Source organism: Nelumbo lutea, chromosome 2 (genome assembly GCF_056320005.1).
Source record: "Nelumbo lutea isolate HS-2025 chromosome 2, American lotus-T2T, whole genome shotgun sequence".
Taxonomy (NCBI): Eukaryota; Viridiplantae; Streptophyta; class Magnoliopsida; order Proteales; family Nelumbonaceae; genus Nelumbo; species Nelumbo lutea.
This window is the reverse complement of record NC_142685.1, coordinates 8,086,259-8,155,428: the sequence shown is the minus strand read 5'-3', so window position 1 is coordinate 8,155,428 and position 69,170 is coordinate 8,086,259. Positions and strand designations below refer to the sequence as shown.

The window sequence follows — 69,170 nt, the reverse complement described above, 5'->3', positions numbered from 1 at the left end:
ACGTGGATGGTTCCTCGAACCGGCAGGGCAGCGGAGTCAGAATAGTCTTGTGCGGCCCGAGCGGCACAAAAGTAGAGTACGCGCTACGCTTTGAGTTTGCGGCATCCAACAACGAGGCAGAGTACGAAGTGCTAATCGCCGGGCTGGACCTAGCGCGAAAGTTAAGGCAAAACACTTGGTCATCTACAGTGATTCTCAGCTCGTGGTAAACCAAGTTACCAGCGAGTACGAAGCACGCGATCTCTCCATGATCGCATATTTGGCCAAAGTAAAAGAAGCCCTGCTCAACTTCCGGTCACACATCATCAGGCAAATCCCGAGGTCCGAAAACACTGAGGCCAACGCCCTGTCCCGGTTAGCCTGCACGAGTCACAACAATATGAGAACTGTGTACATAGAGGACTTACCTCGGCCTAGTATTCTCGGGGGGACAGAGGAGGTCGCTCCCATCTTAGAAGCAGAGCCGAGCTGGATCGATCCACTCGCGAGCTTCCTGATAGACGGAACCCTCCCTGTAGAACGCAATGCCGCCAAAAGGGTGCAGCGCCAGGCGGCCAAATATGTCATAATAGAGGAACGGTTATACCGACGGTCGTACACGCTCCCCTATTTGCGGTGCCTGCGACCTACCGAAGCCGAGTTTGTACTCCACGACACTCATGAAGGCCTGTGCGGCGGACACTTGGGGGGCAGAGCACTCGCTCAAAAAGCACTTCGACAAGGATACTACTGGCCAACGATGAAGGCAGAAGCTGTCGAGCTCGTTAGAAAATGCGACAAGTGTCAGAAGCACGCTAACATCCACCATCAACCTGCCTCCGACATCAAATACCTCGCCAGCCCGTGGCCCTTTGCACAATGGGGCATCGACCTCCTTGGGCTATTCCCACCAGCAACAGGCGGGAGAAAATTCTTAATTGTTGTGGTAGATTATTTTACGAAGTGGATAGAAGCCGAACCTCTGGCAACTATTACGGCCCGAAACATACAGAACTTCTTTTGGAAGAACATAGTATGTCGGTTCGGATTACCTCGGGTTCTAATTTCCGACAACGGCAAACAGTTTGAGGATATCAAGTTCCAAGAGTGGTGCCAGGACATAGGGATTCGGCAAAATTTCACGTCAGTCGCGCACCCACAGGCAAACGGTCAGACGGAAGTAATGAACAGAGCCATCCTGCGCGGACTGAAAGCACGTCTGGATCGAGGTAAGGGATTGTGGGCCGAAGAGCTACCAAGTGTCTTATGGGCTCACCGAACGGCCGAAAAAGCAGCCACGGGAGAAACCCCCTTCAACCTCACCTACGGCACTAAAGCGGTGATCCCGACGGAAATCGAAATACCAACGTTGCGATTAGAAACATACGACGACTAGACGAACGGAGACGAGTTACGCACCAACCTTGACCTACTGGACGAGGTAAGGGACCTCGTGCACATCCGAACAGCGGCATACCAGCAACAGGTAGCTCGCTACTACAATAGCAGAGTAAAGCGACGAAGCTTCCGATTCGGCGACCTGGTCCTCCGGAAAATTATGGTGCCCGAACCCGGCGTCGGCAAGCTTGGACCTAATTGGGAAGGTCCCTATAAAGTAAAAACAGCGCTTGGGGGCGCATATGAACTCGAAACCTTGGAAGGCAAACGAGTACCCCGAACGTGGAACATCGTGAACTTGAGGCGATACTACCTATAAACCACCTAGCGAAGTGGACGAAATCAGGTCGTGCCACAAGGCAAGCCGAGGAATTTCAGCACATTATCAGTTCGACAAAAAATCAGTTCGCGGCATAAAAGACCACGGAAATCTAAAAACCCGACAAAGAAACAGCTCGGGGAAGATGAGCAAGGGAAAAAGACAATCCATTGCAAGAAACAGTACATTGGCAAAAAAAAAAAAATTTTACATGCCCCGAGCCACTTCTTCGCCATCGGAAGGCACTACAACAACACCCGAAGGCCCTGCCTCTCCTTCAGAGTTCGGCTCGCCATCGACAGCATTGGCCATCTTCTGAGTTATGCGCGAAGTGGTTATGGCACTTACATCGAGGTCGGGGTATGTATTCCGGATCATCCACTGGCTCAACTTGAACCCCCTCCTGTAAGAGTCCACCATCAGATCGTCAAAACGCAGGGAGGCAATGTAGTCTTCAACTGCCTTCTTTTTGGCGTCTTCAATGCCTTGGGAGAAAATCTGTGTTCTCTCCCTAATGTCCTCCTGAAGATACTCGACTTGATGCTGCAAATCCAACTTCAAGTCCGCCATGTGCTTGACAACTACCCCCATGGCCTCGGCGTCACGCTGAGACCTCGCCTGTCTGGCCATCGCGACGCGAGCAGCCTTTTCAGCAGCGTAAGCAGCCGCCTCAGTAGCCCAGGTATTTGCCTCTGCAGCACGGAAGCCTTCTTCAGCAGCATGAGCAGCAGCCTCAGCAGCTCGCGCCTGTCGCGAGCTCCTCACCACTTGGGCAGCCAAGGCATGAATTGAAGAATTCACCTACCAAAAGAAACAAGTGAGCAAATAACAGCAGAAGCAACAGAATAAAAAAGGAAGACGAAATCTCACTTACCACCATGGCATGTGTTACGGCGCGACAAGCGACCTGATTCAAGGGAAGATCGGTCCACGCCGCGACCTCCTCGGGGAAAGTAGCATCCCTACTCTTTTGAAGAGCGTAGTTCGGCATCAACACGCTCCTAAACTCCCCTTGAGCTCCCGAGCCTGAGGGCCCAGCCCGCGTATGAGCATACCCGGAGTGAGGAGCACTTGAGTACGCAGGAGCGCCCGTATGAGTGGTCTCAGCGAAAGGCGCCCCGGCAGTCTCGTGCACCGGAGTCACTTCGGGCTCCCCGGGCAGATCCTCTGTCATATGGTCTGGGGCTTGGGGCTCCTCATCCAGGGGTGGCTCGTTACGAGTTCGCTTGGCGACCCGCTTCCTGCTCTTCATACCTTGGAACAAACGCCCGCCACGAGTTCTCTCCGCATCCATCACACCTGCAGAACGAGTTCAACATCAAAAAAAATGAAGGAACAGAGCAAGAAAGAAACCGCATAGCCAGAAACCTACCCGAACTCAGGCCGGCCGCAAAAAGCTTAGCCTCCGTTAAGTAGTGGTGGCACTTTAAGCCTTGCCATGCCCACTATCGGAGACCCTTCGCCATCTCTTTATCAAGAGTTACGCCCGAGTCGGGAGCGGCCTCACCCCACCCGGTCTGAAAGGGCCATCCTTGTGCACTTCGCACGCCGAAGTAGTCCCGCTTCCACGCCGGGACCTTGTTAGGGAGATCGTGCAGAAGCTTAACACCCTAGCGAGGAGTAAGGTAATACGCCCGTCTCCCCCCAGGAAGAGGACTCGCCTGCCTCTTGAGCATCAAGATAGAGGAGAACATCTCTAAGTCCAAGGGGAAATTCTGCTCGCAAAAAAGGGATATCGTCCCCACCAGGTTCCGAATAGAGTTCGGATGAAGCTGGCCAATGATGACACCGAAGTGGTTTATGACTTCGACGAGGAGGGGATGGAAAGGAAGTCGCAACCCTGCAGCGAGCTGCTCTCGAAAAATCACGATCTCGTCAGGACCGTGTTCCCAAGGAAAGCTACCCGAAGGAATGAAATATGTGTACCCCCCAGGAAGATTGTAGGACAGAAGTATGGATTGAAGCCCCTCAGGCGTCATGGTCGAAGGACCAAACCTGTCTAGCATCCGACCTCGGCGGGAGGTAGACGCCAAACTGCCCGAAGCAACTCGGCCCACTAGTTCATAGTCTTCAAGCTCCACCTCGGGGTCACTGAGGCAGTCTGGGGGCACGGCTCGGTTGGTGGAACCTACGTCGGCCCTACTTGAAGAATCGTCTGAGCTATCAAAGCTAGACATTGGGGAAAAGATAGATTCAAGAAAGTACTCACCGGAAAGTTTGAAGAAGAAGCTAAAGAACCGTGAAGACTTTATAACCAGCCTTGACGCGAGCTGGAAGAGACTCAGACGCGAGTTGGAAGGTTGGACGCGAACTCGATAGACAACCGCAGAAGTGACAAACTAACCGGGGTCCCCCACTATTTATAGCTACAATAACCAAGAATCGACCGTGCAAACTGAAGACGATCCGACGGCCCACGTTCTTACCAATCTTGCAAACCTTAAAGTCGAGACGTGATTGGCGCACGTCTTTCCAAAAAAAGCGAAACGTCAGCACGTCTTTTGAAACCGACGTCGCTTTTCGACACGCGCCTTTTCGAATATGACGCGCCGCACGTCTCCCTGACAGTCGATGGCGTACGTACAGCAGTGGCGTGTCTTTTTTGAAATGACCCGCTGTCACGTCCCAGCGGCGCGAGTTGGTTTGAAATTTAAAACGCACGGTCACAACCACCAGCGTTCTTGAGTAAGGCACGTTTCCAGCCTTCTCGAAAACCGAAAACCCTAGAAAAAGTGTCTCATACAGTGAAGGTTTGAAGGACGGGACAAATCTACAACCACCTCTTAAAAACTCCCCGCACCATGGCATGGCCCTCGGCGCAAGGAGTGGGGGGCAATTGATGAAGGAAAATTTGGCCCGACCTCTTTATTATGAGACACGTGGCAGAAACGACAGCTCGGCAAAAGGGGTCAAGCCTAGGTGGGAACAAGGGCACACTTCGCCGAACTAAACCGCCTTGTAACAGCTCGGGATAGACTTCGCCGAACTACCACCTTGTAGCAGCTCGGGGTAGACTTCGCCGAACTGCCACCTTGTAACAGCTCGGGGTAACAGCTCGGGGTAGACTTCGCCGAACTACCACCTTGTAACAGCTCGGGGTAGACTTCACCGAATTGCCACCTTGTAACAGCTCGGGACACACTTCGCCGAACTGACCCACCTTGTTGTAGTTCGGGATACCTCCAAGCTCAAGACCACCTCGCTCAGCACTTCGCATCTTCTAGGCACCAAAGCCAAACAAGTCGTACCATGCCTGGCACCAGGGAATTCCGTGCCCGAGGGCGCCACGCCTGACTGACTTGGGATCTGACGTTTTGGCAACAGCACTCTAAACGGCCACCTGCCACCGCCACCGACGCCGCCCTCTCCAGTTAAACGGTTAGGCAGTGACGGTTCTGTCTCAGTAGAAGGGACGACAGCCGAGTTGACAAGCGCAAGAGTAATCATACCCGATCTGACAAGGGCCTCGGGACGAGTACGCGAAGCGACTATAAGAGCCCCCTGCCCCCCGACAATGGAGGTATGCAAAAACTTTGCGCTATCTGGTATTACCTTGCTTTTGAAAGATTCTAACTTGAGCTTCGGAGCCTCTACACCGGGTTCCCCCCGGAGCTTTCCCATCTCTCCCGTTTCAAGATCACTGCTACCTCGTTCGAAAGCAAGACAACGGACAGCTAAGACCGGCCGGATCGCGCTCCATCTGACAAGGGCCTCGGGACGAGTACGCGTAGCGACTATAAGAGCCCCTTGCCCCCAACAAAGAAGGTATGCAAAAACTTTGCGCTATCTGGTTTTATCTTGCTTTTGAAGGATTCTAACTTAAGCTTTGGAGTCGTTACACTGGGTTCCCCTCAGAGCTACTCATCTCCTCCGTTTCAGGTTCCCTGTTATTCAGTTCAGAAGCAAGGTCGTTGATAGCTAAGACCGGCCGGATCGCGCTTCATCAATTTGTATTCCTTAGAAATAGTAGAGGAGAGTATGGAGGTTTAATACCGCGCACACGTGCGTGCGTGTGCACGATGCAATGAGGCACACTTTGCTCACACTTTGCGTGGCTCGCGAAGGGCGGCTTTGGTTTTGATGTGATGTTGACTATTGATGAGATCAATGGTCACGATTCAATCGGGTGTGATCAAGAGGCAAATTCAAAGTTAATCGTCATTAACTGTTAACTACTTTTTAAACAGTCACAATGTTTGAAATTGTGACGGTTCAAAGTGCCTTCTCTCAACCAGCACTTACCTTTTCATCATACCTCTTCATAAACTATTTAAGGAGTATAAATCAGATTTCAAAAACACACATTTTCGAAATCCACTTTCTCTCTCTGTTCGGTCTGCTACAGTCTCATAGAAGGTTTTTTCGGAGATTCTTCAACTTTGCTGGTTGTAGATTCTCACCCAAGGCTCTATTGTATCCTGGGAATGAATTTACTTGTAACCCAACAACAAACTCAATGACACTTAGTGGGGGCAAATAACGTTCTAAAGACAGTGTCTTCAGACACGCCTTAGAGCTTCTCTTCCAAAGTTATAGTGACCCCATTTCCCTGCAATTTTAGAACGTTATTCTGCAATGGAGGCGGAAGCAAGCATGAATTCGATCAAGATGATGAACCAAGATCTTGTTCGACTAGACCAATTCGAATGAAGCATACTTCAGTCGATTGCAAGACAAGATGATCTTCTTTCTGACCACGCTAAAACTATACTATCTGCTAGACCCGAATCTGCAATCATTTCCTGAAGCCACTAACAAAGACTCAGAAAAACTAAAAAAGGAAAGAGAAAAACGAGAAGATGACTCACTTCTGTGCCAATGACACATACTGAATGCCCTATCAGAACGGCTCTACAACTTTTACAAGAGACTTACATCTCCAAAAGAAATTTGGAAGGCCTTGGAATTCAAATACGAGGTGCAAGAAGCATGTTCGAATAAGTATCTTATTGCAGAATACTTTGACTTCACCATGAACGACCATAAACATATAATGGAGCAAGTTCATGAACTACAAGTGATGGTCAACAAAATTCGATCCCTTGGCATCATCATTCCAGAATCTTTCCAAATGGGAGCAATCATTACCAAACTTCCACCATCTTGGAAGGATTATAGAAAGAAGCTTCTACACAAGACTGAAGAACTTACCTTGGAGCAAATTCAGCAACATCTTTGTATTGAAGAAGAGTCTTGAATAAGAGATAGTAGGGATAAGACCCTGGCTAGTATGCTAAACTCTAAGGTCAATTTAGTGAAAAACGGATCGAAGAAGACTAACCCTGCATTACAAGTAAAGAAGAAAGATGATAACAACTTCAAGAAGAGCAATAATAAGAAAGGATCCTGCTATGTTTGTGGAAAGAAGGGGCATTATGCCCAGGTTTACTGACATCGGAAAGGCGGAACCAAGTTTGCAAACATGGTAGAAGACAATCTAGTGGCCATGATTACTGAAGTCAACATGACAAAATTGTCTTCTAGATGGATGGTGGTTTGATTTAGGCGCCACAGTCCATGTTTGCAAGGACAAATCATTGTTCAAGACATGAAGAAGTGATTGATGGCCAGGAGGTACAGATAGGAAACCAAACATGTGCCAAAGTTGATGGAAGAGGCAACGTAGAGTTGAACTTCACATCCGAAAAGACACCGACTCTCGTAAATGTTCTCCATGTTCCTGACATTAGAAAGAACTTGGTCTCAATAAATATTGTCTGTAAGAGGGGATTCAAAAGCAAAAATAGAATACCTACAAAAGTGATAAACAATTGTTAAAATCTAATGCACCCTTAAACCTGTGGGGGGAAGCACTCCTAACAGCTTGGCATTTACATAACAGAATTGTTTTTAGAGTTAATAACAAATACCCATATGAATTATTGTTAGAAAGAAAACCTAATTTAGCATATCTAAAAGTGTGAGGGTGTTTAGCATATTATAGAGTTTTTGATCCTGAAAGAACCAAGTTAAGACTCAGAGCTAGGAGAAGTATGTTTGTTGGATATGCAGAATATAGCAAGGCCTATAGGTTTCTAAACTTAGAGTCCAACATAATAATTAAAACTAGAGATATTGAATTCTTTGAAAATAAACTGTGTTATGAATCTACATAAAATAATTCCACAGAAAATGACAGAGAACCTGAAAGAGAAACTCAGATCTCAATACGTGTTGATAATAATGAAACTGAAAAAAGAAATGACACAACCGTAACACTTACAATAGGACCTAGAAAAAGTCAAAGACAAAGAGCAGAGAAACACTTAGGTTTAGATTTTCTCTATTCAGTCAATTGTATTTTTTGTTGAGGCTGATAGAGAGAAGATTTTAAATAAGATACGCATTGTCTAAACATTGAAAATGATTCAAAAAACTACAATGGGGCCATGACATATAGAGATGTTGTTTTTTGGAAAATAACTATAAATGATGAAATGGATTCAATAATGTAACCAATAAACTTTTAAGGTTATAAATAAAACATGAGTACTACTAAACCTGACTCCATGATCAAAACCAATAAAATGTAAATGAGTATTTAGAAAAAAATATAACACTGATGAAACTGTATAAACTTTTAAGGTTAAATTGGTAGATAAATGATTTAATCAAAATGAAATAATTCTATTAAATCAGTGATAGCATTAACATATTAACATCTATTTATCATTTATATATTCATCAAATGCATATTAAAACTGTTTCAGATGATTTAAACGAAGAGATTTATATGAAACAATATTTATTCTTAAATTAATGGTGATTAAACGTTTCGATGTCTCGGCCTCGGGGTAAGACCGCATATCACTCTCTTCTCTCACAGCACTCACTTATTACCTTCTCATCTCATATTGTTATATTTCATGCTTATGGGAATCTCTCAGTATCCCGAGATCCACCCGTTTCTCGCTTCTCTCGTTCTTCCCTTCCCCCTTTGGCCTTGAAGAAGAAACCCTAGAGCGAGTAATGTAGAGACTTGGGAGGGCTTTCTGCTTCACCATCTGAAATTCACCTCCTCTTCTTTGCTTGGTGGATCTCTCCAAGGAGGAATGTAGAGACTTCAACAAATGCAATCTCGTCCGCTGAAGATGGTTCCAATCTGGTACGATTCAATGCCGAAAAGGATTCCGAGGAGGGTCTGGTTAGGGTTCCAAAAATCTCTGGGCGTCCTCGTGGGTGGAAATCACACTTCCTCCCGGTTTTGCACTCGCTAATCTTTCACATTCTACTTTTGTCTGGCTTGATTTCGTATTCTCTTCTAGATCTACTATTGTTTGCTTCCAACCTCGATTTTATCTTGCCGAGACCCACCGATCGCTGATCGAGATAGTTTCTGGTCACTCTCCGGTAATCCTTCTCCAAAGATCTGGTTTCTTTATGCATTGTCTGTCAGAAATTAAGGAGAAAGCAATGGCTTTTGAGTATTTGAAATTGCAATTCTTCTATGGATCCTTAGTTAGACGGGTGCTGCTTCGTGTTTTATTTTTCGCAACGGTTATAACTATCTTACCGTTCCTGCACTTCTTTCGCGATGACGCGGAGCCACTTGGCCTCTTTGTTCCCAACTCCAATGACTGTTCCCGTGATATTGCTGGTTCCACTTATTTGTTTCCGGAACGGTTTCTGAAACCTGTGTACCCTTTTATATTGCCGCCATCGGCGTCGTGCAAAGAGAACGTAAATTTCATACTTGATCTGTTTAGAGAGCTGATTGGGAAGAAATTGTTGAAATATGGTGCAAAAGCTCTCTGTGTTGGGGAAGGATCAGATTTGGCTGTTTCTGCTCTACGGGAATTAGGATTCCCAGATGCTCTTGGTGTTGAAAGACACTTGTTTTTCTCTCTGATGAGGAAAAGTTTTACTTACGAGCTGGAGTTCAAGGACAACTCTTTCGATTTTGTTTTTTCCAGAGCTCTCGATAGGGTATCTGTACCTGCTCTTCTCGTGCTCGAGATTGAGCGTGTTTTAAGACCGGGTGGCGTTGGATCTGTGCTTGTGGATATCACTAGTTCTAATGCTGGTGATCTGATAAAATCGGCTACCCCCATTTCCTCCTTCCTGAAAAGTTCCAATGTCATCCAAGCGCGCAGAATCAATTACTTTACGCTGGTCGTATTCAAGAAAAGATTTGAGGGTGCCTTCTCTTTGAAAAACTACCAACTCCCTGATGAATGCCCTTCTGTTTCGAACAACAAGCCTTTCATGGAATGCTTAGAGCCTATCGCTGATGAAAATGCAGGAGCTGATAGAAATATTTCCTATTTATCGAGTTTCATGAATATCTCTTCTAGGAACAAGTTAATCTACATTGATGTAGGAGCAGGGGAATCCATAAAATCCAGAATTATGAACGGCTCTCTATCCTTCTATCCCGCACAGTCTCGAGCCTTTAATGTTTACATTGTCGACCATGATACATCTGTCCTCTCTTCCTATGTGAAGAAACCTGGTATTACTTTTGTTTACCACCCAGGCTTGGCTGAGAATAAGGTCACTGCTAGTCGTGTTAGAGATTTGACCCCGCTGTCAGATGATGGATTTGATTTTCTTGTGTGGTTTAAAGACACTGTGACAGCTGCGGATTTTGTGGTTCTAAGGATGAATGCGAGAGGGATAGAGTTGAAGCTTCTCTTTGAATTATTTGAAAGCGGAGCCATATGCCTCGTTGATGAACTTTTCCTTCATTGCTCTGAGGGTGCTGATGACCAAGGCTCTACCTCTACACACGGAGACTGCAACGACCTCTTCGACGGCCTCAGAAGTAGTGGCTTATTTGTTCATCAATGGTAAGCTACTAAGCTGGACTGGCTTCCCATTACCATTATGATTTGCAGTTACAATCTACTATGTTTACCTTCCTTAGTCCAACTTTGTCATGTTGTAGTATGGTGATCTATGTAAAAGGTCCTGTCATTGTTCCGTTTGAAGTTGTTGACTCTTCTATGCTTTTTTATCGTTTGAACTACTAAATAAATTCCATGGCATGTAGGGATATATTGTGTCTTATTATCTATCAAAAAAAAGATATCTTGTGTCTTATTGTTTCATTTTTTCGATGGATGTTGTGGTTTATTGTTTGAGAGTGATTTGAATGCACCCCTTTTTTGATAAAAGAGGCAAATTAAGACAAAAAACGCGTGTTTTTGGGTAATTGGCTTCCAAGAAAACAAACAGTGGTTTATTTTTCCTTTAACTGGAGGGATCTTCCCCTTCTACGAGAAAAAAAAAAAAAAAAAACGAAAAAGCATAACTTAACATGGCTGCAAAACAATGTGAAGTTTATGTGGCGGATATCTCTTTACCAAGCCTGTATTCATGAGGATACACGTTTTTATACTAAAAATCAGGGTAACTTATACCTCCCCCTGCCTCCTGGGGTTTTGCTCAAGTACCAAGACCTCTCCTCAGGTTTACCCATTAACTTCTAACCACGTGAATACAAAAAATATAGGGGGTTTGTTAAAGGAATAGATGGAATTAAGATAGAAAAATAGTACTTTACCATATTTGTATGTTATGGTTTTCAAAACCGGACCAGACCAGATGGTTGGACTGGAAAAATCGGGAACCAGTCAGGTGACTGGTTCCATTTTACCCCAAAACCGTTATTTTGTCAAAAACTGCTGTTTGGTCAGTAAACCGCTGACCCGGATGGTTGAACCGTTCAAACCATCCAATGGTTTTGGATGTTTTATTTTTATTTTTATTTTATTTTGTCAGAATGGGCCATCTGTTCGGTTTGAATGGTTGGACCATTTGACCCGGGAACTGGACCCCTGACTGGTTCGTTGTCCAGTTTGATTTTAAAAACCTTGGTATTTGTACTCTTTCCAAACTGAACCTTAAAAAATTTACACGGGTATTTTTGTTCATATGATATACAAGAACTTGTCATAAAATGCTAAAACAGAGCAATCAAAATTTTAAAGGTGAGGTGGAATAAGTTACTCAACCCCGATTTATAAGGGTTGAGTAATTTAGTGTCCGTTTGGTTTGCAGCCGGAGTCGGAATCAAAATCGGAATGGTCTGTTCTCATAATCTGTTGCTTTGTTTGGTTAAGACAGGAATAAGAATGGGAATTGGATTCAGAAGGAATGAGATTTCATTCCCAATGGAGGGGGAGGGAATGGCCATTTCCTCAAATAGGAAAATGTCATTCCACTGGGAATGGGAATGGGATTCTGATTTTTTCCAATCAAACAGTTGGAATCAAATAGCCCATACCAATTCCCATTCCAGACCCGTATTCCTGTGAATCAAATAGAACTTTAGTACAAACCAAGAGGAGGTCGTAAACCCCAGAGCATGTATAAAAAATTTACCCTGAAGATTGAAACTGATTAGTTGTGAAACCACCAATACAAGGTGGGCAGCATTTGGATGTTATGAATGAGACCAGATCTGCTCCTCATACATGATGCCTCACAATGACCTCACAGACACATCCCACCGTAAATGGGAACATCTCACGCAGTTATGTGTTATTATTTATGAAAAATGTTCCCAATGCATGATGCGATGTGCCTGTAAGGAGCAGATCCCAATTCGTTATGGACTGTAATTGTGTGCCAATCAAGTGGATCCGATCGTCGACCAAAGAAGGTTAATCGTTGAATGACCAAAGAAATGCTACATGTACTGTAGTAAACTGGTTTGGAGCCCAGGCGACTCCGATGTCTAGTCGCTTCTCTCTTCCCTATGTTCAGGAGAAACTTTAGCTCAAAATACCTTGTCACATGTGCAAAGTATTAAGGCGGATTTATTGAATCTGATAGCTGGTTTATGGAGCTTGCGTTTATGCCTGGACAGCTGGTGTAGAGAAAAAATGATTGATTAGAGAACTCCACCATTCCTGCCTTACGGCAAATGCATCTGGCAATTCTAGACCATCTATCTTATTTTGACGTGTCCAATCCCGCAACGTGTCCAATCCCGCAGTTTGTCTTCAAACCTAAAACCGGGCTTTCCAAAAAAAAACTTATACCAGCATTGTATTGGGGGGAGGGGGTTGCTAATCAATTATCGATATCCAACAAGGGTGCCAACTGACTAATTGGTAAGGACCGTAAGGTCTCCCGCTGGTTGTGGTGGAGACGTGGGAACAGATTTCCACCTGCACCAGGGTTGGGGAGTCATGGATTTTGGGGATGGGCTATCCCAACCCCCCCGTTGTATGTTCTCATGGAGTAGGAAAAAAAATTCGCCCACAATAATCAGATGCTTGTAGTGAATATGTAGTCCGAGGCATCAACCCCAACCCAACTCAATTTTACATTTTCCAACTTAACCGGATGACCCTAACCCAACTCAACCCTGTTTTTCTTACATCGGCTTCAGCATGGCCAACCTGATGCTTAATATGCCATCACAGCCAGTCCATGGGAAATTAACTATCGACCGGGCCCACAAAACCAAGAAACTGAGACGTGATCACCAGCGGGGGAGGAAAAAAAGTTAATATTTGGATAGAAAATTAGAAAAAAAAGGGAGCAAAGTCACATAAGCATCTTGCTATAGTATATGGTAGAGCTCTAACTTGATCTCGAATTTGCTCAAAGTTGGTACATTCAAACTCAAAAGCCAATCTTTCTATAAAAGATAAAATTGATTTTTATTTTATATGAAAAACATAAGAATTATAAAAAAAAAAATTATCATTGAACTCGAGCTTGGATCAAAGCTCAGTTCAATTTTAACCAACTGAATTCAGCAGAATCAAGCTTTGAACCAACTGAACTCAAATAACTCATAAAAAGCTCAATTCCTCCTCACCCCTATTGCTGCGGTTAATATAGCTAATTATATTATTGACCGAAGCCATATTTATTTTAATTATATTATTTCAAATCTATGTTAAAGATGTTAAACGCTGAAATATTAGATTTAAGAAAAAATGTAATATATTTTAATAGTCAGGTCGAGGGAGTACACCCCAGGTGGAAGAACTGACTGATCTGATCCAAACCATCATATAGGAAGCCCTTTCTTACATTCTTTATGACCTGCATACTAGACCTTGATTGATAATGGATGCCCATACTATGAACATTTTAATGTAAAATGATCTTATCCATTAGCACAAAAAGGACATCTGTGCCTCAAAGAATGATTCAAGGGACTAGCAATTCAGCGACCTGACAAAAATAAATAAACTTTTAATGGGCCACCACGCCAAGTCGCAGGAGGCTTGTCCATGGAAAACTACACGATTATGATTTATGCAACCTGAAGCTGGTCCCAAAATATGAAAAAAAAACAGCAAATAAATACAAAAATTAACATATGAACATGACAGACCTGATGCAGAACCCACTTTAACACTGCCAGTGGTAAAGGTTGTAGCAAACCCGTTCACAAACAATTAAAAAGACCCAAAAAAAAAAACACATACTGCAAGCTTGGGTTAGATATGGACAAAACACAAAAACAGTAACACCTGGTTTTCCTTAGAGAGTTTCCACTTTCCACGACGAATGAGAGGTCTCCTACCCTCAACATTTGGAAAGAAAATTCTAGATCGAGAAAGCTCATATTTTAGCTGAAGCTGACAAAAGCTGTCCATCAAATATTTGCTACACCCACACCTTAAAAATCCATGCTTAGAGCTGGAGCCTGGATCTAATGCCATCCTCACCCAGTCAGTCACCCTGCCCTTACCTATGTATAGAAGAAGCATAAGGTACGCGGTGCATTCCATTTCCACATGGAGTCAGTGCCACAAAACCGCTTGGCATATCACACATGCTTTCTAGTTACTTGGAAGCTGGGGAATGAATGACTGAAGAAAAGAAAAACACAAGTTAAAAGACAAATGTAACCTACAAAGAATTTTTGTTTTCACAACACTTTATTATTTACCTTGCAGCATAACTTTGTCTAGTCAATCTTCAGGTCTGTTGTTGACCTTGATCTCCAGGAGCCTTTCTACTGGTTGCCTGCAAATTGGACATCGGTACGTCTGGAACCTCAGAACCATAGCACAGCCGCTACACATGCACTGCAAACAAATCCAACCCAACCTACATCGTTAGCTCCTTGTATGGAAGATTTTGACTGAAAACAGATCAAACATCCAATCCCTTGATCATTTTAGATGCATGTATGATGCATCACACACACACACACACACACATTTTAGATGCATTTAATTTGGACAGAAATAATAATGCAGATACTTGACATGACCTCACGTCCAGACCACCATTACTTTGATCCATATGAATGAGTAGGGCAGGAGGCTAGATGGTCATCAATTGCCACAAGCTTTGACACATTAAAGTGGGTTCAGGGACGACTTAATAATTCCACGGTTCCTCCCAGAAGTGTTCTCTGACTCAGACCGGACCAGTAGTTTGGTGAGCTTCCAGTGTCCTGAATTTTTGACGATTCATATGAGCCAAATGATCTAAATGGCTGGTTAACCAGTAAAACCATGACCAGGTAAGCTTTCTGTTTTTCTGTCTGGTCCAAGTCTGACAACATAGCCACCTACAATACCTTCAAAGACAAGTTTATTTAACCGGATCTGCATTCTTTTCCTTGGTATTTTTACAGCTTAGAATTGATCCAACTACTAAAAATTTTTTCCATACAAATATTACTTGCTATATGGTATCCTGTTAAGGGGTCACCTTGTTCCAACAAGTGTTTCCGTCATTGACTAGGCCAGTCAGTTTGGGCTAACCTCTAACCTAACATGTTATAAAAATTGTTGACTTAACAGGTTACCTTCTTGTGTTATTTTATTTTTCTGGTTCAATTATGATACCAGAAAGACATGATAACCAGTATCATTAAAGAGGTGACCAATTAGGTGTTCATCAAAATTCACATGGTGCTTTATTGGTGAAAGCTCTTCCGGTATATCATGAATTTTTCCCTAGGCTGTTTTGTCATGATGACATCATGGGTTGACTCACTAACCCAGACCCAGGGTGCTTTTATGGGTTGACCGCTAACCTGGAGGAAAAAACATTGAGTCCAACAGTAAACAGAAACCAAATAAATGCATTTACCATGTGTCGGCAGGGAAGGACAGTTGTGTCCCGAGGTTCTGACAAGCAGATAACACATTCTTTCCCTGGGTCATTCCCATCGAAGTCATCATCAACCGAATTCCCAATACCATAAATCTCTTGCAGCTCATACCTCATTCCATTCACCCACAGAATTTGCTTGATTACTCTCACTTGGTATTCACCTTTCTCCTTCTTCTCAAATACCGCTTGAGTTATCTGAGAATTCGTGGTTCCTGGTACTGGGCTTCCCGTCTCCCCAGTTGGGTCTGCTGGAGATGCTTCAGCCTTCACAGCAAGGGGATATACTTCTATATCACCCTCTTTCATCAATTCATTCTCCTCAAACATTGAGAAGTCAATACCAGTTCCAGAAGGTTGCCTGAACTTCTGACCTAGACCTTGTTGGAAAGATACTGTGACTGGCTCAAGGTTTCCCTTCATTGTTGTCAGGTTACAGTCAGTGCCTTCCTTTGCAAAGAATACAACAGTGATGCTGTTTGCAGAAAAAGGAAAAAAAAAAAAAAGAACTGTTAAAACCTACGTACATCTAAGAAACATGTTAAGTGCTAAACACAAAGTGTGATAATTTAAAATATGCATCTACCCACTTCACCAACCAGTCAATCAAGGGCCATACCAACTGCATTACTAACTAGTCAGTTGACAACCATAATGCAATCACCTGGGGGACTAAGCATCAACTAGGTCAATCAGCAACTAACACACTACTCAACCTAGTTAACCAAAGTTATTTTAAAGCTGTATTTCCTCTTGCTTGTCTCTACTCAATGCCACATATGCTTTCATTTTGTTATGCTACCTGCTTTAGCACTGATTGCATCACAAACAAAGGTCCCATCTGAAGGTAAATGTTGAAAAAAAAAACAATAAAGAAAATGCATGCAAATATGAAAAGTTCTCATGTCCTAGCACCAGAGATGTAGAACCAGATTCGCAAGCAGCATAGCAGGATCATGCAGCCAACCCCAAATCTTGTTGAATTGAGTTTAGTTAGTAAAGGTTGAGATGGGCATAGATGTAAAATAAGAAATGAAGGAGGATAAGATATATAGATAAAATAAATACTGCAAAAATCCAACAATACAAACCAAAGGAACACTTCTTCCTAGACCAGTAAGCTTGCCCAACAGGTTACATGCTTCATCTGCTGTTTGAACAAGCTCATTGCACATTCAAAATTAACATTAATTTTTGGACGTACAGTTTTCAAGAAAATAATTTATGAAACTAGAAACAAAAATATCAAGCAAGAAGCAGATAATCCTTGGTTGGTCCTGCTATAGCTTCCCTGGTAAGGGAAAGAGAAATAAGTGGGCAGTTTCTGTCATCAGTTTATACTGCATGCTTTTCCCGAACCATGTATCTAAGAGTATAATCAGGGATTCCTCCCAGGAATAGGATAGACCTCCTAAAGTCTACCAGAGCCCCCAAAAGGCTTAATTTAAGAAAGGAATGGACTAAGTAAACCAAATCAATATGGCTTTGCCATGGGAGCACATAATAAGAAAGACAACTTCATGACCCAATTTCCGATTTTTGATACATCAGAGCTTGTGTTCACTGCCACAAATAATACCATTAGAATCAAACAAACATATCTCTTCAGGCAAAATCATGGTCAGTTGAACATCCAAAAGGAATTTTTTAAATATATTAAATATATAAAGCATCAGTTACAAACTAATTAAGGAAGATAAACCAGCCGGCGATTTCTTTCTACATTTAGAGATCTTCATACTGCTCCTCATCCTTTTCTACTGTGAATTTTGGAGTTAGAGATTGTGTTTCCCCTTATCCCCTTGCAGTTATTTCTAGTACTTACTGCACTTTAGTTTACTTTTTGGGCAGATAAACATTCATTTCTCCGTGTCTTTTAAACATATGTTGTCCAAGCCAGATGAGCAGCCAATTCACCATCTGGAACCTAATCAGGTGGCTGTGAGCTGACTTTCTATCTATCGATCAAGTGTAACTGATAAAACCAACGGGAATCCCATTGGATATCTTTCACAAATACTCAACAGGTCAGAAATAGCCATCTAAAATCTACAACTTAAACATGTAAATTTAGAAAAATACATGTCAACAGCCTTGTAAACAGAGATATGCATATTAGGAAAACAGGACACAAAACTTGTATACAGATGATTGAAGTACACTTAACACCAGGAGAACTTGTGCAAACACTAGACTTTATGGGTATATAAACCTTCAGTTCACTACATCATACCCCTTCGTCCAAAATAAAAGGACATACAAATTGGGTGGCCTAACTACCAAACCAATTTTAGAAATCACTTTTCATCAAGTATTTAGATTTTGTTTAGTTAAATTAAAACATAGAAGTAATTCTATTTGATAACATTTATAGAAATGTTCATATGTCCATACAGTTATTTATATATAACCACAGTTTTTCTAATTTAATAACTTCCACTCACTTTCTAGTGTATCAGTTTAATTTTATCATTTTTAGTAATCATTGGAGGTTTCATATAGATTACTTTAATTTCATTTGCTTTGATTTTTGAACACACATTAGATTCATTCTAGAAATCTTAATTGACTGTTGTGCTATTGATGCACATAAAAAACATGGGTTTTGTAAACTGGTTATATTTGAATGATGATAAATTGATAACAGTATTGGATAACCAAAAAAAAAAAAAAACATTGACAGCTTGAAGGTCGGATAATTTTATTTCCACAGCAGGTGCGGCAATTAATGTAGGTACAGAGAGCCAAAGTTGACAGATTACCTGCCCGTTGACATTCAGACTTTTCCCTTCAACTTATAACCCTTGTAATTTATTATCCCTTTAGTGTCCCCCTCTCCTCTCACTATTCACCTTTGTTTGTCAAACCCATACTTAAGCAATCCATAACCAGTTATGAAGTGTCTGGGCTGGAAATACAGGTTTATGCATAAAGTCATGCCACCAGTTCTCATATTCTAGGGCTATTATCCATGGCAATCAGAGGTAGAGGAAGGGGTATAAAGACCTAATCTTTGGTATTTTTTGCACAAAGTGACCGCACTCACACTTGAACCCATGCTTTTCATCTCCAAAATTTTACCACTACACCAAGCAATTATCCAAAATACTTGCAAAAAATACAAAAAAAGAAAAAGCAAGGAACCCAAAAAAAAAGAAGGGGGGAAAGGGGGGAAAGGGGGGAAGAAAAAAGAAAGAAAAGAAAGAAATAATGGGACAACACAATAGCAAATGGAACAAGACCCTCTCCAAAATGTCGAGAAGTTGCCAAAACACTTGCATGGATTCTAAAAAATCAATGAACTAAGCCAAGCCAAAGACACAACCGCCTCATGATCAATAACTTTCTTAATAGTAATTTATAGTTGACGTTATCAAGTCATAGGCTCTTCAGAGAAACAAAAATAAGTCCATCGATTAGGAAGAAACAAATGAAGCAATATAGAAAACTCAATAAATTTAAACTATAACAACATCGCCAGCATGCTACCATCAACAAAATCTAGCATTTCGGTATATAGAAACCTGTAAAATTTAATGACCTATGAGAGTAACCACAGAAGCATTGTTACAATAAAAATAAAAGAAAACGGATAGTACGTAATTCTACGGAAATTGGAGAAATTCGAACAACAAAATACCTTCCCGCAACAGTTGCGTCAAAGGTGAAAGCTACGAGGAACCGCCCAGGATTTTCCTCGTCCGGCTCAACTCTCAGAGTCTCCTTCTTGAGATTGACATCATTACGAATTGTAACGGCCTTCTGGTGCTCAACATACGGAGCAGGAGGCGGAGCAGTCCCATAAGGATGGCGTCCGGTGACCCAGTTTGCATTAACGGGATCGGCATGGGAACCGGCTCCGCCGCCACGGTGGTGGTGATCATATGGAGCAGGCAAAGGGATCGGCATCGAGGGTGGTGGTGGCGGATAAAATCCGGGGTGGTGATAGTATTGAGCGGGGTTGGGGGTGGGGTATTGTGGAGGGTAAGGAGTAGCAGCGGCGAAAACATAGCGGTTTCCGGTGATTTCAGGCTGAGGAGGTTGGGGAGGAGGAGGAGGTGGTGGGTGGTTGTGATGATTCCCGTGTCTTCGTCTGCCACTACCTCCACTGCTGCTTCCAAAATTTCCCATTGTTTTTTGTATAGTCGTTCTGTTTTCTCCCTCTCCTTAAGCAACTAGCAAATTAAAAAGGAAGAAAAACTTGAAAAATATTCAAAACCTAAACTCGGAAGAAATCGAAGTTCCTTTATGTTTCCTTGAGAAACAAAATTGAATCCATATAGTGAAGAAGGTGAAGAGGTGAATGTTTAGGACATTGTTCTGGTCTTAGAGATGAACAGGAAAACCAAAAACCTGGAAGAATTCGAACTTTGGAAAGCTCATTCTAGTTTTTAAAGGTAATCAAATTCGAATAAACGAACGGGAAGGGGGGACAACCAAGTTCAATAATTATACTTTCCTCTTTTTCCTTCCATTTGTCGAAGACAAAGAATAAAAAGAAGGGATAAACCTCAGAAAAGGAATGTAAATACTTGAAGTACTTGTTTTTTCGCTTGTTTGGTTATCTTTCTCCCTTCCAGATTGCCTCTGAACTCTGATCCCTTTGTTTCAAGAGAAATTGAGGTGATTGGGAGAGAATTCGGATTCTGATTAGGGTTCCAAAATGTGAAAAAGGATTGGGGTTTTGATTCCCATTAGTGGTGGTGGAGGAGAAGTTGGTAACCAGAGGCAGAGAATCGGAAAAGGGGAAACTTTTTTGTGATGTGTCCTCGTTACGGTAATGGCATTGCGTAAAGCTCCACTCGTAGCAGCAAGCAACAGAAGCAGAGAGAGTGGGGAGGGGACCCTCTCTTATTAGTCATTACTCTCTTTTGTTAGTGGACTCCTCTGTTTATAATTCTCTTTATTTATTTTTATATCTCGTAATGGGCCTAATGGGCAGGCCCAGTGCATCAATACTTATATTAACACAAGAAAGAAAGAAGGAAAAAAATGTATTTAGAAGAACAAATAATGTAGCCACGTGGACGTGGTATATCATAATAACATCAATACTAGGGAGCAATCTAATCTATAGTCGCCACATTCCTGCATCCTGCTTATCTCAGCTGCATGTGGTGCTCCGAGAAATGGAACTAGCCACGTATTGTTAAAAAAAAAAAAAATTATCTGAAATATCTTCTAATTTTATTTTGACAATTTTTTAAATGTTCTCTCATATACTCCAGAGAGCATCTTATCCATCATGCATCAAATAACAAAAATAAAGATACCTCGAAGGAGTTAATTGATTGAGATTGGGTCATGTAATTCTTGTTATTCAGATATTATATCTGGGTCAAGTGTCTTGTTGTGAATCAGAGACTTGAGAGAGTTAAGGTACCTGAACCTTCTCATCTCATATAGTGTGAACTATATTGGAGGTATTGAGCACCCCTAAGACAGTACAAACTAACATTTTACAGATTGGAATAGTCTTCTTCTGTTTTCCTACATCATCTCAACTGACTTACTCCTTTTTATTTATATTGTTCTGAACTTGTGATAACTGACTCAGTTCCGATAGTAAACAAAAACCACCAAAAGATCAAAGTTCCGGTTCAAAATTAACCATTGGAGCTACAATAATTTATACAACAATATTGTTATTATAAAAGGAAAAAGTATTATGAGAGATTTATTTCGTGTTTTCCAATGACCAAGCCCAAGTGGCCACCACTCACACCAGCAGATAATAAATTGGGCTGGTAAATGGTAAGGTTGGGCTATTATGACAAGTAGGCCCAAGGTTCCTTCATGTGATTCCCACATGATAACATGCATTGAGTCAAAATGTGAATGTACTTAATAATATGACTAGGAAGAATCATTCCCTTTTCCCTTTAAAAGGATTTAGGATAAGAATGAAGCACATCGTACCACTTAAAAGGAACTCGCTTTACTTTTACCAAATATACCACTTAAGCCTGTTAAAACAATATTAAAAAAAAAAACAAAGAAAATATATGATTTTTTTTTTTTAATTTCTCTTCTTCTTCTTCTTATTGTTTTTCTCCAATTCTTTTCTTATTCTTCAGTGTGTATCAAAAACTAAACAAATCTCATTAGGCCAACTTTTATTTTTCTTTTTTATTCCTCCCTCCTCTTTTCTTTATTCTTATTGCAAAGCTTCTCTCCCTTAAATTCATGTCTCGTCTCTTGAGAGGATCTAATCCATCAGAACATTTTGTCTCTTGAAAATCTAATCCTAGAAGGACTGAAATTGTTCAAGTCATTAACAGATAAGATGATGATGGTTCATGAGTGTTTGAATCATCTGACATGAAAGGGAGTTGATTGTTACAATTCCATGAGACCTTGATGTGTTCAAATCATCATGTGTGATATCCAACACACCCCTTTATTATTAGATAATTGTTGGGATATGTTAATATCATTCCATGGGCTTTTAAAAAAAGGGATTGGATATAGACACGTAACAATTGAAAATGGCTGAAAAGAATTTAAATCCTTCATTCGGTGTGAAAGGTTTGTTTTTCGAAACAAAAAACAACTGTAACATCAGGGTTGATTTTTTCGAAGAAAGCTATTTTTCTTCCTTATGAATATGAATATTATTTTATAGATACATCGACTTCGTCCATTCAAAAAACTTTGTTATACTTTTTCCACTGTAAATTTTTTTTGAGTCAACCCAAGAGTGTCTATTTGCTCACACTCTCAAATAAATATATTATATATATATATTTAATTATTTTTATTTAAAATTTTGTATTATTTAACGATAATATCGTGGTGATGGATGATTGATTTTTTTTTACCCACCACACCACACGAATGGAAGAATAATTTTGTTCTGGGTAGGTTTTAATGAATATGGTTTTTATATTATTAAAAGTATTGAATTAAGGTCTGATTAATAGAATTTTCTGATGAGAAAAAAATCATGGTTTTTAAAAACGAACCGGCCAGGGGACCGGTTACCGGTTTTTAAAAAAATTAAAAAATTAAAAAACAGTCAAAACGGTTCGAATAATTAATTGGCCGGTTCAGCGGTTTACTGACCAAAATCAACGGTTTTGGAGAAAAACGAAACCGGTCAGGTGATCGGTTCCCGGTTTTTCCAGTCCAGTCCGGTTTTGAAAACAGTGGAAAAAAATAACGTAAATATAAAATTTAATGAAAATATATGAATTGATATCTTAAACACAACACTTCAAATCTACTTGCAACCAGCCTCATCTCTAAAGTCTCGAAACAAGCGTCCCAATTATCTAACTGCTACAATCTGCAACCAACATGATCATTAAACAATAGAATCCAACGCTTTAATGTGTCTCCCACTAATGAGTAATGACCAGTAGAAGGTTAGGGATGAAATTAAAAGATAGAAATTTCATCATTAGAGATTCAGAGGTGATGGTGTAATTGCAAAAGCTAGGAGGGAGACATGTCTTTGGATTCATTTGTACGTTTTTGGTTTCTCAGTACCCTCTTATTTTTTTTTACCCCTCTCCCTCTCCTCTCCCTCTTTACATTGCATTATTCTTGTCTTCCTTGCGTAGTTGTTAAACTTAAACCATAAATCCTATTAAGTCAATTCCTTTTGTGTTGCCGACAGAAGGAGGAAAAGAAAGAAAAACGTTTAGCTTTTTAAGCAAATAAGTCAGGGTGAATGGTGGTGGGATGCTATAGAAGTCGTGGACTGGTGGACTGTCAAAACTGATACGATCTGACCATTAAAAAGTTGCAATTGGACTATAATTTGAAGCTAGCAGACATTTAAATCAAGAATACAAAATTCTTTTGCACTTGATATTCCAGTCAATTTTCAACAGCCAAGAATATAGAGGAATAAAAAAGATGAACTCTTTTCTTAATCATCTTTGACTTTAAACCAAACTTCTGTCTCCTGAAAACGCACACGAATGGTTGAACTGGAAAACTGGGAACCGATCAGGTGATCAGTTCCGTTTTACCTTAAAACCATCATTTCTTTTAAAACCGTTGATTTGATTAAAAAGCCACTGACCCAGGTGGTTGAACTGTATGAACTATTCAACGGTTTGATCTGTTTTTATTTTTTTGTTAAAATAGATTGTTTATTCAATTCAAATGGTTAGACCGTTCAACCTGATAAACCAGACCCCTGATTGGTTCGTTGTCCGAATCAATTTTAAAAACCTTGAATTAAATCAGAACTCACAAACCCGGGGCTTGCCCTAATAAGTAGAGCAGTTGATCTTTTGTTCTTTTTTGTCAAAACAAAGCAATAATAATATATTAGATACTGTAAATAGGTCAAAATTGCAAAGTACTTTTCCCTAAAATCATTACAATGTACCCTTTTTGTTTCTCTCTGAAGAAAACAAAGACCATTTGGGTTGGGTGCGCAAAATTCTTGTTTCCAAATTGCTTGGGTCACCCCATTTACAATTTTCAATTGTATGATGCTATCTTCTCCCACACCCCACACGAGCAGTAGTGCTTTAAAAGTAGTGGTCTGGATAAATTAAGAGGGATCCGATCGAGGAATGGTGGAAGAAATAATTAAATTAAAAAAAATAATTGAGAATTTATGTAACAACTACCGTCTTTTCTAACCATCCGTTTAAGTTTATCTTTTCAAATATAATATGATTTAAGATGCTTTGTTCCTATTTCACATTTTCTTTTTTATGTGGTTGACATTATCTTCCATTTTATTGGTGACCCACCGCATGAAAGTCGTCCCTAATCCACAACTTTTGTGTCTGCCATCATTCTGTTGATAATTGATATAGACCCATTTTTATTCAATTCAATAGAGCATAAACTTTGCCGCGTTGAGTTACAGAGAGTTGTTGGATTTACTTTTTTATTTTTCTGATGATCGAATAAGCAAATTAAGGACGTACGCTAGCTATAAAACAATATTATATATATAATCAACTATATTGAAGAGTTTGGTTGTAAGGGTGAAGAATCAGCTGGTGCCTGATGGGAATTACCATGAAGAGGCACTCCGATCGGAATATTTCTTACGTTCTAACTCCGGCACTTTGATCTTAGCACAAAGGAGCTTGGAGGGAGAAGTTCATGTAGGGATCGATCTCTGAGGAACGTAGTGACTGCTTAATTTTGATATTTGCGGTAACCAAAGCTTAACTAAACCGACCCGCTCTACTCAACAACTCATTCCAGGTTTCAGAAAAACGCAGCCATGATCTGACTCGCTAATAATTAACTTGTGAGATGATCCTTTGTCCAGTTAATTATATTTAAAACAATCACTCTGACTCTGTTTTATTCAAATAATTTCAAGCGGGAAAATCTGACTCTTTAAATGTTACATTCATAATCATTTAAATTTGTATTTGATACCATTGCTGTTTAGTTAATATCATGGAATTGATCAATACGAATTGGTCATACCAATAGATACATCATCAGTTATGAGAGTCACTTCAACTCTTCACACCGATAATAGTTGTGTACTTAAATTATTATTGATAAACTCAACCTATTTTAGGTAGAAATAATAATGGTATCAAAGATTGCTGGTTTAGGGCTAAGTTGAATATTAGGCCCGATTCTATACTAGTTCTTCAAGTCAGCAAGTACCTGACTTGTAACCCTGTTCAGACCATAGAGCCCCCTTACATAGATTGTGTTTACTGCAGTGTGGAACACGGGAATTGTTTAGACTATGGAGCCCCATACATAGATTGTTCTTCAAGTCAGAAACTCAGCAAGAAAGTATTAAGCATGGGCTGAATCCTGGGTTAGGATCGAGGATGTATGTACTTAACCTAACCACGAATTAACATGACTGCTCGGAGGAGATTACATCTGCGCTCTACAGAGGATACTTCATATGTCAGTCGAAGATGTTGACGACCTCTGTGGGGCACAGATGTGATCTCCGCCCATAACACGCCCCACAATAAATCCCAATCCCGTACAGGAGATGCTCCCCTCCTCCCAATAAATGCGAGATGTGCATCTGGGGCGCCAGAAACTCCCCAGCGCAGCAGGGTCAGATTATCCATCGCCATCTCGTTAATTGTCATCTTTACAGCTTTCAAGTGAGAAAAATGCAAAGAGTAGGCGTATTGTGCTTTGCTTTATGTACATGATTAGGGGCGGCCACGAGCCGAGTTATTATGAGCTGTTCGAGTTCGGTTTTTGAAAAGTTTGGTTTGGCTCGATTTCAATCGAATTTCGAGTTGAATTTGAGTCCAAATTTACAGGTTAAATTAATAAATGAGTGAAGTTTGTGGGGCTCATGAGTCTACTTGGAATATATATATATATATAAGAAAATAATATATAATAAAAATATTATAATTCTTATTTTTTAAATTATTAAATAAAAAATATTATATATATATATATATATATATATATATATATATATATATTTTTTTTCTGAAATCGAGCTCAGCCTGAGCCAAGCTCGAGCTCGAGCCTTGTACAACCTTGGCGAGCTGTGCTCAAACCCCATACTATTCGACCCAAATTCACTCCTATATATGAGTGAAAATAGTTAATATATAGGCGAAATAAGTTAGGTACCCAAATCTAACTGTCTCTCAAATTCTCAGATCTGCAAGGAACCTAGATCTCTCAAGGGACCTAGATCCGATATCTTAGAGTTACTCCAATTTGAGAATCAGTCATCATCCATCGTTTCAACAGTTCCAGTGGTTTCGGTGAAGAAAATGAGGAGAGGGAGAGAAATCCAAGTAATCTATAATGGAGGGTAAAATAGTATTTTTTACATCTATGTTAATGACTAGGAAGAACTAGTGAATTGTCAAAAATAGTAGGGGCCGTCAGCCAATTTTTTTTTTTATCAATTAGCTAAACCATAAAGGTAAACATTAAGGATACATTTAATCAATTAACTAAACCATAAGGGTAATTTAAGAAATTTACCCTAACCAAGCACATGAAGTTTATGTGGAGAGTGCTTTGTAAGGAGCAAATCTGAACTTGCCATAAACAGGAAGAGAGAACTTTGTAATAGGCTGTGAGACAAATCCGTTAGACAAATGGAAAGCACAATGGGAGGCCTTTGGGTTGAACCATTGGCTCTCCGTTCCTCTTTTATAGGTCCCCCAACGACCTAGATCAAGTCAAATCAACGACATCGATTCAATGCTACCCTCTGTTTGGGTAATGGTTGAGCTGGCCACGGATGCCACGTGATAGCCTCCACGATCATCTTATCTCTTCAGTCATGTTGGCACCACGAGGGATAGATAAACATGACCAAGGAGAATCCTATACAGACAGGGAGGACAACAACATCGGAGAAGATGACTTATCCCGAAGACCTTGGTAGGTAACCTCATCTCAACAACCCTGGAAGCCTCATCCGAATTGGACACGGATCTTCAGGTATAAGTATGTAACCTTCGCTCAGGGTAAGGGACTTTTAGATTTTCAGACTTCTATCTTGCCTCTCCTGTTCGGACCAGCATTGTTCTCATTTGCTTAACTCGATCACTTACCTTTCATACCACTAATTTGAGTATCGAAGTGTCTACTCGGAGAACAACTCCTCGGGCCTCTGATCTTTTTCTTGATTTCAAATCCTATTGCGCGGTTTCATCTTTTCACCTCGATTTCACCAATTGGCAAAACTATCTGACTACAATCTTGCTTCAAAACATCTCGAATCAGACAATATCAGATACCATGAAATAATTCTGAGAACTCAAAATAATTGCATTGATCTGAATGAAAGAAATAGATTAATTTATAGATGAAAGGATAAACTGAAATTAACTCAAACTCTTCTATCCTAGATTGACTCAAACAATAGACCTCGATAACTGACAAATCTATGTTGAACTAAGTGAGACTGAAATTTGAAAAAGAAAACATGGTTATGAAATTTATGAATAAGTTTAATTTTTTCTCACAATTACCCCTACTCAAATACAATAGTAGGGGTCAAACAAAATTTGCTTTTTGAAATGAATTCCTTTGTTTTCAAAGGTGAATACTTAAGAAATAAAAAAAAAAAATATACAAGAATGACACCCAAGTCTTTGTCCCATATGAACGAAGTTATGAGGTTTGGGACTTAGGGTTTTAACTTTTACGTTTTATCTCTCAATTTCATCTCTTGAATAAGTAAATCTTTTTCCCAAAAAAGAATTTATTAAAAAGGTAAGGATTTGGGTCCCCAATGGAGAATTCATCTCCATTAGGGATCAGGGATGGGAAGTATAATCTTCGTCCAAAACCCACCCTGTTATGATGTTATATGAAAGTGCCTGCCCCCCAACTAATCAAAGGTTTTAGATCTGCCACTTACCTCAACCTTATCTAGATCACTTAAAGCTTTAACCTCATCCTTATTTCATTCCCTAACACTAGAAAAATTGTTTTTGTTTCAAAATCTAATATTTTGCTGATTGTAAAAAATCTATTATTTTAAAAAAATCAACTTATATTTTCCATTAAAAACATAAACAGAGTTAAAGAATATATTTTTATTCTTTTAATACGATATTTACAAAATCAAATGAAAACAAAAACATTAATGATGCGGAAGCCCGTTAATGACTTCAACTTGAGGTTGGATGGATGACCCACCAAATCCATAGAAAGATGTACATTGGCCGCCCGAAGATATTATTATTAATAGATTGGATTCTCTTCCGTCGTTAAAAGATATACATTGGCGAGAATGAGAAATAGCTGGGTCCCTGTTGCACCATATAGAATATCGCCAACCATTCAGTTTTTTAGTTGTCATGAAAACTTTTATCAAATAAGAATATCTCCAACCGTTTGTGTGGTTAAATGTTATTATTCCTCATCGATATTGGGTTGGATTGAGCAAATATATGATCCATTGATATAAGATAAAAATATAGATATCAATGGACAGGGTTTGAGTTGAAATCAATCTAAATTAAAACGAATTTGAACAGATTGGATGGTCCAGACATTGAATTGGATTGGTCCAAAATATTCATTGGATTGGACTGGACCTGGTCCATTTGTAATGAATTCACATTGGACTAGATCGGATTCAACCAAATCCAATCTAATTGACATTGACATCCCTACTCTTTTGGGTCCAATTCTCGGGTCAAACAGTTTGATCATCTAGTCCGAATGGACGGTTCGTTCTGACAAAAAAAATAAAAACAACCAACAACCGTTGTATGGGCCAACAGTTTGATTGCCCAAATCAGCGGTTTGCTGACCAAATCAATAATTTTTGGCCAAAAGCGGTTTTAGGGTAAAACAGAACCGGTTAATAGGTATGGCAACGATGCTGGTTTGGGGCAGGGCACCTCTTTATCAGGGATGGGGAATCCCCAAATTTCCCCCCCCCCCGAGTCAATTCCTAAAACTATATCATATTTAAGGTATTTTGGAAGTCATACTATGGGAATTTAGGAGTATTTTAAACATGTATTATGGAAATTTGGGGGTATTTTAAACATTAAATTATTGGATTCTAAAGGTTTTAGGAATTTGTGAAATTTTTAAAGATATTTTATAAATTAATATTAAATCTAAGCATATTTCAATAATTTACCATCAGGTTCGGGAAATAATGTGTAAATTATTTCTCTGTTGAACGCAAGCGTATTTATAAATTATTTCAGGTTCGGAAAATAAATCTAAGCGTATTTATAAATTATTTCAAGAAAAAGAAAAACATTATACAACGAGGCAAAGAGCTAATACATGGGCATTCCAGAACTTTGGAGGCCATGAAGGCCCATGCTTGGAAAAAAAAAACAAAAGAGAAAAAAATCATTATTTTCTCTGTTGAGAAGAACATTGAGAATCTTTGAGATGGCAGATGCATAGTATAATACACAAAAGACAAAACAAAATGCAATTAGACTTCAAAGAATAAATAATACAATAATAAAATGGGTAAGTTTGGGTTTAAAGCATAAAAAAAAAAAAAAGAAAAACTGGTGGACGTGTGCGAAATGAAAAAAAACTAAAACCGGTCCTACTAGTACTACATGTCACCAGTTTCAATTTCAAAATACTCTCTGTCTTCTTACCATTATTGAACCTAAATTTTCAACTTCAACCTGCATAACTGCATTGCATGGTATGGTTAGTTACCAAGAACTCGGTAACACGGATTTTTCATTTGATAGGAACTCGGTAACGCGGATTGAAACTTGACCGACCGAGTTAGCCTTAGCCAGCCCCCTTGGCATTGCATTAATCATCACTCCCTATTAGCGTGTTTACACCGGGAAGGCTTGTCGTTAACGTGTTTACATGAGGAGAAGGACAACTGGATCCTGCTGACTTTTGACCAGTCCAGTCCTTTCTCGTTGATTCTTCGATGGGGAACGGGATCTGCTCTATGGGGCGCCTCACATACACATCTACCGTACATTGGAATATCTCCCATGAATAATAATTTATAAATACGGGAGATGATTTCAATGTATGATACGATGTGCGTGTGAGGCGCAAGTGAGACGCAGTGTGTGAAGAGTTGGCCATGTACCGAATCATAACGCCTCACATCAGCTTCCACCTGTCTTTCTCCGTGGGCCTGACGTGGGGCTTGGCTATTCGCCTATCTATTCTTTAGCTCACTCGCCAAAAACACAATAGGAAACTCAGCCTCAGCCCAGCCTTCAGCATTTCCCTTTCCCAAAGATGTAATTGCCTGGCTGACCGCTGACGCTGTGGCAGTTATGTCCATTTCTACACCTTCACTTGGTAGAACGGACGGCCCTCCGTCGGTTCTGCTAAGTTGTCACGGGGGTAGTTTTACAGCGGAAAAACCCATGCGACGTTCTGGCCAAAGCAGGCCAGAACAAGCCTTTGTAACGCATAGAGGTTAGGAGTTGTCCAATGGGATGGTTCTACCAAAGTCAGTAGTACTGGATCATGACCTCAAGTCCAATGGTCGGGGCACTCTCCTGGCTCAGAACGGTCCATGGGAGGCGCCACTTATGTGCTAAAGGGGGACAACCATAATGGAAGGCGACCATGCGCCGATGAGGTGACTTGGCACCGATGTGATGGGTCTCCTGTAAGCCGATGATGACAAACACCTGTGTGCCATGATGATAGGCAATCGCTTGGGACAGAACACACCCATGCGCCAAGGGCAACGGGGTTGCTCACTCAGCTTGGGCAAGGGACTGGCGTTGTGAAGCGACGTACTTGAGCCAAGCCCGCATGCCAAGCCTCCCTTGAGTATCGGCAGCGTAGTGCCAGTCCAATACTGTCCTCATGAGCAAGTATGCGTCTATGAAGAACCTTGGTAGCCATGCTAGCCGTTAACCAGGGCTGCCCCGCAAGGGGATGATGGTTTAGGAGTGCCAAGGTTAGGCACCCAAGGATGTCGACCACTCTTCCTCAAAGAGTACTTTAATATTTTGGTGGTTTGCCCAAAGATGGCATTAAATCTCTCAAAAATCTTACAAATAAAAATAACGGACATGTCCCTAACGTAAATCTACCAAACGTAGGCAAAACTAAACTTGTATCAGACCGTACAAAATGCCAGCCCTGCCATAGTTGTCCTGACCTAATAACACGTCACCCATGTTACCGTAGAAATACCAAAAAAGTAGGCGAAATGGCCTTTCCGTCTACCGTCAAAAGAATATTATGAAATTTTCGTTTTCCTTTTCGAATTTCGGCCACCCGCCTTTGTAGACGAACGCCCATCGATTACTCCTTACTCGATTCAAGTATTCAACTTCCGAATCGCCGATGCTGCTGCTCTCGTCCAGTACCACTGTACCAGTCCACACACGTTGTAAGTTGTCACTTTAACCGAGTTGGGAATGACGAGTTTAACTCGGTGGTCAAATTCAAATTACTAGTCAAAGTCGCCGTTAACAGTACCAATCAGCCCAAATCAGAATTTTATAACCCCAAAATGCATCTTTACCGTGAATTAATGTCAAATTTTAGAAAGGATTGGAATTCAGAATTCTGCGTCGGATGTATCCGTACTTCTCCGTTTTCCTTTTCGTCTTTGACGGGACGAAACGTCAAACCCCAAAAGCCCCATATGATTCCTAACTTTAATTTATTATTTCACTCCAAAAACCCTGAAAGGTGTGAAAAAAATTATCATCTGACGTACGTCTGTGTTGATCTTCTTCTTCCCTCTCCAAGACCGCTTACCAATTCAAACAACATTACGTATATAATCAGAAGATAAGAGGGCCAAGAGTCCAACTCTCTCTGCAAAGCATATTGAGATCAAAGAATAAAAAACTGAGAAGGGAACCAGGACACCAACTACGTTGTGAGATGAAGTTCTCTCTTTCATTCTTAGTCTGCTTCTCTTCTGCCCATGAAGATAACGTTGACTACAGCAAACAAGGTATGTATCAACCGATTTCTCAAAATTTCCCCCTTTCTCTGCTTCCATTACTCTAGCACTGGGGATCAATTTCGTCTAGACCATTAACTGGGTTGACATGTACTGACTAGTGAGGAAATTATCCTTTCTTTCCTCTTCTACTTATTCATCTGTTTTCCACAAAGATGCATATCTGTACATGAATTTTGTGAATTCAGGGCAACTAGAATCTTTCACTCGGTACTTAGTATGACCTTTCTTTAAGGGGTATTAGACTATTAGCTCATCCAGAGGTAGCATGGTTCAATACTTCAATGTATGACTGCATCGTAAAATGGAAAAAATCAATCCCTCTTTTCTAGGATAAAATAATTATGGGAAAAAACAGAGATTTTGGGGTTCGCAAAATTGTTGGCTATATATTTAGCCAATCGATAAAACCGTTGGAGTAATTTGGGATATCAATCTTAATCGTTCTAGTTAGATTTCGAATGCCAATGGTTTTATTTAACATAACTGGTGAACCAGGTCTACAATCTCCTCCAAATGTTCACCATTATTCCTACAAGGAATTGAAAGATGCGACTCAGGGTTTCCGACCGTTGAACAAGATTGGAGAAGGGGGTTTTGGCTCTGTCTACAAGGTAATTTGGTTATATTCTTTTTTATTGTTTCTCTCTCGTCCTTTACTCTCATCCTTAACCACGAATATCTACCTTATATATTTATTTATGTATCCAAAAGTACTAGATTAAGTAACAGTACTTAAGACATCAAAATTATGGACCTCTATCTAAATGATACAATCTATTTTTTATGGAACCACAAAAGGGACGACTTCAAGATGGTACTCTCGTGGCGGTAAAGGTGCTTTCAGCCGAATCAAATCAAGGAGAGAGGGAGTTTATGGCTGAGATAGCTGCAATGTCGAATGTCAGACATGAAAATCTTGCTACGCTTCTTGGTGGCTGTGTTGATGGAAGTAACAGAATTTTGGTTCATGAGTATATGGAAAATAACAGTGTTGCGCATATGTTGCTTGGTAAACTTCTACTTCCTCAGATCTCCTTTCGTTTTTCATTTTCTGGTACAATATTCATGGGATTTGTAGTATGCAATATTCTACTAGTTGCTAAATTACTTTATTTAGCATAGTAGTATACCAGCAATGTGAAAACCCACCATGATTTTGAATATAATGTCATCTTCTTGTCTTGGATGGTAGGTGGGGAGCACAACAGAGTTATGCTTAATTGGGATGTCAGACGCAAGATCTGCTTAGGGGTTGCTCGGGGCCTTGCCTACCTTCACGAAGTGGTTAGGCCTCACATTGTGCATCGAGATGTTAAAGCTAGAAATATACTTCTTGATGCGGATTTTACTCCAAAAGTTTCAGACTTCGGTCTCTCAAAGCTATTTTCCGATGATGTTACTCATGTTACTACACGCGTTGCCGGGACATTGTAAGTTCAGTTGCCCTCCCTCCCCTTTCCATGAATTCTTATATCTGTTTGTTTGCATAACTCCGCTAATTCACAGTGTCTTGTTCTTTCTATTTCTTTCAATTACAAATGTGCAGAGGCTACCTTGCTCCTGAATATGCCATTAGTGGGCGTTTGACAAGAAAATCCGATGTCTACAGCTTTGGTGTACTCCTTATGGAAATCCTCAGTGGTAGACCAGTTGTGGACTTCAACTTGGAACATGGGGAACACAATCTTGCCGACAAGGTAATTTGTTAACACTTCATCATAACTTTTGGCCTCTAAGTTCAATTTCCTACTTGGGATTCTGTAATAATGTAATATTAGTCCAACGATTTTCAATAATGTAATATTAGTCTTAATAATGTAATATTAGACTTTCAGACTGTAATAATGTAATAATGTAATAGTAGTCCTACACTTTATCATAACATTCAGACTTGCAAATTTTCCAGACCTCTAGCCGAGTAGAGTAGAGACAGTGGGTTATATCCCCGATGGTTGGATCCTCTATTCTATAGGCCACATTAGAGAGATCTAAGCGTTCAGTTGATCAAATTGACTGAAAAGTAAACCGTTAGATCTATTGCAATATTTTGAGAAGATACGTGTGGAAATAAGAAATAAGAAACGGCTAGATGTCATCTGAGAGAACCATTCAACCTAAAAGCTTAAGCTGTTAAGTGGGGTACTTGAATAGGTTTTATTCTCTAACATATATCTGCATGCATGAGAGATTTCCTGCTAGCTATTGGTCACCGCATAAAATGTAGCTAGCAATTTTAACTTCTTAATAGTCTGCAAGGCGCTTATCTTCCATCTTATCGCCTTCCCGTGTTCCTTCCTAAGTTATGTGTGTGAAACATTGTATATGCAGGCTTGGGGGATGTACCAGGCTAATGAGCTATTGCAGTTAATAGATCCTTCACTGAAAGGAGAGTTCCCTGAGGAAGAAGCCATCCGATTTTTGAAGGTAGGACTACTTTGTGTGCAAGATGATCCTAAGCTCCGTCCACATATGTCTAAGGTCTACAAGATGATGTGCAATGAGATCGATGTCAAAAATTTCGAGATATCGCCTCCAGGGCTCCTCATGGATCTTGATAATGTCAAAGTAGGCGGCAAAAATACTTCAAACACTAGCAGTGGTACTTCCAAGGGCTCCACGGCCACAGGTAGTAGTTCATGGGGAAGCCACAGTGCCACCTTGATCGAGTAGACAATATGTATCACTGCAAAACATTCTTTTGTCCCCGAAGCCTAGATGTGCGGAGCTAGAAGGTCTACTTATAGAGTGATATCCCGCCGAGTGGGTCTTTGTCAACCATTTTCAACTATTCATTATGCCCTGCATATTAGAGCTTTGTGGTCACGGAAGGTAGTCATGTACATGATTTTTTTTTTCCTAATGTAAAGTTAGAAGGAATGTCGAGAACATCATGCTTATAGTTTGTAAATCTTCATGCTGAACATGTAAAGATGCAAAACAAGCAAGAAGGTGATAAGCCCTTTTTTTTTCTGATACAAAACAATGCTGTAATGATTCAGCTCTTTCACAGTATATATTTCGGCCCATGTTTTAGTTAATTTTTACCATAATAATTTAAAGACTAAAGTTGTAAAGATTGGACTGTTTAAAATGACACTAGGGTATACTTTTCATTGCTTGGCTATCAGTTGGATATCTGAAATAAGAGGTGGAGTGTAATCATTTTGGAATCCCCAGTCTAGGTTCTATATATTAAAGAGGAATCTGCTTGCTCGATCCCATCCTTCTTTTGTTTCATTCCGTAGCTTGCTCTTAACGCAATGTAACAGGTTGCGTTACATTGCAACCTGTTATATAAAAATAACTCATGGAACTCAAATGAATAAATAAATACACCATCACCCACTTATATTGAATAAAAGCTATCAAGGCAAAAATAATAATAATAATAATACCTAGCAGAAACATTGAAAACAAATGAAAGATTCATTATCAGTATATAGAGGGACCATTAGTCTTGAGATGGAAGCTTTATGATCAGTAGGCAACAGAGCTTGATCGTTTTAATTAATTCCTTACGCTAAACAAACACCAAGAATTCTTCATAGCATGGATGATGGGCCATCACATACATATATATATATATATATATATATATATATATATATATATATATATATATATATATATATATATATATATATTCAGTTGGATGGCATAATGCATGGCATTTGATGTGTCCTTTGATACCTGCAAAACCCTGCCCGCATTATATACATGGCTGCTGGTAATAAACCAATATACATAATAGAAGTAGCGTCGTCGCTATAACAATGCTTACAAGCAACAAGCAGAAGCAGGGGGTGGGGTGGGGTGGGATCCACTGGTTTTACTTTCTTCTCTGAGTTCTGACCATCCAAAACGAATGTTTGATAGATAGGAGGAGTTGGAGCCGTCCAATCGGATAGCTTTCAGCGGAACTCTACAGTGGGGTCCATCCGATGCCGGATCTCCCGCTACTTTGCTTGGCTATCCATTGGCCAAGGAGCTTTGGTGACGAACCTGCAACCATCGAAACACTAGAGTTCAAAAACCTTTACCGGTTCTTCTGTCGCATACATGATTCTATGACGGCAAAACTCTTGAGAGAGAGAGCGAGAGTAATAATTGCAGTTTAGAGCATATGGATGCATCCGGCATATGCAATATGCATGGCTCCTCGCACGCCATCCACGAAGACCATCGATGTGCCGATGGGCTCTACGAATGGCATACAGGGAGCCAGGCACATACGTAAATACGTATGCTATCACATGGCATAACATGAATGCATATGATGCAACCAATTGCTTCAATGGATGATGAAAAACAATGCAAGTGCGGTAGTTTCCGTGATCGTTGCTTGCACCGACCGAGATCTACAGGGAACGGAGACGGCCTGTATTAAGCCGGACCCACAACTGGGATAGGATAGGATGTGGTTGAGAAGAGGAGGAAGAGAGTGGAGGTGGAGCAGTATTTATGCAGGAGAAGAGTTCTTTGCTAGATCATTCAAGTCCTAATCAAATGGGTTTCTATTATTCTCTGTCCCACATCTCCCCTCTAGCTACTTTTTCTTTTCTCCCAGCAACCCAACAAACCACCTTTTGAGTTTGTACAGAACAAACGTAGCTCAGAAACTACTCTACCACAATCGCCTGCCCACCTCTTTTCCTTCTTTCACTACTTTGGGTGCGGGAAACCATCGCTAAACTTAGCTAGCGAAGGTCTGCTGAGTTGGTGGGGTTTTGTGAGAGGGAAAGAAGAAGGTGTGGGGTTTCAGTTGCACCCCAACTGCTGCTAAATATAGAGGCCAGAGAGAGAGAGAGAGAGAGAGAGAGAGAGAGAGAGAGAGAGAGAGAGAGAGAGAGAGAGAGAGGTTTGGTTGGCTCACTACCCACGCAATTTCCTAAGCCTCCCTTAGGATTTTTGAAATCTCCTTTTCTGGGTCTTAAAGCAAAGGTTCTTTTCTCCTCTGAAACTGATTTGTCTGGAAGTGCTTGGAAGACATGGATTCCTCTTCTCACACCATAAAAAAAAAAATCTAATCCTCTTTTTCTCTCCCTCTTTCTTATTCTTTTCTCTTTTTTTTTTACTATTAAATATAATATGTTCTACTTGCATGTGAAAAAGTGAAAGAAATTCAACTCACTACTTAGTTTTATCAAACCTTTACATAATCAAATGCTATATACCAACTACATCCTCCAATTCACCTACACTTTGTATCCATTCAAGAAGGTATTTATTGAATAAATATTTCTTTTTCAGGCGCAGTGTTTTGAGTTGGAACATATTGCTAATAATACTATTTTATATGAACAGATGATAATCTTGAGTGTATGTCTATTACCATTTGGCAGTAGTGTATGTGAAACATCCCCAACCTTTTAGCATAACAAAAAGAATGAAAAGAAAATAAAATAAAATTCATCCCCAACAACCAATGACAACAGGTAGGGGATGGAAAAGAAGCATGATCCAGGTTGCAGTAGAGAACCGCCAAAATTTAAGCTCAAGGGTTGGGATTGCCCTAATCATCGGTTCAATTGAACATTTACAGTGGTCATAATGTTTTGGAATCTTTGACCAATAGAGAGAGAGGGATGAATAACTTATGAGCATAAAAATTTTGGGGAGGGTAAAAGAGGAATGGACTAATATCAATTAACAAACCCAAAAAAGGAAAATAGTAGTCCAAGGTAAAAACAAGTGGACAGAGAGAGAGAGAGAGAGAGAGAGAGAGAGGCGTGAGAGCGTCGAGACTGGAGAGGGTTCTCAGTCAAAAGAGGACAGAAACTGTGATAGGAGCCGATCGATCTTCCATGTCTAGAAAAAGCTGCAGTGTTTTCTTTCCTTAGTTTGTAGAAAATGGTAAAAATAAAGTGAAAAGTAGAGAGATTAAAAATGGTAAACTTTTTATCGTTTATAGGGTTGGAAGGAACAAGTGTGGGAATCGTGGTGTCAGGGCTGAGCAACGCCTTGGTGTTTGGATGGAAGTCTCGCGGTTAGATTCTATTCCAGTATTCCTCCCTGCCCTCTCCCTCCTCCCTCTGCCTCTGGCATGCCCGCCTCTTCCTCGATTTCCCAACCCCACATCTATCATCTATTCCACCATACCAACACGGCTGTGGCTTCAGTACCAATTACCAATACCAATACCACCACCACACTCCTCTCCATTGCTCTATGCTTCAGCAGCAGCAGCTGGTTCTGGCTGGTTCCTGCTTCTTCTGATACTGCACCTGCAGCTGCTGCAGATGCAGCTGTACTTTCTCCATGCACCTTCTCTCCCATTGCCTGTTGTATAGGTCAAATTAATATGATAGTTGAGATGGATGTTCTATGATAGGTCCCTCACCCTCAATTTCACTGGATTCGTCTCTCTTAGTCTTAACATACATTCACACTCACACATGTGCTTCCTAAATCCTAATTCCTAACTGGACAATGCAAGGAAATCAACCTGTGAATTAGTTACTACTGCACCTAATAAAAAACATTCAACTAATGATATTGCATCCATCCGTCCCTCTAGCTATCAATCGGTGCTATTAATTAATTTATTACTGGACAAGAGGTCCAACATCTGGCCTTGAAAATGTGTTTGGTTGATGCAATTGTTGGACCAATGTGGAGTACTGCTTGTCCCAAAAATTTTATCTCCTTCTATCCGATCATTCCCTATATCGTTTTGCATATCTACTCCTATATATTGATTTTCCCCCCTCCCCCAAAAAAAAGGGTTTAATTTCAAGTAAATTAAATCTGCTTCCTCCGTAGCTCTTTTTCTTTTTTTTTATTATTATTATTCCTTTTTTTTTTTGGGGGGGGGGGGGTTGAGGGGAAAGGAATTTAATTATAAACTAAACGAAATTCCACCGGTTTCTCTGCTGACCAATACATTCTGGCAATGTAGAGTTGATGTACACTGAAGCACTGTTGTAGACATGCCGAATGTAGAGGACCGGATATGGACAACATGAGTTGGCTCCTGTCAGCCTCGGCATTGCTAAAAGAAAGGGGGTAGGGTTGGTTGTCTCACTCTCATCTGGGCGCTAGCTGCTCTGCTGCCGTTGGGGAGCTGTGTGGGTTAGGCTAGGAAGGAGGAAGATATATAGCTAGAGGAGGAGGAGGATTATTTTGTAGCAAAGTACGTTATCTACAGCAAACATGTGGAGAATCCATGTTCCTTGATTACAATTATTTTCCTAATTAAAGAAGCCCTTTTGCCTTTGGGACTCCATCTAGCTGAATTAGCTTAATAATAGGATGTCTATTCCTACCCTATCATCCCACGTGAAATATTAATGAAAAGCATATAAATATATAGGCTAGCTAGTAACAGGAGTACGTAGATGCTAACTCAGCGGGTCGGGTACGATTATAACAACTTTTTAGTATGAATATTATACTTCTAGCTATCACATTGTTTTCTTATATGTATCTCGATTCTCAATTTAATTAATGTAATTGTCAAAAATATAATAGACAAGAGGGACAGCAAATGTTCTTTCCAATACAACCATTCCATTCATGGGTCTACTACGTACGGATGCATGTGCCATGACTCATGAAATTTTGGGGGGTGAATAAGAGAATTTAAATTCCTTAGGCTATGTTTGGTTTGAAGTAAAAGGTTGTAAAAGATATCAAAATCTGTACAATGTTTGTAAAGATTTTTCTTGTCTTTCCTTTCTTTTTTTCTACTTTTTCCTTCAAACCAAACATAACCTTAAGGAATTCACCCTTTAGGGATTTTCTCTATTGGACTTCTTCCTTGTACATTGAAAGGATCACGTCAATGTTTCTTTTCATCCACATCAGGCATTCCCTCTTTGAACTGAAGTTGTCATCAACTTTGACATGCACCAACTCCATTATGAGCCTTCACTCAACTGTCGAATAAGGAGAAAGTCATCCATGAGTGGGTGAGGCCATGCCAATCACCAATTGTTGAACCATGAAGACACATTCACGTACATGGGGCATTTGATTCATCATGGGATTGGATATTAATCGCTTTTACTAATCATGAGATCATTAATCAGGAAGGTTATAAAGCTATGAGAGTCATCACATGCATTTACCAATAATTATGTTCATTTGAAATTTCAGCTTCTTTTTTTTTTTTTTTTTCTGGATAACTATTGCACATCGAGAGGACTCACAAACATTGAGGAGTACTTCATTTCATGCAAGAGTTGAACATTAATTACCTTAATCTACTAGTTCGTGGGCCAAATCCTTTGCATCTCTTATTTTTAATGTTTTAAAAAATGATCTAGAACCAGAATTGTTTTAGCCACTAGTTTCTGGGTTGACAGTTCAACTGTTTGGTTCAAATGGGTGGCTCGTTCTAATAAAAAAATTATAAAATAAAAAAACAACCAAAAACCTTTGAACAGATTGAGGGTTCAACCGTTTGAATCAATGAGGGTCATTGACCGATTCAATAATTTTTTACAAAAGACTGGATTTAAAGTAAAACGGAACCAATTACCTGAACAGTTCCCAGGCCAAATAGTTCGACCATCTGATCAACAACGATTTGAAAACCATACTTATTTCTTTTCAATGTGGGACTTATACACTCAGACACGTGCATCCCAACACTCCTTGATCCCACAATCTAATTGAAAGTTAGTTTCAATCGAATGGTTCTAGACTAAAGATAACCTCAGCTATTGGACATTTCATGCTCTAACTCATCCTTAGTAGAAAATATGCATTTGAAAGTTCAGAATATATTGCTTGCAAATAGATCTAGAAAAATCAGATTTGTTATTATCATTATTATTGATAGAAAATTCTCCTTTTCTTCGGGCCCATGTAACATAGCTATTTGTTTTCTAATTGCAATTAACTTAACGTTTCTTTTTTCTCCTACTTACTTTATTCATGTGACCTCTAGAAGTAAAAGAGCCAAATGACTCAAATCCACTAGTAAAAAGTCCCCCCTCCCCCACCCCTTCTCCATGTGATGAGCCCTTAAAAGATTGTGAACAACCTCAAACAAACGTAGAATGGCAAGGAGTCGTTGGTTGGTTGTTGGAAAGGTCCACTGCAGGTTTACTCAAACTAGGTTACAGGCACAACCTCTGCACATTATATATTACTTAACAAATTATGTTCCCAATGTAAAAAATTTTATTAAAAGGGTAAGTAAATATATAAGGTGGGAATCTATAAACAATTGAGAATCTAGTCTTTTTGTTTTAATGTTTCATTTCTTTCATTTTCTTTCTTGTAAGCTAATTTGTTTAAAAATAAATAAAAATTTCAAATACCAGGTAAAGACATGGCCTCTCCATTTGGTTCATCCACCTTGGGTCTCTCCTTGACCCTAAATACATGAAAAAGCTACAGCCTTGATCCCGGTTCTTATTTGAATAGTCAAGTAACGTGGCGTTTAGTAACATTCTTATTCCTATAGGCCCTGTTTGGTAGCATTGTATAGGCATTTTTCCTGCAATTCCTGATTTAAAATGTTTTCCCAAAATAAGATAAATTATTTTTTAGGCTACCATGTATATAAGTCGGGATAAACAAAATATAAAAACATATAAGAAAAATGGGCCGTGTTTGGTAATGCTCCCTGGGAATATTTCTGCTGTTTATGATAGAAAATTAAAACATTCCATTGAAACATTACCAAACAGGGCCTACGTTATTGTTCTATTTTGTTTATCCCGACATAAAGATACATGATAGTTTTGTTTTAGAAGAATTTATTTTGATCTTCCAAAAACCCTTTTAAACTGTAGGAATTGTTCCTAATTTAAGGATCGGAAAATTTCTGATTAATATCCTGTACTTTGGGCTCCTAGCTTTAAAATGTCATATTTTAATATCCGAATTTTTAAAGCGTGACAATCCAATGTCATTAATTGGTTGTTAAGTGGCATTTAAAAAACAAAAATGTCCTTCAAATGTCATCTAATTATCTTTGTCAACCATTCAAATGTTGACAAAAAATGAACAGTCTCAAATCCTTGCCTCTTCTATTCAAGAAAGTTGGGGTCATGTCTCAGTGGATACTCTGGATGCCCCAATTTTCTTGAATAAAAAAAAATATTTGGGACTGCTCATTGTTTATCAACGTTTAAATGGTTGATAAAGAAAATTAAATGATACTCGAGGAGTATTTGTGTATTTTCAAATGCCACTTAACGGTTGGTCAACAATAGGTATTGAATTGTCATGTTTTGAAAGTTTAGATATTGAATTGTTGTGTTTTAAAGTTTGGGGACCAAAATAGCATTAGGTCCAAAGTACATGGTACTAATAAGGAATTTCCCTTAAAGATTCAAGTAGTCAATGAAGTACAAATGCTTTTTTTTTTCAGAATTTCTTCTCTCACTGATCCCGATTCAATTCATCTTAGAAAAAGTTTTTCCCAACTATAAAACTATGTTTGGTTTGAAGGAAAAGATAGAGAAAGGAAGGGAAAGGCAGGAAAACCTATACAAGGTTTGTAAAGCTTTTCCCAACTATAAGGACATGTCCGCTACATGTATGCATCTTGTTTTACCATTACTCAATTTTATCAACAGCCATATATGATGGACCAGCTTAGCATTTCTCACAATTAAGCATGCACATAAGTGAGAAACTTGGGAATGGCCGCTAGAGATTGGTTCATTTCTAGGAATGACAATTTTCTCTATACCTATCAGGTATTCAATTTCAGAGTTGGGAATGGACATTGCCTTGTGGGATGGGGATGGGGATGGGGATGAAAATTACCTTGGGCTCAGCTTGGAAGGAGTACAAATGCAAATATATATAGTGCAAAATCTTATATTTTCTATTATTTTGTATGTATTTACATTATACATATTTATATTTGTACTCTTAATCTCCAACAGGGATAGGGAAGGGTCGCTTTTATTCCTCAGAACGAAGATTTATTTGAAACTCTAGGTCAGGATGGAGAGTATGATCCCCAGCCTGCATCTATCCCGTTTCCATTCCTATTCATTTTTTTGAACAAACGTATCGAGAGCATATGTAAACTCATCTTGTTGGGGCTATTCCTGCTTAAATTTTCTTCAGGGTTGGACCGTTTCTTAGTAAATGATATTTGACACAAAATTCATTTAAATCACTAGCTCAAACCATGCAAATCAAACACCTACTAATTGTATACTTCAGCTGAGTTGGATGGGCTTCCCACAAGGCACGCCCCACAGATCATCTCTAGATTCTCTACCGTGTATTGAGAACATCTCCCATGATGTTCTTTCAAGGCACTAATTAGTAGGGATGTCAATGGACCAGTTTTGAGATGAAATCCATTCAAATCAAAATCAATTTGAACAGATTGAATGGACGAATATTAGACAAATCTAGACTTAATGGTCCAAAGTATTTATTGAATTGGATTGTACATGGTTTGTCCATAATGGATTTATATTGGATTGGATTGAATTAAACCAAAATACAGGTGTTAATGAACAGGTCTTGGTTGGAATCAATTTGAACAGATTAGACGGTCCAGACAATGAATTAGATTGATCCAAAATGATCTAGAATATTTATAGGATTGGATTGGACCTGATCCATCTGTAATGGGCTCATATTGGACCGGATTGAATTGGATCAAATCTAATCCAACTAACCCTCCCATATAATTAGTGTCCTATATCATTCCTACAGCTAGCATGCAGGAATAGATTTTAAAAAATATTAATATTGAATTATTGATAAAAAAACGCATGAAACAATTACAAACTGAATAAAAGGAAGAGAAGATTTCAACTTTTCTTAATTTTTATTTTCTAAAAAAAGGAGTTCAACTATAATAAAACTTGAAAAAGTGGATGAAGAATTAACGAATTTGCACTTTACTTTTGTCTGTGTTTTGCAATATTACATTTATGCATTGACAAATTACAGACCAATTCATATTTACATTGATAATAAGATGTAAAAATACATCAATAAAAAAGAAACAAATTTACATTCAAGTGAATTTTTAATAGAAAAAAAACATATACTTTATTAAAATTTACATTTGCATCCATTATAACTAAAATTATGTTTAGTAAAAAGATAAATTTATCAATACAGAACCAACCCTATTTTACAATTTATATAAACCATTTTACATTCTACATATTTGCCTTCACACTTGCTTGCTGTTTCTTATAGATCCCAATCTTTTTTTTCATCCCATCTTATAACATCCGACAAGCCAAAGGAAGCCTTACCTCTTATTTCTGTGTTTCTGGCACAATTGGCACAAGAGATACATAACACGTGGAGTATTCTCTGCCACGTGGATTTTCATAGGCGACGTGGGATGAAAACAAGGGTCGTCGTTTTTTCTCTTTTCCGGTGCAAAAGAAGAAAAGAGGTTGGATATTGGGTTTGATTTGAAAATTCCAGTGAAAGAAAAGCGGTTTACTCCGGCGATCCAATTCCATAGTACGGTTGTATAAATGTGTCTCTTGAAGCTCTTTTTGATTGTTTTAGGAAAGGGGAGGGTTTCTGGTTTAAACATCTTACAAGTAACTGAATCCATTTTCTGATTCTTACTTCTATTTGCTCTTTGTGATTTCTTTTGCTGCAAGTGTTTATACTAATTGATATGCGGTTTTGGCTCAATACAGTTGCGGCCCTTCTGGCTGTCCGAGTTTCTGCCTTTTTGGTGTTAGATAATTCAATTATGGCGACCCGTAAGTTTCTTAACGATTTCCGTGAAGACTGAAGAGTTCATGGGAGTTATATTTCTGAGAACTATAAATGAATCATAGCATCATACTTCTCTTTGTCCATATAAGCTTTGCCTTTCTTCCTGACTCTATTCTTTCTGTTTTAACTATTAATGTCCTTGGGACACTCTCCACTGTTATTGACAAAATTGAACAGAATATGAAGGAATATGCAAACCAAGGTAAATTGCTGATAAGATTCCTCTTACCACCTCTTGATATCCTTAAAGTTCTGTTTCTTACGATGAGCTGTTTAAATCCATCGGAGGGTACTACCTCGCTAGTGTAGTAATAAGCATCTAACACTTTTTTTCTTTGGTAATTAGGAATCAACAATGTTATTTCAACATGAAATTGTTTATATGGAAAGGTTTACAAATTTTAGGCAACATCCAAGACATTCCACCAATTTTAGGCAATATGCCTGCAAATTCTTCAACTCTATGGGAACAAGGATTTGAATCGCTGGCTTATCATTTTATAGAAATGAAAATTCCTTTAGTTGGGTTCTTTTCAAATAGCCCAACAATTGCATGAGGAACCATATTCCCCCGATAGGGAACGAAGGTTCAAGCTTGAATCCCGTCCCTCGTAGAAACTGAACTGACGAGCTGAGAAACTCTCAGAAGAAAGAAGTTGCCGAGGTTTTCTGAGTTGGGAGCATCTAGCTTCCCTCATAAACATCTAGTACTTAGTTTAAATAACTTGTCAAATCTCCGCAGGACTTCAGTTTGAGAACTCCTCCGAAATTGGGGTTTTCTCTAAGTTGACTAATGCATACTGTTTGGTTGCAATAGGGGCATCGGAAAACTTTTACAGGTAAATGAGCATCATATAACATGTCTTTCTCTTGCTTTTTTGTAGGTTCAGTACTTGTGTTAAGAAGATGCTAACAATTTGATGGGTCTCCTGCAGCACATTTGAAGCTGAGCTAGCAGGTGTTATCCCTGTAGTTAAAACTTCCGTAGCAGGAACTAGAATTATTGGACGATTATGTGTTGGTAAGTAATATTCGGTCTTAAGATCAGGAGCTCATACAGACAGATTTCATTGCTTGTCTCCTTATATCAACTTTTTGTGGTAGGAAACAAGAATGGACTTCTCTTGCCACATACGACCACGGACCAGGGTAGCCTTGTCACTTAAATTAGTTGTTCAATTTTGACATAGAATGTTTATATAACTTCTCAGTTATTTGTTACAGCAAAGTGGGGGAAATGTAGGTGAGGAGGGGAACTAGTTCTGAAATCATACAGGCAGCCACAATTGATGCCTGGATATAACATGCACACGAATAAAGTCGTCTTTGTTGGCATTTTTCTTTAAACTGACTTTCTCAGTTATTTGGACCTCAAAGACTCACCTGACTGGAGATTGAATTGCTCACAAGCTTTCTTTTCAAGGTTCTCTGGAGAATTGACACATTTGCTTCTGTCAGTTGGAATGCAAACTGTGTTGTTTTTTTTTTTTTTCCAGATTAAAGGCTTTTTTCTTTTTCTACACTCCAATGTTATGAATCTGTATAAATGTCATTTAATTGATACATCTCCCTTACGCCCTCCTCCACCTGCCCACCCCACCCCCTTTTGAGATTAGAAGTTGGTAATGTATCTTTTGTGATTTATCTGATATATTATTTGTCTCACTGTAGAGCTTCAGCACTTGAGAAACAGTTTACCTGATCAAGTTGTTGTTCAGCGTGATAATGTTGCTCTTGCACATACCGATCTTGACAGGGTAAGGTTATATTTTTTTTTTCTTTTTTTTTTTTTCCTCCAACAATGATTAGTTAGAGCTAGAACAAAAAGGACATGGTTAGTAGTAAGAAATGATTTAAGTGCCAATAATTTAACAACGGATATGGCATTAAACAGAACGGAATGGCAAAACAGGATTCATGTGGCTGACTCCATATAGTTGGCATAAGGCTTTGATGATGATGATGATAGAATGATTTTCTTCATGTTACCTTTCGAAAAGAAAAATGTTTTTCTTCATGTTTGCAATTGTGGTAGTTTCGATTCTAAGAATGGTGTGTTGATTTCTTAAGATTTGTTTTTAAAAGAATTACTATTAGATAAGTATAGAAAAAAGAAGAGAAAACCCAGGGCTAAGGAATTGTATAGAGGCCCTTTTAAAGCGAGGGAATAGGAACTGATATCAATTTGTTCCATTCTAACCAGTAATGCATCCATAACTGACCTGTATTCTTGGAAGTTTAGGCAGAGATGAAAACTGGAATTGCCTTGCTTGGATATCATTATGTCTGTAATCATCTGCTATGGAGGAAATTTTTTTTGGCATTGTTTCTTCTCATTTGCTGCGCATCCAAAAAAATTTTTATTCACAAGGATATGAGACGAGGAGATTGAAGAAGCAGATCTGTCCGCTTACATGTTTGGGTGCTTTTCCGAGATAATCAAGAAGGTTTTCTTCTCCATGTGAATTTTTTCAGGAGACAGAGGAGATTATTGGAGATGTTCTTGGAGTAGAGCTCTTCAGACACACAGTTGCAGGAAATATTCTCGTGGGTAGTTATTGTGCCTTCTCCAACAGGGGCGGATTAGTAAGAAACATATTTTCCCCTTTCAGTTGATGCCTTGAAACTTGAAAAGCACATTTGTAATTTGTTCTCTCATACATCATGTTTAAACAGGTCCATCCGTATACGTCCATGGAGGAATTGGATGAACTTTCAACACTCCTTCAAGTCCCTCTGGTGGCTGGTACAGTCAACCGAGTCAGCAAAGTCATTGCTGCAGGTATAGCAATCAATGACTGGACAGCTTTCTGTGGATCAAATACCACAGCAACGGAGCTCTCTGTCATTGAAAGTGTCTTAAGGTTGAGGGAAGCCCAACAACATAGTGCAATCGTTGATGAGACGAGGAAATCATTAATAGAAAGCTATGTGTAATGCCCTCTACTCAAAATTATATTAGTCCTGTATCCTATAATAAAATTAAAATGTCTTGTCTTGCGTTGATACAAACCAGGTTACTGTTAGCTTTTCCAAACCGGATTCAGTGCAAAGCCCGTTCGAACACCCATTGTAGCCTTTTGGTCCACAACGAATTTTCAGCAAATGTACGTAGAGCATAAGAGCTAGCCTTTCTTCCTTTTGGTAAAACGTATTCCAGCATGTTATTGTTTATTTTTCTTTTGTTCATCTCGATGCTACAGAGGTGGGATTAAAGAGATCTTAGATTTTGGGCAGAAGCAGGGCAGGTAATTGGAAAGTGGAAGACGTGCACATGCGACACGGGCCTACCCTTTAATTGTCCAGCGTGAGTTCATAATAACTAATGGGCTGGTCATGGCGGGTAGGACTGTCAACGGACTGGATGTTGGTCCAACCAGATCCGCTCCCATGAGTCCATTACAGATGGATCAAGTTTAATCCAATGTAATGAATATTTTGGACCGATCCATGTCCATACTGTAATTTGCCCAAATTGGTTGGGGTCCGTTAAACCCATCCAAATTGATTTTGATTGGATGTTTCCGATTCAAACCCGGTTCATTGACACCCCTAATGGCGGACTATAGCGGCAGAGTCCATGGTAAATAACGTTCCCTGAAGGGATTTCTAAATCCTGGAACGTGGAGCTGGCGTGTATAGCGCGTCCAACTTTTTAGGGCTTAAAGCCTCATTTACACACTTCAAAGGTTGTGTTGTGTAAATGATGAGAATGAGATGATGATCTCCGAGATTTGGAAAGTAAACCGGTACGATCAGGTTGCCAACATTTCCTTTACCCTTAATTTTTTTAGGGTTTGGAATTTGGAAGCAGTACAAAGGCCTCTATATTTAAGCTAATAGAGGGTTGCGCTTGGAGCGTGGGTAGTGGGGGTTTTTAGCATTTTGAATGTTTATAGTTATGCAGTGAAAATCAGAAATCTGTATTGGACTTGTCTATATTTTTTCAAAAAAAAAAGGAAAATTATGCTCAATGCAGATTTCTGAATTCCACTGCAGAACTATAAACATTCAAAATGTCAAAAACCTCCACTCTATACTCTAATGCCCACCTATGAATTGGCATCAACTCTGAGCTGGCACCCACCCCAATTGTACTTTGAGCCTAAAAATTCTGATCTTGGGTTGAATTGTCATTCTCCAAAAAAAAAGAAAATATCTAAAAATTTAACAAAGATGGTATCACTTCAAAACCACATTCCTCTTTCTGTAGCTAAGGCTTAGTTTGGAAGGAGTATAAATTCAAATATGTAGAATGCAAAACCTTATATTTTCTATTATTTTGTATGTATTTACACTATACATATTTATAGTTGTAAGCTCAGTTTGGAACGAATACAAATACAAATATGTACAGTATAAGTACATATAACATAATACAAAATACATGATTTTGTGCTTTACATATTTGTATTTGTACTCTTTCCAAATGGAGCCTAAGCACGTTATACAATTTAATAGGACAAGTGGTTGTAGTCCTTTGTCTTTATTTATCTCATTTGCACTTGTGTCTGAAATTTTGTTCTAATTAACAAGTAATTGAAGCATTAAAGCTATGTTTGGTTTGAAGGAAAAGGTGAAAAAGATAGAAGAACCTATACAATGTTTGTAAAGTTTTTTCTACCTTTTCTTTCCTTTTCCTACTTTTTCCTTCAAACCAAACCTTTCATTCACTCCTTTCATAATTTAAAACTTTGACATGGATAAAAGCAGCCTTCCAAATTCCAATACACAATGCAAGTGCACCCACATATGGCAATACACAGCTATTTGGCAACATTTAAAACCTTGCATTAGTCACCTGTGTTTTAAAAACCAACCCATGGGTCAAACCATTTCTGTCTCCTGGTTGTGGGTAACTAGTTTTACTGTCCAAGTTGAATATGTTAGGTCATGCCATGTCACCACTATATATGTTTAAGGTGTTTAACTAGTCGTTGATCCAGTCAATTGAACTATTCAAACCACCACCGGTCAAGATTTTGGATTTGATTCGAGTAAAATCTGGAGAAAAGTCAAAATCCATTGACTTAGTCAAAAATCATCTGACTCAAATGGTTAGACCGTTGACCCAGTCGATCTGGTAACCAGGTCATGGGTTGCATACTAATTGTGTATGTAAACTTCAGGAGGCCATAGTTTTGCATTCTGATGCCCAATTGAGATTTTTTTTTTTTATAACTTTTTGAGATCTATGCATCTTGAGGGTGCTTTGCTATTTCCGTGAAAAACCCTTTTCGAGCCTCAAATTGCAATTTTTAATATTTCTATAAATAAAAAAAATAAAAACTGAATTAAAAAACATAAATTAAATATAAAATAATACATATATCATATCTAATATATAATTATAAATTATTTATTAATAAAATATGTATTTACATATATATACACTTAAAATGTATAGACGTTGACATAGCACGATATGAACTATTTGACCCAACCGATTAAACTGGTGACCCGTGACCCGAAGGCAAAATTGGTTCGGCATCCATGTCAGTTTTTAAAACATTGTACTAATGTGTATATAAATAGCCATATACATATTTACATATATGTATATATGTGTATAAACACATTTTATCAATAAAGAATATATAATTATATTCTACATATAATACATGTATTACTTAATATTTAAGGGTAAAATACAAAAACCTCCCCTGAAGTTTTTAACAATCATAAAACTCCACTATAGTTTCTGATGGAGCGCAATCCGGCCAGTCTTAGCTGTCAACGAACTAGCCTCTGAGCTGGAGCGTCGGGGAGCCTGAAACGGGAAAGGTGAGGGAACTCCAGGGGGAACCCGGTGTGACAACTCCGAAGCTCAAGTCAGTAATCTCTTAAAGGCAAAGTGTAGACCAGATAGCGCAAAGTTCACATACATTGTTTGTCGGGGGCAGGGGGCTCTTATAATCACTTTGCGCACTCGCTCTGAGGCCCTTGTCAGGTCGGGTATGATTACCCTTGCGTCTGTCAATTCGGTCGTCGTCTTTTCTGCTGGGATAGAACCGCCACTGCCTAACCGTCTCTCTAACTGGAGATGGCGATGGCAGGTGGTCGTTTAGAGTGCGGCCGTCAAGCGTCAGATCCCAAGTCAGTCAGGTGCGACGCCCTCGGGTACGGACTTCCTCAGTGTCAGGCATAGTATGATTTGTTTGGTTTTGGTGCCCTGAAGGTGATGTGGAGTGGTGAGCGAAGCGAAGTCTTGATTTCGGAGGTATGTATAGGGCAGGTCAGTTCAAAGTGGGTATCCCGAGCTGTTACAAGGCAGACCAGTTCGGCGAGGTGTATCCCGAGCTGTTACAAGGTAGGTCAGTTCGGCGAGGTATGTCCCGGACTGTTGCAAGGCATGTCAGTTCGGCGAGGTATGTCTCGAACTGTTGCAAGGCAGGCCAGTTTGGATTACTATCCGGTTTGGGGCCAAGGGTGAGTTCGGGCCCCTAGTAGGGAGTTCGGTCCGCTGGTTTCTCCCCTTGGTGTAAACGCCTTAGGCTTGCTTTTGTGTCGAGCTGTTGCTTTTGCCACGTGTCGCATAACTGTGAGGTCGGGCCAAATCTTCCTTCATCAATTGCCCCCCTCTCCTCGCGCCAAGGGTCTTGCCCTAGTGCGGGGAGTTTTGCGAGGTGGTAAGTGGATTTGTCCCGTCCTTCGAATCTTGACTGCGCGAGTTGCCTTTGCCAGGGTTCTTCGATTCCGAGAAGGCGGGAAACGTGCCTACTGCTCATAAATGTTGATGGTCGTGATAGTGCGTGTTTTAAATTTCAAAAATTCACGCCGCTGGGACGTGACAACGGGTCATTTAAATTTGAAAAAAGCGTGCCACAATCGGACGTGCGCTGGCGGTTGTCAGGAAGACGTGCGGCGCGGTCAGTTTTAGAAAGACGTGCATCGGCGCGACGTCAATTTCAAAAAGATGTGCACTAACGTTTCACTCTTTTCGGAAAGACGTGCGCCAATCACATCTCGACCTCAGGGGACGTGCGGTCAGCGCGAATGTGGGTCGTCGGATCGTCTTTGATCTACACGATCGATTCTTTGTTACTGTAGCTATAAATAGTGGGGGACCCAGTCGATTTGTCACTTCTGCGGTTTGCCTATTGAGCTCGTGTCCAACTTTTTAGCTCGCGTCCAAGCTTTTTCAGCTCGCGTCTAGGCTGGTTACATAGCCTCCAAGGTTTTTTGGCTTGTTCCCGTCTCCGGAGCCTTCAAAACTTTCTTCTGGTGAGTACCTTCCTGAATCCACCTCTTTTCCTCAATGTCTAGCTTTGATAGCTCAAACGACTCTTCAAGTAGGACTGACGTAGGTTCTACAAACCGAGTCGTATCCCCCGACTGCCTCAGTGATCCTGAGGTGGAACTCTCACTGAGGTCGGATGCAAGACAGGTTTGGTCCCTCGACCATGACGCCCGAGGGGCTTCAATCTATACTTACGTCTTACAATCTGCTTGGGGGGTATACATATTTCATTCCATCGGGTAGCTTTCCTTGGGAACACAGTCCTGATGAGATCGTGATTTTTTAAGAGCAGCTCGCTGCGGGGTTGCGACTTCCTTTCCACCCTCTTCTCGTCGAAGTCATAAACCACTTCGGTGTCACCATTGGCCAGCTTCATCCGAACTCTATTCGGAACCTAGTGGGGACAGTTTCCCTTTTTGCGAGCAGAATTTCCCTTTAGACTTGGAGATATTCTCCTCCATCTTGATGCTCAAGAGACAGGCGGGTTCTCTTCCTGGGGGAAGATGGGCGTATTACCTTTCTCCTCGCCCGGGCTTTAAGCTTCTGCATGATCTTCCTAATAACGGCGTGGAAGCGGGACTACTTCGGTGTGCGAAGTGCACAAGGATGGCCCTTTCAGACCGGGTGGGGTGAGGCCGCTCCTGACTCAGGTGTTACTCTCGACAAAGAGACGGTGAAGGGCCTCCGGGAGTGGGCACAGCAAGGTTTAAAGTGCCATTAGTACTTAACAGAGGCCAAGCTTATTGCGGCCGGCCTAAGTTCGGGTAGGTTTCTAGTTCTTGCAGTTTCCTGCTTGCTTTGTTCCTTCATTTTTTCTTATGTCGAACTCGTGGGGGGCGTCTGTTCCAAGGCATGAAGAGGAGGAAGCGGGCCACCAAGCGAACTCGTACCGAGCTGCCCCCGGATGAGGAACCTCAAGTTCCAGACCACACACCGAAGGATTTTCCCAGGGAGCCCGAGGTGACTCCACTGATGCATGAAGCTACTGGGGCGCCTTACGTTGAGACCACTTATACGAGCGCTCCTACATACTCCAGTGCTCCTGCTCACTCTGGGTCTGCTCATATGCGGGCTGGGCCCTCGGGTTCGGGAGCTCAAGGGGAGTTCAGGAGCGTGTTGACGCCGAACTACGCTCTTCAGAAGAGTAGGGAGGCTACTTTCCCCGACGAGATCGCGATGTGGACCGATCTTCCGTTGAACCAAGTCGCCTGCCGCGTCGTAACACATGCAATGGTGGTAAGTCAGATTTCGTATGTCTTTTTCATTTTCTATCGCTTTTGTTGTTATTGCTCACTTGTTTCTTTTGGTAGGTGAATTCTTCAATTCACGCCTTAGTAGCCCAATTGGAGAGGAGCTCGCGATAGGCGCAAGCTGCTGAGGCTGCCGCCCATGCTACTGAAGAGGCTTTCCGTGCCGCAGAGGCGAATACCTGAGCTGCTGAAACAGCCGCTTATGTTGTCGAAGAGGCTGCTCGCGTCGCAATGGCCAGGCAGGCGAGGTCTCAGCACGATGTCGAGGCCATGGGGGTAGTCGTCAAGCACATGGCGAATATCTTCAAAAGGACATCAGGGAGAAAATGCATATTTTTTCTCAAGGCATTGAAGACTCCAAGAAGAAGGTCATTGAAGACTATATTACCTCTCCGCGTTTTGACGATCTAATGGTGGATTCTTATAGAAGGGGGTTCAAGCTGAGCCGGTGGATGATCCGGAATATGTACCCCGACCTCGATGTTAGTGCCATATCCACTTCGCGTATAACTTAGGAGATGTCCAATGCTGCCGATGGCAAGCCGGACTCTGAAGGAGAGGCAGGGCCTTCGGGTGTTGTTGAAGTGCCTTCTGATGGCGAAGAAGTAGCTCCGGGCATGTAAAGATAATATTTTTTTGAAGTGCCTTCCGATGGCCAATGTACTCCTGCTTCTTGCAACAGAATAAATAATCTTTTTGCCCAAGTGTTCCTTTTTCCTGAACTGATTCTTTGTCGAACTGATAATATGCCACTTTCTTGTCCAGGTTATTGTACTTCCGCGACCTGTTTTGCCGCGAAGGCTTTTGCAGCGAACTGATTTTTTGTCGAGCTGATAATATGCCTGACTTTTCTTTGCTTGTTTAACGCCAAGGTTCTTCTTGGCTCTGCATCATGGCCCATAGAACCTTATAGTGATTTCGCCCACTTCGCTTGGCGGTTTATAGGTAGTATCGCATTAAGTTCACGATGTTCCACGCTCGAGGTACTAGTTTGCCTTCCAAGGTTTCGAGCTCGTATGCCCCCCCGAATGCTCTCTTTACTTTATAGGGCCCTTCCCAATTTGGTCCAAGTTTGCCCACGCCAGGTTCGAGCAACATAATGTTACGAAGGACCAGGTCGCCTACTCGGAAGCTTTGTTGCTTTACTCTGGCATTGTAGTAGCGAGCTACCTGCTACTGGTAGGCCGCTGTTCGGATGTGCGCGAGGTCCCTTACCTCGTCCAGTAGGTCAAGGTTGGTACGTAACTCATCTCCGTTTGTTTGATCATCGTATGTTTCTAGTCGCAATGTTGGTACTTCGATTTCCGCCGGGATCACTGCTTCAGTGCCGTAGGTGAGGTTGAAGGGGGTTTCTCCCGTGGTGGTTTTTTTTGTAGTTCGATGAGCCCACAAGACACTTGGTAGCTCTTCGGCCCACAGTCCCTTAGCTCGATCCAGACGTGCTTTTAGTCCACGCAGGATGGCTCTGTTCATTACTTCCGTCTGACCATTTGCCTGCGGGTGCGCGACTGATGCGAAGTTTTGCCAAATCCCCATGTTCTGGCACCACTCTTGGAACTTGATATCCTCGAACTGCTTGTCTTTGTCGGAAATTAGTATCTGAGGTAACCCGAAATGACATATTATGTTCTTCCAAAAAAGTTTTGTATGTTTTGGGCCGTAACAGTTGCTAGCGGGAATGGCCCCAGGAGGTCGATGCCCTATTATGCAAAGGGCCACGGGCTGGCGAGGTATTTGAGGTCGGAAGCAGGCTGATAGTGGATATTGGTGTGTTTCTGACACTTGTCGCATTTTCTGACGAGCTCGACAGCTTCTACCTTCATCGTTGGCCAGTAGTATCCTTGTCGAAGTGCTTTTTGGGCGAGTGCTCTGCCCCCCAAGTGTCCACCGCACAGGCCTTCATTAGTGTCGCGGAATACGAATTCGGCTTCGGCAAGTCACAGGCAATGCAAGTAGGGGAGCGTGTAAGACCGTCGGTATAACCGTTCGTCTATTATAACGTGTTTGGCTGCCTGGCGCTGCACCCTCTTGGCCGCATTGCGTTCTGCAGGGAGGGTTCCGTCTATCAAGAAGCTCGCGAGTGGGTCGATCCAGCTCGGCTTTGCTTCGAGGACGAGAGCGACCTTCTCTACCCCCCCCCCCCCGAGAATAATCGGCCGAGGTAAATCCTCTATGTACACGGTTCTCATGTTGTTGTGACTTGTGCTGGCTAACCGGGACAGAGTGTCGGCCTCAGTGTTCTCTGACATCGCGATTTGCCTAATGAAGTGTGATTGGAAGTTGAGCAGGGCCTCTTTTACTTTCGCCAAATATGCGATCATGGAGAGCTCGCATGCTTCATACTCGCCCGTAACTTGATTGACCACGAGCTGGGAATCGCTACAGAGGACCAAGTGCTTTGCCTTTACCTTTCGCACTAGCTTCAGCCCAGCTATCAGTGCTTCGTACTCTGCCTCGTTATTGGATTCCGCAAACTCAAAGCGTAGTGCGTATTCTAATTTTGTGCCTCCTGGGCCGCATAAGACTATTCCAGCCCCGCTGCCTTGCTGGTTTGAGGAACCATCAACGTGAAGGATCCAGGGCTCCTCATCCCAGTTCGCGTTTCGCCTAACCAGGAGAGATGCCACACTGGCTGCTACTTCACGGGGTTCAAACTCTATTGGCTCGGGAGCTCCGGGTTCGCCCAAAATGGGGACCTTGGGCTAAACCTAAAGGGCTTCGTGGCTGAAAGTGCACTCGGCGATAAAATCTACCAAAGCTTGGGCCTTAATTGTGGTTTGTGGTTTGTACTGGAGATCGTACTCGCTGAGTTCGATGGCCCACTTCGTCAGCCTACCGAAGACCTCGGGCTTCAGCAAGACTTGTCTTAGGGGTTTGTCAGTTAAGACGACAACGATGTGAGCTTGGAAGTACGAGCGGAGTTTCCGAGCTGATATCACCAGTGCATAAGCAATTTTTTCTATCTGCGGATACCTTGTTTCTGCTCCATGCAGAATTTTACTAACATAATAGACGGGCCGCTGGACCCAATCTACTTGTTTTACTAATACCGAACTGACCACTTCGTCGCTCGCCGAGAGGTACAGTTCTAAGACCTTGCCCTCCTCGGGTCTGGCTAATGTTGGTACGGTGGCGAGGTAAGTCTTTAGCTTATCGAACGCGAGCTGGCAATCTCGGGCCCATTCGAACCATTTGCCTTTGATTGCCTTGAAGAAAGGTAGACAGCTGTCTGCCGACTTCGACATGAAGCGGCTCAAAGTGGCTATGCAGCCGTTTAGCCTTTGAACTTCTTTTACTTTTCGTGGTGGTCTCATGTCAAGGATGGCCTTTATTTTGTCTGGGTTGCCTCAATACCGCGCCGGTTGACAATGTACCCTAGAAACATACCCGAGGTGACACCGAAGACACACTTGTTTCGGTTTAGTCTCATGTTATATTGACGCAGAATTTGGAAGATAGAATCCAAGTCTTTTATTAATTCTCGTGAAAACTGTGTTTTGACGACCATGTCGTCTACATAACATTCAATTTTCGTGCCAATTAAAGGCCGAAAAAGTTTATTTACAAGTCTTTGAAAGGTCGCACCAGCATTCTTTAGCCCAAAGGGCATGACCTTGTAACAGTACAGGCCAAACTCGGTAATGAAGCTGGTTTTTTCTTGGTCGGACTGGTCCATCTTAATCTGGTTGTAGCCGAGTAGGGGTCCAGGAAGCTTAGCTGCTCGTGTCCCGAGGTCGCATCCACCAGGCGGTCAATTCGAGGTAGGGGGAAGCAGTATTTTGGGCAAGCTCAGTTCAGGTCGGTGTAGTCGACGCACATGCGCCACTTGTCGTTGGCTTTTTTCACCAGCACTGGGTTGGCTACCCAACTCGGGTAATGAACTTCCCTTATGAAGTCCACTACGATGAGCTTTTCGACTTCTTCGTTGACCACTCTCCAGCGCTCCGGGGCTAAGTTGCATTTCTTCTATCTAATGGGTCTGACTATAGGGCCAGTGTTAAGCTTGTGAGTTATAAGGCCAGGGTCAATACCGGGCATATCTGCCGCAGACCATGCAAAAATGTCTAAATTTTGGAGTAAGAAACTCACCAGTTCAGTTCGCAAAGGCTCGTTGATGGAGGCACCGATCTGTAGTGTTCGCGCCAGATCCGTAGCCGAGGCCGGGACTGCGACTGTTTCCTCAATGGGCGAAGCTCGCTTCTCGCCCTGCTCCACAGGTCGCTCTAGTTCAAGATCGTCGGCTGCCTTGGTTTTTCCCTTCAGGGCGGCAACATAGCATTTGCAGGACTCAAGTTGGTCGCCCCGCGCTACCCCCACACCGAAGTCTGTGGGGAACTTCATTGCCAGATAATAGGTGGAGACCACTGCACGCAGAATATGCGTAATTGGTCACCCTATTATGGCGTTGTATGGGGAGGGGGTCGCGACCACCAGGAAATCGTGGTTGAGTCTTACCACGCACGGCCATGTGCTGACTTCCACAGGTACTGTTATTTTTCCCAAGGGCCTGACTTCCTCTCCGCTAAAGCCTACCAGAGGAGTGTGAGCGGGTTTCAAATCGCTTTTCTGCAACTGCAATTGGTCAAACACCGATTTGAATAGTATGTCTGCCGAACTGCCTGAGTCTACCAATATGCACCGGACTTCGAAATTGTTGATCCTTAGCTTTATGACGAGCGCGTCGTCGTGGGGGTAGTGAACACCTCGCGCGTCGTCTTCTGTAAAAAAGATTGGTTCTTCCTTCTTCAGCCTCTTGGGAGGGTTCTACTCCTCTCGGGCTGCTTCGCGAACTGACATCCTTGCTGCCGCCGAAATGCATCCTGCCACCACCGAACTGCCCACTATCACATGGATGGTTCCCCGGACTGGCCTTTCTTCTGGGGGAGGTCGCGGCAAGGCTTCGGCCGGTCTATTGCTCGGCTCGGGGACATCCTTCCCGTGTTCCCCTTGCCGACCTGCTTTATTACTATTGTCATAATGTACAAAATTTCTTAAGTACCCGCGATGGATGAGTCCTTCTATCTCGTCGTGGAGATTATTACATTGTTCGGTACTATGACTGATCTTTATGAAAACTACAATATAAATTTTTGTTCATCTCGTTGGGGTTGCTCTTCAGGCAAGGTGGCCACTTTACGTAAGGGGCATCCTTGATCGTCATCAGGATCTCGGTTCGCCTTGTGTTCAATGGCGTGTAATCCGTCTGAACTGCTAAGGGAGCTCGGGACGGGTGGTTTGGTTTTGCCTCCCGGTTATGGCCTCTTCTGTCGCCGGGGTTGGAGGGCTGCTCGCCTTCTCTTTTTCTTTTTTCAACCCCGCCTTCGTTTCTCTGGTTAATTTCTTCCTCTGTTCTCATAAACTTGTCCGCGAGCTTGAGGAATTCGGCCACGGTTGCTAGCTGGCTAGCCACCATGTGCCATTTGAACTCTTTGTGCGTCACCCCTCTTTTGGCCGCGGCGAACTGTACCGCGGGGTCTAACCGAGGGATCTGCAAGCATGCTTCATTGAACCGTTTGATGTAGCTCCGGATGGGTTCTCCCTCTCTTTGGATTACCCCGAAGATACTTTCCTCGGTTCTGGGACACCTTTTGCTGGTAACAAAGTGCGCAGTGAAGATCTGCACGAACTGGGGCCAGCTTCTTATTGACCCGGAAGCTAGGTTCCGGTACCAGGTGCGGACCACCCCTCTGAAGGTGGTGGTGAAGGCCACACACATGCACGACTCGCTTGCCCTAGCGAGGTGCATTTGCAACTGAAACGCGTCGACGTGGTCGTTGGGGTCAAAGGACCCATCATACTTGTCCAGAGAAGGGAGTTTGAAATCTCTAGGCAAGGGGACTGCCAAAAGTTCTGCTGAAAGGGGGGAAGGAACTGAGAGAATGGGGATGGTTTTTACCTCACCCGAGCTCGTTTCTTCCTTGCCTCTGAGCTCGAGTAGCACACGGGTAGTAGTTCGGCGACTTCGTCGACGCCTTCTTTGAGTTGGCCTGGTGCTGGCGCTGCTTGCCTCCGTGTTGCCGAGCTCGATGGGCCTGGATTGCTGGCCTGCTGCTAAGGCGCTGAAGCAATTCTCCGTGAGTGGGAACTCGGGTTTGGAGTGTCGATGTGACTTTGTTGGCGAGGTTCTTGACCCACCCACGGGCTGTGAGGCAGGGGTGATTTTTCTTTGGTTTCGGCCCGGGGATGAGGCCTGACTGTTAGGGGGGTTCTGCGGTCGGGAAGCCTCTCCTTGGTGAGGTTGTCCACCTTGAGGGGAGGCCAAAACCGGCTTTGAAACAGGGTGCCGGGGGGGGGGAGTGACTGGTTCAAGGGTAGCTAAGGGAATTGTTGTTGATAATGGTGTTGGGAGAGGTGGTGCAACCCCTGGTGTTGCTGGAGTTGGTGCATTTGGGTCTGCATTGCATCAAATCATCTATTTGGTTTTGGCAGGCTGCCAGTGGGACAGCAGTCGGTTCCGCGAAGTTCGTTTCGATGGGGAGTAGAAGAGGGATGTTCAGCGAGGGAGTGTTCAGAGGTGCCACCACATGTGGCACATTCAAACTTGGGGTCCCATCCACTGAAAGGGGGATGGTGAACTGCCCAATGCACACCGACGGAACATGAAGTTGTTCTCCGGTAGTGGTTGTTTCAGTTCCACGTCCGGCACTGCTGGAGGAGGCCATTTTGGTGTTGGAATGGGTGTTGGAGTTTTTGAAAGAAGGGTAGATAAAAGAGATTTAGAGGGAGGCTTTTAGAAACTTTCCCACAGACGGCGCCAATTGATGGAGCGCAATCTGACCGGTCTTAGCTGTCAACGAACTCGCCTCAGAGCTGGAGCGTCGGAGAGCCTGAAACGGGAAAGATGAGGGAACTCTGGGGGGAACCCGGTGTGATAACTCCGAAGCTCAAGTCAGTAATCTCTCAAAGGCAAAGTCTAGACCAGATAGCGCAAAGTTCACATACCTTTTTTGTTGGGGGCAGGGGGCTCTTATAATCACTTCGTGCACTCGCTCTGAGGCCCTTGTCAGGTCGGGTATGATTACCCTTGTGTCTGTCAATTCGGTCGTCGTCTTTTCTATTGGGACAGAACCGTCACTGCCTAACCATCTCTCTAACTGGAGATGGCAGTGTCAGGTGGCGGTGGCAGGTGGCCATTTAGAGTGCGGCCATCAAGCGTCAGATCCCAAGTCAGTCAGGTGCGGCGCCCCCGGGTACGGACTTCCTCAATGCCAGGCATAGTACGATTTGTTTGGTTCTGGTGCCCTGAAGGTGATGTGGAGTGGTGAGCGAGGCGAAGTCTTGAGTTCGGAGGTATGTATAGGGCAGGTCAGTTCGGCGAGGGGTATCTCGAGCTATTACAAGGCAAGCCAGTTCGGCGAGGTGTATCCCGAGCTGTTACAAGGTAGGCCAGTTCAGCGAGGTATGTCCCGAACTGTTGCAAGGCAGGTCAATTCGGCGAGGTATGTCCCGAACTGTTGCAAGGCAGACCAGTTTGGATTACTTTCCGGTTTGGGGCCAAGGGTGAGTTCGGGCCCCTAGTAGGGAGTTCGGTCCGCTGGTTTCTCCCCTTGGTGTAAACGCGTTAGGCTTGCTTTTGTGCCGAGCTGTTGCTTTTGCCACATGTCGCATAACTGTGAGGTCGGGCCAAATCTTCCTTCATCAGTTTCATTTTAGCAAAAGCCTCCCCTAAATTTTTAAGAAAATCGATAGAAACCTCAATTCTATTAATGATCCAAATGGAAAACATATACATTTACAAATTACCCGTCTAGTGTCATTTAAATATATCATAGAATATTATATTTGCCCTCAATCAGGCAACATCTTCCCATTTCCCTCGTTTTCCCTAACAAAGCACTGACCACTACTGCCTCCACCTCCGCCTCCTTTCCCTCCACCGCCACCACCACCACCAACTCCTTTCCCTCCATCACCACCACCACCATTAGACATGCCTTAGCTACTCGAACCAGTCCCTTGTCTGTGACCACTGCTGCCACACCTCCACCTCCTTTCCCTCTACCACCCTTACCTCCGCCACCACCTCCATCGCTACCACTCTCACCTTTACCTCTGCCACCACCTCCTTTTCCACCCATATTTCGCTAATATACAATCAACTAAAGAGGACGGCGTTGAATTCACTACCAACCTGAAATGATTTAATTCCATACAATTTCATAAATCGTAATGTTTGTTTGGCTCATGAATAAACTGGTTGGGAATAAGATATTATGTTCCTTCTTCTTATTCATGGTTAAACTGTTCACAGATTGACTGCCAACTCAGTGACAAGTTTATAGCTGATTAAGAAATCAGCATATTGTTTCATTCAACATTAATCCACCCTAAAATCAGGAACTAGCCCATGTGTTTGCTACAAGGCCAACAACCATCAGGTCCGAGAATCTCTCCCAAAACCATTAAAAAGCAACAAAACAAAAGGCTGGAAGAAACCCCTTCCATCTCTATTCTAGGTTGGACAAGCTGGAGAACAACTCCCCCACAACCATTGAAAGTCTTGTTTCCCAACTTCCCAAGTGCCACCCTACTGCTGCACTGATGTTGATGGCACTCTCTAACTAATCTCAAATGCAAAGCAGAACAAATCCCTCGCTTGAGCTCATTATGCCTCCACCAGCCGTCTATGCATCTCCACACGGGGCACAGAACAGGAACTACAAGAGAACACAGTGCTTGTCCTAAGGAGCTAGTGAGAGCAGAATGCCTTGATAGTTGCTATCGAGATTGAGAAGAAAGATCAAAAGGTGCTTTTGATGGAGTTTGGATGAAAGATTGAAAGAGCTGTGTTCCCTCTCTTCAAACAATGGAGTTGGATAGGAAAAGAGGATAAAGAGGTGGATGGGAAAGGAAAAGAGGATAACAGGTTGACAGGTTCAGTAAAACATATGCAACATAATTTTCCATCTGGGTTATTCATAGAAGGGGCAGTTTTTGTTGAGTTCTTAAAAATTCGAGTTTTTTACTAAAATGAAACTATAGGGGAGGTTTTTATGAATGTCAAAAACTTAAGGGGAGTTTTTTTGTGTTTTACCTATATTAATTATATTTTCTCATTTTTTATTTTTAAATTTTAATTTTTAATTTGTAAAAATATTAATAATATCAATTTAAGGTGTAAGAAATGGTGTTTTCACAAAATTAGCAAGAGTCTATCAAACATATTAGAAAAGTTGTCCAAAATAAAAATAATAATAAAAAAAAACATCAATTCAATCAGACATTGAAATGTAAATTATGACTTCCAAAAATTTACATACATGTTTACAAAACATTTGGCCCCTTTGTCATTTTTTAAATAAATGGCACCACAACGAATCAATCTCGGCATGGGCATTTCTTGAGCGAAAAACAACTGTTTGGTATGGTCATTTTTCATATAAACGGTAATAAACACCCATGCCTCGAAAATCTTGCCCAACTCATTAGGGAAAGCGCTAAAAATAATGTTTCCTGTATCACCTAATCGTGGGTCCCAACAGCTACCTGATGTAGAGCGGCTAGAGCCGCCGCGTGACACTGAATCACAATTACAAGAAATAAAAATAATAAAAAAATATTAGTATAAATAGACGGTTACTAAAATGAAGCATTGGGGAAACGCCTACTTCAATGCCAACATGGCACAAACAATAGCAATACACACCCGGTGGGCGTTTTGTTTTTGGCAAATCACACCAAAAAAACGCATAATCTGGTGATTATGCCAATCAATCTACCGAATCTTTCACCTATTGGCAAAGAAAGAAAAAGTTGTCTCAAGTTAAACCAAGGTTCAAAGATCAGGGATTTGACCGGTTCAAGGGTGGAGTCCTAAACCAGCCCCTGAACCGGTTTTGAAAATATAAAAAAACATGTAAAACAAAAGGTATCAAAACGCCCGATACGCCTTGGTTAAGACCATGCATGGTATTGGGTGTACTTTTCAGATATCCCATAAAAAACATGGCATAGCTTCAACAACTGAGCCCTCTCACCATTTATAGAACCAAAGGAATCGTTTCATTTACATGTCCAACAAGGACCTTCACCTGCTTTCTACATACAATGAAATAATCTCGCGATGACAATCCTCATACACATACCCACAAGGCCTGTATACTACAAAGGTACAACATGAAGAGCCATCGCATATTTGACAGCCAATGAGGGAAGCAAATGTACAATCAATACCACTTGTTCCCTCCACCCCTTCCTATTTCTCGTTATGTTGTATTACCAAACATTTAAAGGTCAAAGTTACAAAATAACCAGGTTCCTCCGCAAAACCAAACTTCAAATTTATGGCACTTGCATCAAGGGGAAAAATTTTCATCTCAAAGCCAAATGATCAACATTCCCTTATCTCCCTTGAATCTTAAAACTTCCTCGCAAAAACCATCTCCAATCCCCACCCCCCACCCCCCCAAAAAAAACAAAAAAGAAAGGTTAATAGAAAACCCAAAACTTCCCCCTTCTTCCCCAAGATGAAAGTAAACTGAGTAAAATCCCCGACTTTTCTTCTGTACAAAACAATCTCACCCATATGGCAGGTTCAGTCAGTACTAGTCATGTCAGCATCTTCTCCTTTCCCATCAGATTTTTCCCTCTGAAAAGCTAGTTCGCTTGCACCGGCAGATATACCGAGGGATTGGTCCATCTTCTCCTATCACCCATGGATGTTGCTCCAAAGCTTCCAAAGTCAACCTGTGTTGGGGATCTGCAATACATAGGGATCAATCAATAAAATCATAGAAGAGCACAATTAATAGATAAAACAGTAGAGATGAACTGATAACATATGACACTGCTAACAAAAAATATCAACTCGAAAATTGTAGTTCTAGATGCATTTTTTATCAGTAATTGGAGTTGCAGGTGCCAAAGGAGAGTAAACAGGCCTTTGCAGAGAAGTCCTTCTAACAAGTTCCTCAGCTGGGGGTTGATGCCCTCTGGGATGGATAAAGGTTTTTTAACAATCTAAACAAGATGGAGATAAATATATGTTAGAACAGATAATAATAGCTGGGCTACTGAAAGAGATAAACGGAAAACAGCGAAACAGTAACCAAGACACCTTATCATATGTATCTTGTAGTGTGTCACCAAGAAACGGGTAATAACCAATCACCATACAATACAAAGTAACACCCAAGGCCCATGTATCTGCAGCTTTACCATGGTAGGTTAGACCTGTTTCTTGCAAATGACAAGTCCATCACAGATAAAAATATCAATATAACCAGAGTACAATTCTTTCATGTTCTGACAAAAAGCTAATTTGGCAGAATAACTCACCTAAACAGCATTCAGGTGCCGTAAAAACAGGAGTCCCAGGAGATCGCCTAAGTTCATCATTATCATCCTGCAGATAAAAAAGAATAAAGTGTTAACCTACCTGCACTACCATATCTATGTGCTTGGGATAGAACAATAAATGCAGCACTGTAACAACAGGGATTGGAAAAGAGGTAGACCTTAATTCTTAGGTTTGCGGGTTTTCATAACTTTCAAAAAGGAATTAATTGGTCATAACAAGAAAAACCAAATTCCTGAAGTTCAACACTAAAGTCAAAAATCTTCAATTATTCAGATTCATCAGTTTTATCGAATTTTAATTAAGTTTTCTGAATCAAACAACATTTATATCAGGTATTCGTATTCTGTAATACCTAGACTGAGATATATGACCGTGACATTATTACTACACCAGCCGCTTGTTAAGCATTTATATAATCCTTAAAACCTCGTTTACCAAAATAGCATCCCTGAGGTATTGACCTCTGGCTAGATACACTAGTCATAGCATCCTGAAAACCCCGTATCATATACAAATCAATGCAGATTGAAGCAAACAAAAAAAGTCACATTGGATTTATGCCAAATAAAGGGATGCAATAGAAAGTAAAAAAGTCAGAGAAATGAGAAGAATTAATGCATTAAACACACAATGTCAACAATGTGACGAGTGTCATCTTAACCAGCTTAACAATACTTTTCAATGTCGTCTTTCCAAACATAAGTCACTACTTTTTTTCTGATGGTTTGACAACTTGCAATTTATAACACAAGAAAAGTTACTATTTGATGCAATATACATGTAATAGTTTATATCCATCTTATCCAATGTTACCTAGGGGCAAGGGTTGTACATGTAATAGTTTATCAATATATTCTAGGCAGGGTCCACCTCAAACCCCAACTAAGCTTTGAGAGAGAGAGAGAGAGAAAGAGAGAGTCTACGCAGTATTGAGAACAAATTCAAGAGCAAAACATTATTACCTCGAACACCTGACTGACACTGAAGTCTCCTATCTTCACCATACCAGTGCTTGTGACCAAAAGATTATCAGGCTTAATGTCCCCATGCACTATATTCTGTTGATTTAACAAAAGTTAAAAGATCGAGATCCAACAACATCAATGAGTTGAAATAAAATATTTAGAAATGATCAACACATTTGGTGGTTTATTCAGGCAGAAGTGATCAGTACTCTGGTCAGAGAGAAATGACACAATATTTAGAAATGAAAACAAGAGTCCTGATATGTTGACCCATTGTGTTGTTGCTAGGACAGCTTCTTGGTTATCAGTTATGCCTGATTTTTTGTAATCAGAACATGTTTCTGATGCTAAATTTAGCTGGATTGTGGGATCTTAGATTGGTATATCCGGGGGTGAACTGTTTCTGGTTCCTTTCGGGTTTGTATGCTATATTTCCAGCAATGAAATTACCTTACCGTTTTTTCAAAAAAAGAAAACAAAATCGATGAGTTGAAATAAAGATTGTCAAGGAAATTGAGCTTTGGCAGACATTATAAAAGAATCATCAATGAAAAAAACAAGGCAATGGTGTAATGCAACAAAACAAGTCAATTGGCAGCTGGAATAACATAGCAGTAAAGCGTGAGAGCAAACAAGATCACCACCTCATTACTGTCGAGACAACACTTGAATCCACAGGAAGAGATTTTCAAAGAAATATGTTCATCAAATACAGAAAATAAAAAGTGTGCTCACAATGTTTTTATAGGAACCATTAGAAAAACCCTCTTGGACTTCAATATCCCTTCTCTTTTTTAGCAGCAACGGAAAAAAAATACTAATGTGAGAAAAAATGCACATCACTGATATGCCAAACCTTTTTAACCCACTGCAGTCTCACTTCCGTTCTCCGAGTCAGCCACTTGAAATTTCTTCTTACATTAATGTATGGCATACCATCAACCTCCTTTTCTAGCCACCCACCCCATTACCACTTTTGGAGTCTCCTTCAATGACCAACCAACTAATGTTTAGTTCCTTAGCTCTTTTGCACCCTCCAAAAAGGCCATAATCTCAGCTTGGAGTGAGTCCCCAACTCCAATGGGGCCTGAAAGAAAGAGCATTGACTACACCTTCCTCACTCCCAAACATTCCCCCTATCCCTGCAGGTCCAGGGTTACCTTCACTGCTGCCATCGAAGTTCAATTTTATGAAATCTTCCACTGGTGGAGTCCACATGGGATATGAAATACTCCTACTAAGGGATAATGCTGCCACTTCTTGCTATTCAGCAATGCCAAAGATTTCACCCAATGGGTCACCCTAGAAGTGGTTGCCTCAGTAATTGTCTCTCTGCTCCTCTTTTTCAGCAAATAATCTTTGATTCCTTTTCTCCCAAATTGTCCAACAAACTGCACCTCTTGCGCATCTCCACAACACTCTTCCCCTCTTCTTTGTCCAGCTACTAGCAGAAGAGCCAAAAAGGCCTTGCACACTTGATGGAGTCCACTTACAACCAAACAAAGAAAGAAACCAATCCCAAATATAAGTAAAAGGGCAGGAGATTAACAAGTGATAGCAGGACTCACCATCAGCTTTACAAGGAATGCACCAATTAGGAGATAAGTGTCAAAAAGGCTATTTCTTTTCAAGTAGATCACAGTGATTATTTTTCCCAAGAAAACTTCCCAGCAGAGGCCCCAATCCTTGGGCGGAATCAGTTTACCCAAACTTCCTTAACAGGAAAAGGTTGCCCTAAACTATCAGCAGGTTGAAACAAGGCTTTGAAAAAAATAAGACACAAGGCACCAGAAGAGGAAAGAGTCCAAATTTGACAGTCCACCTTAGAAGGATCCAAGAAAACCCTTTGTAGAATTTGTAGCAAAGACAAAACGTTGTCCAAATTTGAGTCTCTGACTCCCCTCCTGAAGCCCAAATCCCATTCAATCTCAAGACCCAAATCAGAAGAAGGTAAAACAGTGGAAACAGTCTCATTTTTGTAGTCGAAAATGGGGAACAAAGAAGGGAACTGATCTTTTAATGGTGAACTCCCCACCCAGACATGTTCCCAAAACTTTACCAGATTTCCAAAACAAGGATTATATCTAATAAAGGGAATGAATAAAGGAAGAATGGCATGTATGGACTTCCAAGGGGCAGTAAAAGTAGCTTGAGCCTGTACTCTCGCATCCCAGCCCTAAAACGCCAGTTCATGAATGCTGGGAATCACCTTTGCCCACAGTTCATCCTTGTCCATCGGCAACCTCTACAACCATTTCCCTAGTAAGGCCATATTCCTCTTCTAAATGTTCCCGATTCCTAAGCCACCAAAATTCCTACTTCTACTCACAACCTCCCATCTAACTCTATGGTCCTTTCTTTACTCCCCTAGTTACCACAGAAAATCTCTAATTAATTTCTCTAGCCTTCTACAAACCTTTGCTGGATTTTTAAACACCAAGAGGAAGTAACAGGCAGGTTGGCCTGAGTTGATTTGATTAGGGTAATTCAGCCACCCAATGACAAAAAGTTCCTTTTCCAAAAGGCTAGTCTCTTTGTAAATTTGTCCATTATAGGATTCCAAAGTTTAAATTTTCTGGGTTATCACCAAAAGGTAATCCCAAGTAATTCATTGGCCACTGGGCAACTTCACAACCCAAAATTAATGCACAGACCGACATCTCCCTTTTTTCCATGTTCACCCCCACTACACAACTCTTGTTAAAATTGAATTTTCAATTTGACATCTGCTCAAACAATTGCAATGCCACCCTCAAATTTCTAACCCCATCTGATATCATTACCCTCGCAAAATAAAATTGTAACATCCATAAATTGCAAATGGTTAAGGGGCACTCTATCCTTTCCTACTTTCCACCTCGCAAAATAAAATTTTATAACTTGTTCTCTAGATTAGCTTCTGCCATACATTAGCCACTACGATAAACAGGAAAGGGGAGAGAGGGTGACCTTGTCTAATTCCTCTGATAGATGGAGAATGATCCACTATAGGCCCATTCACCAAGAGAAAGTAGTGGCAAGTTGTAATACATCCTTGAATTCACTTGCACCACTTATCTCTGAACCCATAGTTCCTCAACATTTACAATAGAAACCCCTAGTTCACCAGGTCATAGGCCTTCTCCAAATAAAGTTTACAAACAAATCCTTTTTCACACTTCACTTCATCTCTTCCACACTCACATTAGCAATAGGGTTTGATCAATAATTTGCCTATTCTTTACAAATGATTCTTGATTTGAGGAGATTATAGTAGGAAGCACAGATTTAAACCTACAGGAAAACACCTTTATAATGATTTTATACAAGCTATTTACTAAGCTAATGGGTCTAAATTCTCTTGGATGATTTGCACCTGGTTTTTAGGAATCAAAGCCATGAAAGTGGAATTCAGCCCTGGATTTATTACTCCTATTTCAACTATCTCATTAAAGACCCTTGGGATATCATCTTTTTTTCTTTTCTTTTTTGATCAATAGAATGTCCCAATAATCTTGGTAAAAAGCCATTGCAAACCCATTTGGACCTGGTGCTTTTGCTCTATCCATCAAAAAGATCACTTCCTTTATTTCCTCCAAATCAAATTTCCTTTCTAGCCAAACCTTGTCGTCACCCAATAATCTTGGCCAATCTATCCCTTCTAACCTTAAT

At 41.1% G+C, this 69,170-nt stretch overlaps 4 protein-coding genes, 1 long non-coding RNA gene and 1 pseudogene across 31 annotated transcripts in view; 3 read left to right on the top strand and 3 right to left on the bottom strand.

The window, feature by feature from the left end:
* Positions 1 to 8,490: 8,490 nt before the first annotated feature.
* Positions 8,491 to 10,693, top strand: LOC148868397 (uncharacterized; annotated as a pseudogene).
* A 3,055-nt stretch (positions 10,694 to 13,748) lies between these two features.
* Positions 13,749 to 20,624, bottom strand: LOC148868396 (putative E3 ubiquitin-protein ligase LUL2). Its single transcript, XM_088971209.1, has 4 exons — positions 19,377 to 20,624; positions 15,716 to 16,211; positions 14,559 to 14,697; positions 13,749 to 14,478 (listed from the first exon to the last, which is right to left on the bottom strand). The coding sequence occupies exons 1-3, from the start codon at positions 19,865 to 19,867 to the stop codon at positions 14,581 to 14,583; spliced, it is 1,104 nt and encodes a 367-aa protein (XP_088827335.1). The 5' UTR covers positions 19,868 to 20,624; the 3' UTR covers positions 13,749 to 14,478; positions 14,559 to 14,580.
* An 11,018-nt stretch (positions 20,625 to 31,642) lies between these two features.
* Positions 31,643 to 35,125, top strand: LOC148868395 (putative serine/threonine-protein kinase). The gene is made up of 6 exons (XM_088974078.1): positions 31,643 to 32,075; positions 32,583 to 32,698; positions 32,886 to 33,096; positions 33,280 to 33,517; positions 33,634 to 33,784; positions 34,416 to 35,125. The coding sequence occupies exons 1-6, from the start codon at positions 32,003 to 32,005 to the stop codon at positions 34,755 to 34,757; spliced, it is 1,131 nt and encodes a 376-aa protein (XP_088830204.1). The 5' UTR covers positions 31,643 to 32,002; the 3' UTR covers positions 34,758 to 35,125.
* Positions 35,126 to 35,799: 674 nt separating this feature from the next.
* Positions 35,800 to 36,730, bottom strand: LOC148868394 (uncharacterized). The gene is made up of 2 exons (XR_016108335.1): positions 36,440 to 36,730; positions 35,800 to 36,089 (listed from the first exon to the last, which is right to left on the bottom strand). It is a non-coding gene; the product is annotated as an uncharacterized LOC148868394 (long non-coding RNA).
* A 7,626-nt stretch (positions 36,731 to 44,356) lies between these two features.
* On the top strand, positions 44,357 to 48,299 carry LOC148868393 (eukaryotic translation initiation factor 6-2-like). 19 transcript variants are annotated; one of them, XM_088971467.1, is made up of 10 exons: positions 44,357 to 44,498; positions 44,684 to 44,749; positions 44,943 to 44,967; positions 45,508 to 45,604; positions 45,701 to 45,786; positions 45,870 to 45,914; positions 46,437 to 46,522; positions 47,241 to 47,351; positions 47,442 to 47,698; positions 47,782 to 47,915. In XM_088971467.1, exons 3-10 carry the CDS (start codon positions 44,946 to 44,948, stop codon positions 47,885 to 47,887), a joined length of 810 nt encoding a protein of 269 aa, XP_088827593.1. In that variant the 5' UTR covers positions 44,357 to 44,498; positions 44,684 to 44,749; positions 44,943 to 44,945; the 3' UTR covers positions 47,888 to 47,915. The 19 variants fall into 19 exon arrangements, with proteins under 19 accessions (XP_088827593.1, XP_088827595.1, XP_088827585.1 ...); XM_088971461.1 differs by adding an exon at positions 47,969 to 48,299 and having other exon boundaries at positions 44,440 to 44,581; positions 44,684 to 44,967; positions 47,782 to 47,872; XM_088971466.1 differs by having other exon boundaries at positions 44,440 to 44,581.
* Positions 48,300 to 63,206: 14,907 nt separating this feature from the next.
* The window catches only part of LOC148868392 (serine/threonine-protein kinase GRIK1-like), a 21,585-nt gene continuing 15,621 nt past the window's right edge, over positions 63,207 to 69,170 (bottom strand). For 4 of the 9 annotated variants that reach the window (XM_088971970.1, XM_088971977.1, XM_088971976.1 and 1 more), the window contains 5 exons: positions 65,517 to 65,612; positions 64,533 to 64,599; positions 64,312 to 64,433; positions 64,136 to 64,214; positions 63,207 to 63,954 (listed from right to left, as the gene is read on the bottom strand). In XM_088971970.1, coding sequence (XP_088828096.1) covers positions 63,830 to 63,954; positions 64,136 to 64,214; positions 64,312 to 64,433; positions 64,533 to 64,599; positions 65,517 to 65,612 — 489 coding nt within the window. In that variant the 3' untranslated portion in view covers positions 63,207 to 63,829. The remainder of the gene's footprint in view (positions 63,955 to 64,135; positions 64,215 to 64,311; positions 64,434 to 64,532; positions 64,600 to 65,516; positions 65,613 to 69,170) is intronic. The other 5 variants (XM_088971971.1, XM_088971973.1, XM_088971978.1 and 2 more) reach the window with 3 other exon arrangements.

Coding starts and splice junctions, on each gene's coding strand:
- LOC148868396 (XM_088971209.1), bottom strand. CDS start 19,867: ATGGGAAATTTTGGAAGCAGCAGTGGAGGTAGTGGCAGACGAAGACAC. Junction 16,212..19,376: donor GACGCAACTGTTGCGGGAAG/GTATTTTGTTGT, acceptor TTCTGCAAACAG/CATCACTGTTGTATTCTTTG. Junction 14,698..15,715: donor TCCTTCCCTGCCGACACATG/GTAAATGCATTT, acceptor ATTTGTTTGCAG/TGCATGTGTAGCGGCTGTGC.
- LOC148868395 (XM_088974078.1), top strand. CDS start 32,003: ATGAAGTTCTCTCTTTCATTCTTAGTCTGCTTCTCTTCTGCCCATGAA. Junction 33,097..33,279: donor TGTTGCGCATATGTTGCTTG/GTAAACTTCTAC, acceptor CTTGGATGGTAG/GTGGGGAGCACAACAGAGTT. Junction 33,785..34,415: donor AACACAATCTTGCCGACAAG/GTAATTTGTTAA, acceptor TTGTATATGCAG/GCTTGGGGGATGTACCAGGC.
- LOC148868393 (XM_088971459.1), top strand. CDS start 44,817: ATGAATCATAGCATCATACTTCTCTTTGTCCATATAAGCTTTGCCTTT. Junction 45,787..45,869: donor TATTGGACGATTATGTGTTG/GTAAGTAATATT, acceptor TTTTTGTGGTAG/GAAACAAGAATGGACTTCTC. Junction 47,699..47,781: donor TCATTAATAGAAAGCTATGT/GTAATGCCCTCT, acceptor GATACAAACCAG/GTTACTGTTAGCTTTTCCAA.